The sequence below is a fragment of the Sander vitreus genome, chromosome 3 (genome assembly GCF_031162955.1).
Source record: "Sander vitreus isolate 19-12246 chromosome 3, sanVit1, whole genome shotgun sequence".
NCBI lineage: Eukaryota > Metazoa > Chordata > Actinopteri > Perciformes > Percidae > Sander > Sander vitreus.
Genome location: NC_135857.1, coordinates 23,650,483 through 23,722,330, shown reverse-complemented (window position 1 = coordinate 23,722,330; position 71,848 = coordinate 23,650,483). Strand labels below are relative to the sequence as shown.

General features: G+C 39.3%; 4 protein-coding genes across 7 annotated transcripts; 3 read left to right on the top strand and 1 right to left on the bottom strand.

Moving 5' to 3' along the window:
- Window positions 1-13,137: 13,137 nt before the first annotated feature.
- Window positions 13,138-25,368, top strand: LOC144513175 (galactosylgalactosylxylosylprotein 3-beta-glucuronosyltransferase 1). Its single transcript, XM_078244168.1, has 4 exons — window positions 13,138-13,249; window positions 17,303-17,814; window positions 22,384-22,680; window positions 25,282-25,368. Exons 1-4 carry the CDS (start codon window positions 13,138-13,140, stop codon window positions 25,366-25,368), a joined length of 1,008 nt encoding a protein of 335 aa, XP_078100294.1.
- Window positions 25,369-30,146: 4,778 nt separating this feature from the next.
- Window positions 30,147-54,932, bottom strand: LOC144515596 (beta-galactosidase-1-like protein 2). 4 transcript variants are annotated; one of them, XM_078246589.1, is made up of 19 exons: window positions 54,442-54,932; window positions 53,459-53,644; window positions 53,106-53,174; window positions 52,541-52,636; window positions 51,584-51,692; window positions 51,003-51,095; window positions 50,721-50,802; window positions 49,866-49,930; window positions 49,523-49,607; window positions 47,274-47,417; window positions 46,355-46,435; window positions 44,405-44,511; window positions 37,270-37,416; window positions 36,861-36,932; window positions 36,408-36,486; window positions 36,165-36,252; window positions 33,091-33,205; window positions 31,258-31,374; window positions 30,147-30,546 (listed from the first exon to the last, which is right to left on the bottom strand). In XM_078246589.1, exons 1-19 carry the CDS (start codon window positions 54,543-54,545, stop codon window positions 30,460-30,462), a joined length of 1,926 nt encoding a protein of 641 aa, XP_078102715.1. In that variant the 5' UTR covers window positions 54,546-54,932; the 3' UTR covers window positions 30,147-30,459. The 4 variants fall into 4 exon arrangements, with proteins under 4 accessions (XP_078102715.1, XP_078102718.1, XP_078102716.1 ...); XM_078246592.1 differs by lacking the exon at window positions 31,258-31,374; XM_078246590.1 differs by lacking the exon at window positions 46,355-46,435.
- Window positions 54,933-56,008: 1,076 nt separating this feature from the next.
- LOC144515595 (beta-galactosidase-1-like protein 2) lies at window positions 56,009-62,923 on the top strand. Its single transcript, XM_078246588.1, has 18 exons — window positions 56,009-56,239; window positions 56,463-56,531; window positions 56,643-56,738; window positions 56,819-56,927; window positions 57,014-57,106; window positions 57,197-57,278; window positions 57,521-57,585; window positions 57,808-57,892; window positions 58,179-58,316; window positions 58,406-58,486; window positions 58,632-58,738; window positions 59,237-59,383; window positions 59,500-59,571; window positions 60,798-60,876; window positions 61,605-61,692; window positions 61,943-62,057; window positions 62,316-62,432; window positions 62,539-62,923. The coding sequence occupies exons 1-18, from the start codon at window positions 56,022-56,024 to the stop codon at window positions 62,647-62,649; spliced, it is 1,872 nt and encodes a 623-aa protein (XP_078102714.1). The 5' UTR covers window positions 56,009-56,021; the 3' UTR covers window positions 62,650-62,923.
- A 447-nt stretch (window positions 62,924-63,370) lies between these two features.
- On the top strand, window positions 63,371-71,529 carry ilvbl (ilvB (bacterial acetolactate synthase)-like). The gene is made up of 14 exons (XM_078246587.1): window positions 63,371-63,804; window positions 64,306-64,507; window positions 65,511-65,638; window positions 65,717-65,967; window positions 66,405-66,504; window positions 66,669-66,766; window positions 66,930-67,066; window positions 67,340-67,474; window positions 67,776-67,890; window positions 68,088-68,257; window positions 68,684-68,754; window positions 68,857-68,928; window positions 69,975-70,080; window positions 70,238-71,529. The coding sequence occupies exons 1-14, from the start codon at window positions 63,691-63,693 to the stop codon at window positions 70,414-70,416; spliced, it is 1,878 nt and encodes a 625-aa protein (XP_078102713.1). The 5' UTR covers window positions 63,371-63,690; the 3' UTR covers window positions 70,417-71,529.
- The last annotated feature ends 319 nt before the right edge of the window (window positions 71,530-71,848 follow it).

The window sequence follows — 71,848 nt, the reverse complement described above, 5'->3', positions numbered from 1 at the left end:
CAATCTAAGCATGTTAACATGGTAGCTCAAGTACAGCCTCACTGTACTCTTGTTAGATAAGAACATGGTTTGGTCTGGCAATGAATTCAGGTTACATTTGAGATTTGGTTTTGGTGTATTAAGTCGTGCCCTTTATTATTATTATTATCACTATGACACAGTACTGTTGTTTTCACTGATGCTTGCAAAGCATCCATGAAGCTGAAAACTGCCAATGGATTTGGTGACAGCGTTGCCATCAGTCACGACCGTGCTCTTTATCTCAGCAAAGTCATTGTTCCGTTGAGTCAGTGACACCTCTGTAATGTAGCATCAGCAGACACACAGTCGCTGTGTCAACACTGTTCTGTCGGTGTCATCTTTCTGTGCCCCCGGGTGCTCTTTGAATGCGACCGTGCATAGCCGCATACAAGCAAAGGACAAATAATAATAGTAAGTGATAAGCAACAATTTGAGACCCCAGCAAAGAGAGGATTATCAAGGCTCAGGTTGAAATGTCAAAGGTGCCTTGTTTTTACATTGAGCTGGAAGCTATGCTGACTTGCTACTTCATTAGGCCTGCATTCGACATCATCACTTATTTGACATTTTACCGAGATCTTTAAATGTCAGTGCTTTTATGGTGGTATTCAAGAAATACCATTTGTGTAAAAGTCGTGCATAAGTGCTAAACTGGTTTTAATATAGAATTTGAATAATAATGTGGAAAGACTAGCTTGTTAAGACTGCTGCAAAGAATGATTTTAATATACAGTACAATGAGATACATGTGCATTAGTAAGATCAGTTTCTTTTTTATTTTGGTAATAGTAGGACACACTGACATATGATTTTCAGGTTTTTTTACGTGTCTATTTTTTTCAGTGTTTGGACTCCAGCCCTTAATATGTCAACACATGAGTGCAAAGATATCATCTGTGACACATCTTCTAGTATAGCATTGTGTTCATAAAATAAATAAAATACACTGCGTAAGGCATTAGCAAATGGAATGACTCACACATGCAGTAAGCATGGAATATAATAATAATAATAATAATGTTGCATCTACTAATTATCAAAGCTATTAAAATCAGTCTCCTCCACAAATTAGCTTTCTCCTGGGGGGGCTGTGTTTTACTGGCAGGTTCAAAGTTAATGACAGCATGTCATAGAGGTAAATCACATATACCAACACCCTGACTAATTATATAATTAAGAAAACACCAGAGATGGATATGAGCAAACTGGCAGCTGTGTCACATTGTTATGTGCCAAGTTCATCTGCCTCTGCATCAGACATATATCCTCAAAAACTCTTATCCTGGGGAAGGTTTTGCTGAGTATGCCTGCGGTCCTCAAGCACTTCCATGATTTAAATTCACAAATGCAGCTACGCTACACTGCTACACACTTATGACACAGTAGGCCTACCCAGTTTTCTCATGTTGGTCACAGAGCTCCATTCCATTTTCCCCACTGGTTTCTGGGTTCTTCACCTGAGGCTGCTGTTGTTCCCATGTCATTTTTCGAAGTATTGAACATTTCTTATTAATAAAATTCAGTTTGTTTGTTTTTGAAAAAGATTCCTTCAGATGCCCGACGATTCTGATCTATTGTCAAACAAGCAGTGAGTTTTCATAACAAAAACTCTTAACACAACTCTTGGCTATACTGTCATTGCATTGGATCAAATCCCTTAGGTTTAATTAGCGATTATCAGATTCATAATTATATTATTTTCCCCCCACAAGGGCATTTAATTGTGGGACTTTGACGCTGGGGAATCTTTTATCGGAGAAATCCATGGTCTAACCCTCATTAAAGAACTCAGAGCTCAACAGAGACAGCATGTTGAAGTCGAGAGTGCAGTAGAGAGTCGAACACCTAAACTCCCACACATGATGCAGCCTTTAATTAGCTAATGAATCTGGGAGCTCCCTCTGTCAACCTTTGACCTTATGCTGTTGAGGCATAATACGCCTGTACATTCACATGTGGTTGAAGTCAACGCCCTGTACCAGAAACCAATTCTAACGAGATAAACCCTATGCTTTTCCTTTTATTGTTGGGAACTGTTGAAGTCCACATAAGAGGTTGTAAAGTGTTGATTTTGTGTCATTTGCCTGTACTTTATGATTGATATTGTTTGTCATGTTGATGGCGCACATAGGATCCAATGACATTTTCTAATTCACAGTACTGTACAACCCAACCTCTAACGGCTGCAGTGAGAAAACATCTAAACCATGATTATGTTATTAATTCCCTTTTTGCTGCAGGGCAAATTATTCATATACAGTTTCGGTCAGTGTTGTTTATGAGCAGCATTTATTCTCATTTATTAATTATGAGTGCAGCAAGGAAATACATTTGACATTTTGGCAAGTATTTGCCAATTATGGTGGAGAGCTACAGTAGATAGAAAAAGTGATCTCCTATCTTTGCAGTAGCCTAAATAAAAAACTAATGCCTGTGGCCGGTTAGCTTAGCTTAGCGTAAAGACAGCTAGCTAGCAAAACCTTGATAACATCTAAACCTAATTAACACATTACATACAATTTGTTTAATCATACAAAAACGAAAGTGTAGAAATGACTAACAGTCATAATGAGGAGAAACGAGACAGTGCTGTTAACCCATCTGTCCCTATAGTCTCCACAAAATGACATCTCCCACAACTCCATTGTGATCAGAGCTGAACTGCACTGACCCAACATGGCAGGTTCACGTCGCAGTGGCAGCCTCTGCAATCCTGGCGGAGCTCCTTCAGTCTGCTCAGCCAGCTGTAAGAGGCTGCGTCATCTCCCAGGTCCAGCATTGGAAATGTGCCCTGGGTGAGCCGGACTATAAATTTGTCAGGATAAGTTAAGGGCAGACTGCGCTAGGCTATCCCCCATGGTTATCAGCAGAAAAGAACCTGCCTGAAGGTTGGTGCTCTTAAATCTTTAATCATTGCTGAGGCAGCCTGATCCAGGCATGGACTGGAGCCATCAATCAGGACCAATGCTCACAGCTAATGGGTTATTTAAGTTTTCCTGAAATGAAATAGCCATCCTCATCTAAATCAAGCATGCGTAACAGTACTTTCTGACTTTTTTTTTTCAAACATTGTTTACAGTGATTAGAATAACTGGTTTTGTGCTGTGTGAATAGTGGAAATCTGGCAGATTAAAGGTTGATATGTTCTGTAATGGTTTACATCTGTTAATCAGACTTCACTCTTTCATTACTAATTACTTCATAAATTATTACCAATGTCAATTTAACTAGCATTGTATAAATCCAGTTAGCATGATATAAGGTATACCTAAGAATATGACATGATTGTAAACAACATAACTGTCTTTCCTCTCACAGCCCACCAAAGTATACAGTAGCTGCCTTCCCTGCATTGCTATTATTAGCTTGACTCAAAGCAAGCAGTTGTTTCATGAGGAGAGCATCACATTTTGAAGAAACGTGCTCCATGGCAGGTATGAATTGGATTGATGGGACAAGTTACACAAAACTAGTGTGTAGGCGACCTTTCGTTGAACCCAAACATAGAATATTAATAGTAGCATAGCAACAAACGTGGCAGACATAAAAGATCTAATTTAATAGGAAATGCTTTCTCCAACACAAGTTGAGAAGTCACAATTGTCACATTAATTTCAAGAACTTTAAACTCGTTTGTTCACATTTTGAAAAGCTAAATAATTGCCAACTCTGCTCAAGATTTTCAGATTAACATTGTACAGTATGTCGTCAGTTCCCCCTCTGCCCACTAATTAGTTGAATTAGTTTGTGAGAAAAAGACTCAAAGATTCAAATTGCCTCAGTGCAACACATTGTTCTCTACTACAACAACAAGGCAGCCTCTAATTGTTTTTTCATCCATTATATTTACATTTATTTTAATAACCACATGCCACAGCTCCGACTGAATCTCCTAAGTACCACTCTGCGTCTGTGCTCTCCTCAAAGCCACCAGACTCCATTTTCATTTACCTATAACATGGGAGTTGCTGTTCTACCACTGCCTCAATCAGTTAGTTGCTTGTCTACTGCTGTCTGGATCAGTTTGTGGTATTGTTTGACTTTGGTGAATCTGAACTAAGTCTTTAGCATTAAACAAAATAAATAGCCTATGCTAGCTGCTAGTGTAGGCTAACGTTACCTCTGTTCCATAGCAATCGCCTCGGTATATGCAGACGGCCAGCCCAGGAGGGCCTATTTTATTGTAAACATTATTATGTATTAATAAAAATCTTTTTAAATTTGTATGTGACTATAGCTTTCATATTGCCATACTTGATGTTGTATATGTTGTGATTAACAAAGCTCCTTAGCTGTGGTTTAATCATAACATACCACCGTCTGCCGTGAGCTATCGCTTAATTTTGAAAAATGGCCCTTTAAGGTCGTTGAGACATCCTAATTTTTGAGAAAGTATTACACTGTAATTCGTGCATGCATTCAAACACACATACAGACATTTTCCAAAAATATGAAGTATGGAAGAAAAGGGAATTCTCAACCGTGAAGATTTTGGAGTTTTCTCAGTTCTAAAATGTTCTGTTTAGTCCTGTTTTAAATGCACACAGATGCAGAATGTGTATAAAGGCATTTATAGTGTGCCAGTTATAGTGCCTTGCATTGTTCCTGTCACTGTGTCTATTGTAAGCTGTTAGTTTAGATCAAAATGTACCAGAGTAACCAAGCCAAATGCCTGTATGTTTATTAAACATTGCAATGATGTTATGATGATTCTGGGCCTTGAATTCAGCTCCTTGATAATTATATTTTAAAAGCAATTAAGCATGTTTGAATCGATGCCCACAGATTCAAAATTCACTTTTAACAACAGCTTTTTGGGGGGCTGTGTGACAGTAACATCAATAATGATCTATTGCAGCAACTTGTCTTCCAAGGTTCCCTAGATATCCCTGAAAACTGTTCTGTGCTTTACTTTACCAAGCTAGTCCGAGATCAATGAATTCATAAACTAAAGCGAACGATTGGACATACCAAGACACACTATCTCCAGAGAGCTTGTTTTCTCTGCCGACTGGAGAGTACATCAAAATGATGCCAGAAAGCAAGTAAGGGAAATATGATGTTATTATTGGGTCCTCTGGAAATAGGAGATGATCAGGGCCAAGTGAGCACAGAAGTCAGAGGCAGACTCGATAACAACTTGGAAACATGCCCCTGCTTCGTCTTTGAAGACTCAACTTTACAAATCTGAAGGACAGAGGGAAGAGGGAGAAGAAAGAGAGAGAATGTGTGAGCCTGCCACTGCTGACCTGACGGTTCTGATATATACTTGACAATGTGACTGTCCAGTGCCCATCCAAATATTTTTAAAGCCTAAACAACAGTAATACATTTTAACATATGTTGACCTTTTATGCTAAAATGTAATTCAAATATATGTTTTCATAAAGAGAGCATGTTACTTTATTAAATATTCATTTAATTTCACATAATACTTGTTTCTCTCTGGAGACTGATATTTAACTAAATACTGCCTAGAACTAAACTTGGAGAGGCAGTAATCTAAAAATAGAAAAATGTACTTAGTATTTGGGAACATTTTGACAAAGTTAAGCAGAAAGTGTTTTCTTTACCTTGGAAATCTTAACTCCAATGTCCACTGACTAGCTAATTTGTCAACATTTTTCATGCTTTCAATTGCATTGTGTGGTCTTCGTAGGCAGATTGAATTTGCTCAGTTGTCATTGCGTGGTCTTGGTAACTTTGGTCAAAACAGGTGATCAGTAGTTATAGAAGTTCAGTATCACGTGAAGTTCCATACAACTACTTGAGCTATGTATTTCCATGACAATAGAGAAAATTCCATCCGCCTAGGAAGACCATGAGATATGGTTGAAAGCCTTGGAAAAAGGCAAGTAAGTGGATCTTGAGTTAAGATTTTATTTGTCAAAAATCGTTCATATTACAAATTAAGGTATTTTGGCTACGATATCATTTGGTAAGCATGGTAAAGAGAGAAAATACATTTCAGGTAAACAAATCCTTTCATAATTAGTATTACCAACATAGTACTTTAATAGGCTATTACCAACACAAAATACATGACAAGTGCTACAAGAATCCATCTTTACATTACATGAAATGGATTACATTTTTATCTTACTGCCCCACAACAAATCATTTGGAGCATTTTTTGTTCCAATTGCTGCTTGCTGAATCCTCAGAAGATCTATTGTTAAAGAATGAAAGATACTTTCCAAAACAAATAAAGCTAGATTCAAAGGAATGTTTAATGAGGCACTTGTGTAATAGCTTGGAGGTGCTACATATATACAGTACAATGTGTTTTTATTATTTTAAAGCTGATGCTACTTGGGTCTAAAAAAGTAGCCTACCTAATTAATTAATAAATAAAGTACTGACAACGTATTGTTTCACCCATCCCACCTCACCTTTTGGGTGTAATGGTGTTAGTTCAACAATCAGTACAACAGTTTTCACACGTGGCATTGTTGCTGTGATTCTTTATTAATCAGCGGCAGGTGTTCCCTTCACAGCTGGTTAACTCGTGCTGATGTGAAAGGCTGTCAAGCTTCATTACCTGCCATTGGCTGCTGCAGTCTAGTGTGGGATTTACTTTCTGTGTTCTTGCCCCATCACACAATTCAGGTGCCACAGACACAAACATAGTTTACATAGTTATCTTATCAGTGTTGCCTATTTCTGTTTTACCACCAGTTGGGCAGATAGAGGAAAGTGCTACATTACTGTAGTATAACAAAACAGATTAGATTGAAATTGATCAGAAGAGTCTGAGAAATATAATTTCAGCATTACTGTTTTATGTGTATTTGTGTACATCTACCATCCACTTTAACTGGCAACATTGTGCCCTACAGTCAGTTCTGACTAAGAGTCTAGTGTCATCCTAGCAAATCTGAGGCTGTAGCCTACTCAGTCACAGTGCTTGAGCTAAATAACATTAGCATGCTAACATGCTTCAATGACAATGCTAAAATGCTAATGTTAAGCAAGTATAGTGTAGACCACGTTCACCATCTTACTTTAACGTATTAACATGCTAGCATTTGCTAATTAGCACTAAACACAAAGAACAGCTGAGGCTGATGGGAATGCCATAGATTTGGCAGGTGTTTGGTTATAAACCAAAGTATTGGACCAATTACATTGTTTTATTCATTTCAAGTTAAATCTAACTTTAAAAATGGCCCAACCCTATTTAAACGTGTAAATAACTCTGTGCCAAAGGAGAAATCAAGACTTTAAATGAATGCATTCATTATATCACAAAACAAGCATTTATAGCACTGTAGGCTGTCTTGTGTACATAACCAATATGAGTTCCAGCTCCCTTCAGATGGCAGCTGGTTTCTTTTTCTTTTTCTTTCAAAAATGTTTAGCACTGAGATGCTGCAGTGGCCTGTTGGAGAGTCTGATTTTGGCAGGTTGTAGTTCTAACTATACTGTGTTTCCTTTACAATGCGCAAAAGAGAGGAGTGTTGTACAGAAATCAGAGCAACAACACTGTCGTTGCGACTTTGCATGCATGACAGTACCTGGCATCGACTGTAAAGCCTTTCTATCGCTGCTGTTTAGTTATTTGTTTTTGTCACTACAGTACTTGCTTGTTGCTGCCACAAAAAACACATAGCCTGCTGCAGAAGCTGCACTAACCCATGAAGACCGTTTCTCATATTCATCTTTTATTTATTTTTCCACAAGACTGCAACCCTCAGAAGCATGCTCATTCAGTTTGAGGAATTGGACAATGAGACAGGGTAATCTGAAAATAGATTGTGCTGAAATGTTGTACACCCCCTACTGCAATACTGGTTCACAGGCAATTTGCCCTTTTTTTTATAAAAACAGTGTGCCTCGGTAAAATGATTCTGGGACTCCTGCTGTTCATTCCCCAAAACCTACATATTTGCAGTTTATATGCTTCTCTATTACAAAGCCCCTAACAAATACAGTCTACAGCGTGCAAACATCACTGACTGAGTAGTCTCGCATTGCCAGACCTATCGGCTGAGTGAAGCATAAGCCTTCATAGAAGCAGCGTTCCCTCTGATGTGTTTGAATAAGACATGATGCCAGTTTATTTTTGTGACATCCCCCACCCCAGACTGTTGGCAAGCAAATGAGTTGTGACTAACCCTCTTCCATTTTCCACATTAGGCGAATGAAAAAAGAAAAATGTCTTTGTCTGTTCAGTTTAGATTGGATTCAATGAGGTAAAATGATCTATTATTAGAGTTCATTACTTGAGACTGACACACTTTTCCTCAACTGCATTTTCAGCCCAAGCTCTTTGATGTTAAATAATGAATAGACGTCACAAAGCCACACCGCTCACAAAGGTGTCTACAGCCAAGAATCTATGTAAGGCATTTTACTCTTAGAGCTTGTCCAAACTGCTTGTTTAAACCTGGCTGACTGTCTTTGGATATCTCATGCTGGTGTGAGTGAGAGAAGCAGGGGCACATGGAGGTACACGCTGTAAAAACACATAGAACCACTCGCAATCTGTCATCACAGTCATGTTCACTGAAACATTCTTCTTTTACAGGTCTGGTGTCAGTGTTGCCTGTCTGCGTGACCCGGCAGAGGAAGAGGAAATGGTTGGCTGAAGTGTCATGGAGGACGTCACCACTACATAGCTTGTCCAGTATGCAGTGTGGCCCTCCCAGCTGCGCACCACTAGTGGTGCCATGATCCAGTTATATCTGTGGGTGAGCATCCAGTGCCTTTTATTCATTCATATAGATGTATTAATTGTATGCTAGCAATGTTATTAAAGGGGGATTCCACTGATTTTACATGTGAAGGTCACAGGGACTGCTACTCAACCTGCGATATTATAACACTTCATTATAACTGTTTTATAATAGTTTACTGCAGTTTGGGAGGAGCCTTGTCAAGTCTGAGAAAATAAGCCTATTGATGGCATAGTGATGTCATCCTCATCAGGGCATTTATCAGGCAGGGATGGTCTAACAAAAGATGCTCATGGAAAGATTATGGGAAATGTAAGGCACTAAAGGCAGTTTCTATGTTGAAACTGGCTTTTGGATTTGAAAGAATGGCTTGGATAATGGGCTAATTCAAGGTTTTCTCCAATAATGTTTCAGCCACCATTATAATAGCGAGACAGATACTTCCCTATAACAAGGGCATATTCACAAGGTCAAGGAATCCATTTCACAGAAAATGTAAGCAATAACAATGATGTGTGATGGGTAGACGTTCAGCATTAGTGGGGGTTTGTGCTCCCCGAGTGCCATCCATTGCTTTGTGAATTACTGAAAAGAAGTGTTGGAATTGAATGCATACACTTCTGATACATATTTGTAGGCTGTAAACAGATTGTTTGCATTAGGTTATAATGAAAAGGTCTAAAAGGCTTATTTTTCCCCATCAGTAGCTTTGGTTACATCTTTTTCTTCAAAAACATGGCTCAATGCATTTACTGTTTTTATCATATCATCCATTCAAGGACTTGAAATGTGGGTAATGTCATTTTCTACTCTACTTTTATAAAACTATGCACGCACAATAATAAAAACGGAGGACTTCAGTGTAAATCACCTCTCCACTGAAATAGAAAAAATACAACTCTACAACTCACACAGAACACACTTAGATAGTGTATGGTGTGTCGGAACTATTCATACTTACACTCTTCTCACCTGACGGCTCGTGTATTAATGGTGTATTTGTTTACAGAGCTCCATATACATAATTGGCATGTACAATTATGTTAAGCCTCAATATACTGCCACCTTCCCCAGCAGTGGGAACAGGATCACTGTGGGAAATGTGATGACTTGCTTCCTCATGTGTAAAGCTGTAATGAATATGCCAAACACCTGGGCTCACATTATGTCTGTTTTTCTCCTTTGTTTAATTGAGCACATCAGTTAATAACTGCATTTTTCCAGTTAGGGCTCGGCGTAATGCCAAAAGCCTATTAAGGAGGAGGAGGAGGACAGTCTCTGGGAGAGACGGGGAGGTCTGTTGTCCTTAAATTCAATGTAAATGAGCTACTTGGCACTGAAGTTGGCTACAGCACAGGAAGTGGACACAATAATAAGAAAGTATGAAATATAATAATGTAATCTAAAACAAACCACGTATTAACTTCTACATTTGTGAAACTCAATGTAAAAATTTTCATTGAGACTGTGTGTGAGGTATGCCTATTGATTTTCATTTTCAAAGTTTGGGTGAAATTACTCATTGTGTCCTTAAACATTTTTTATATCTCAATATCCTACAATGTAGAATCAATGTCTATATGCTGAATAATGTTCATTTATCGTTTTCACAACGAGTTTTGGCAGATCATTGCATAAAAATACAGCTGGAGGAAAAAGTGTTTTTTTGTGATTGTTGCGTGCAAAAATCCTTGATTATGCGGCACGTTTTCTTAAAAAATGCGATGGAATATGCGGGATATTTATGTAATTTTATGCAATGAAATTGTGGGAACTTGCAAAAACTGCGGTTTCCTTTTTCGCTCCAGGTTTTTTATTTTTTATTCCACCATAGATTTGAGAAAAATTGATTTTTGGCAAAGCCCCTTGTCTGAACAGTGATTGTCCGATCATAGCCTAGCAACAGTAACTAGGCATGGCAGGTCTGTTAGTTGTGTTTGTCAGCTCTAACAACTTAACCCAGTGTTACTTACAAGGTCAAGTAACACGTCTTTAACTAACTACATAACACGCTAGTTTGTAAGGTTACAGGTTAAGTAAAAACAGAAAGAGATTGTCTACCATTTTTTTAATCAAATTGTGACAAATCCTAAATAAAAGATTTCAGTGTTTTCTGTAAGGTACCTCTACTTATTCAATGCTTAGACAACATTGTTTATAATGTTTATCTATGTCATTTGTATTTGTATAACACCTTACCAGTACATGTAAACCCAAAGTCCTTTAAATTAAAAACAGCATACACATTAAAATAAAGCATGAATAGAAAAGAACACAATAAACATAACAAGACAATGAACAAAAACATACAAGTGTGACCATACAAATTCACACACACACACACACACACACACACACACACACACACACACACACACACACACACACACCCCTCAAGTCATCAGGCAGCTTGTTCCAGAGAGTATACTGCAGTAACTGAAGGCCCCCTCACCTGACTTGGATCTAACCCTGGAAGGCCTCTGCCTGATGACCTGGGAGGCCTGATGGGGTTGTGATCAGTTAGCAGGTCAGCTATGTACTGAGGAGCTAAACCATGAAGTGCTTTATAGACTATTAGCAGGACCACCTCCCTATGCTAATAGTCGGGGTGTTAGGTGGACGTTAACACACAGGACTTTCAAGCCAGGGAGCGGAGTTTGCTTCCTGGGAAAAACTAAAGACTTTCGCCCAGGAAATGCGTGGTCCTTGGGAGTGTTTTAATACAAACCACAATCTTTTTCCTAAACTTAACTAGTTGTTTCGGTGCCGCTTAATGCTCACTTTTTCTTGCCTAAACTTCACCATAATCTCCGCCGAAATAACCGACAGTCACCTATTTTCGGGTAACTGAACCACCAACTACCGCTGACCTGACGGGGTACTATGCGGAGCACCATAGCCGGTGTCGCAGAGCTCTGTAGCGACTAAACACATCTACTAACTGCCGCTGATAAGACGAGCTGTGACGGAGGTATGTAGTCGCGTCACGAAGCTCTGTAGCGGCTTAAACAGCTAGCAACTGCTCCTCTGTAGCACAGAGCTCTGTAGCCGATGTCACGTGACCAGCCAACGGTCACCTAGTTTTCGTATGATATCATACGTTTTAGTGTGCATAACTTTTCATACGATATCCTACGAACCCGTTCATGAGAATGCATTGCAGCAATTTCAGAGACAGTGAATCCAGATGTGAATAAATTTTTTGTCTATGATTTTTAGGACCAACAACGAGAATCTCAGTCTTCGCTGTAGAAAGTGTTTGGACATCCAGCAATTAATATCGCTGATACAAATACTAGTTTGTCAACAGAGCTGAGATCATCGGAAGAAAGTGAAATGTACAACTGTGTGTCATCTAGAGCTGATGTTTCACTTTAGCTACATATCTATGAGATTTTTTTCAATATCTATGTAATTATGTAACATTTAAACATTGTATATACAATTGTAATCTCTATATATGGTGTGAAATATAGTGTCTCTTGTCATTTTTATTAAAGTATGACTGCAACTGCAGAAATGTCATCGAAATTAAATACAGAAATGCATATGGAGCCAGAGTGTGCAACACTTTTTTCTCACCTCCAAGTCTCCTTTCACCATCAGCACCTCACTACAACCCTTGGTGTGTGATACTTTAAATTGATTTTAAAGATCAATTTGTAGATGATATTTCTATTCATTTACAGTGAATGTCTTCCATGCTGTAATTATACTTTTCAAAGGGATACAACGTTGAACCAAATGATCTGGACTCAGAGGGAATGGCGCATTTCCCAAACAGTCAACCAGCATTCTGGGTACATTGTTTCCTGCCATTTGGCCGGTGAATAGTTTCAGCAGTGGGCATGTAGTCACTGCCCAGTCCTCAGTAATGGCACCAATGAGCTCATAGGGTTGGCAGAAAGCACAAGCTTCTGCTCCATGGCTTATTCAGTGGCTTTGACCTTCCTTTTGTTGGCTGGGACACACTTATAGTTACGGTTTTATTTTATAACCTTTATTCTTTCAACATCTTACAATGTTCTGCATAGGTTAAACAGCACCTGTTCTATCATCTCACTGTTAAAGTCTTTTGGTGAGACTGTAATGGCGCTGTGTCTGGTGCAGAAACAGCTTTGAGTACACTTTTACACTTTTTCTGTCAATTACACTTTTGGTCCACATGAATATGGGTGTCCTCTAGTGCCTCCTCATTCCAATTCGTTATTGAGATTCAGCAACTTGTGTGTTTGTTTGAATCTTGAATTTGGTGTTGGTTATTTCTCTAAATGTTTGTCATGTGTAAATATGAACACAACCACAGACATTTCATGGATTATTTTCAAGGTTCTCAAAAGGGACTTGACCTGAAATCCCATTTGACATGAAATGCAGAATGGTAATACCTCCATCTTTTCTTTCCAGGTAATGCCGAGCCAAATAACCAATCCTGGAGATGCCGAAGAGAAGAGATATTCTTGCCATCGTGTTGATCGTGTTACCCTGGACTCTGCTCATCACTGTTTGGCACCAAAGCGCTATAGCTCCACTCCTCGCCATCCGCAAGGGTATGCAGTACACCGCACTCCACTGACAATATCAAACCTGAAGTGGATCCTCGAACCTAACACTGCACTTCAGGTTTATACAACAGGCTGTTCATTTTGAGGCACTCACTAACCATGACCATCCGCTTCATCAGAGCTCAATTACACTGTCATTGTAAACCTCATCACTGTGTATTGTTTAGTGCATGATGAAAACTGAGAAGTTACCATAACATATACTCTCTCATACATCTAGGAGTTATTTTTTATATCATACATTTAGTCTGTCAGTTGAAAATAATAATTTTTTTAGCTGTGTCTAATCAGCATTCAGTGGAAATGAATTTCAGTTTGTTTAATCAGCAGTTTGAAATAATAAATGTCTGCTCAATTAGCTTCATGGGATATCTTGTATCCACGTGTAATATCACGTTTGCACACCAGTTTGAGTCATTAAAACACACACTAATGAGCCTCCCAATGATCCCCCAGAGACCACAAACCAACAGTGTAAAATGTCAAGTATGCTGCAGAGTAAACAAACCCAAATTAGAGCCATAGCAAATCAAAAGAGCTATGTCATGAATGCACAAACAGGGGTTACCAAACAAAACAAGTTTACAAAAATGACCCAAGCCAGTCTGGAGTCAACAGAAGCTACAAATTATAATAAATAAATAGTTTCTGCAGTTTATATACGCAGCTAAAAAGTGTATGATTAGTTGACAATCATAGAAAATAAATGCCAGAAAAGTTTACGAATACATTTTTCTCACCACATTCCTACATTTTATGACAAATGTGTTGACAATTAAATACGGTGAAGACACAAAGGAGTATAAAATGTGACCCAGCTTTGCCCACAGGCTTCTTTTTGTGCTCTCTTAAAAGAGATGCTAGAGCCTTTTTGGCATCACGCTCACTGGCAGCCTTTGTTGAACATCTGGCCATCGGCAGATTGTGTTAATCTATGTGCTGCAGAAATATCCTCCGTATGTTGGAGGTGTGACTAGAGCTCAGGCAGAACAATGACAAAGATTGCCATTAGCTGTGGCACAATGAAAAGAACAACCAACTTAATGATTCTATAATCATATTCTATCCATCATGGCCAAACTATTAGGGACAAAATATCACAGCCTTTACCTCTGGAGTCTCAGCGGACTGTTTCAACACAGTTTAAATGCAAGTCTTGAGTAAGTGGTCACATTTTTCTCACTTACACATTCAAAATAGATTGACATTATTTAAGAAGAAAGAAAAAAGAAAGCAGCATGTTAGTAGCACAACATTCACTACTGAGGCACTGTAGCTGTTGGGAGCTTATGTTGTTAATTCTGTATAGTAACTGTCAAATGTCCAAAAAAGGTAATTCACTAATCCCAGCTGTAATACTGAAAAATGTGATTTTTTTTCTTCTTCTTTTTAATTTCTGTTTGGTGTTAACTGTATTCAGAATTCAGATAACCAAAAAAAGTGTGCTTAAAAGTGTAATAGCTACCAATGTAAACATGCACATTTGAGTAAATAACCAAATAATCACATTCAATCAATGGAGTCATTTACAGTGTCATTTACACACTGAGTCATTAGGCAGTGTTGGGGAGTAACGGAATACATGTACCAGCGTTACATATTCAGAATACAAATTATGAGTAACTGTATTCCGTTACAGTTACAATTTAAATAGTTGGTATTTAGAATACAGTTACATTGTTGAAATCAATGGATTACATGACGATACTTCTCTGTTTCACAGGTTTATTCACTCTCGCAACTCCATGCATTTCCCAGAAGCCCCAATATGAAAACGAAAAAATTAGCTATTTGCGTGATCACTGATAGAGGTAAAGATGGAGTCGGAACCGGCACAACAGAGCCAGGGCAGGAATGCGTTTCTATCTTGGAAATTCAAACAGCATTTCACATTAAAGAAAGAGAAGGGAGAATGAAATATAACTGTGCACTGCAGTGCAACTTCTGCTTGCCAGCAACCAACTTCTTTTCAGTGTCCAAACTACCACCCTCCAACCTGAAGAAGCATCTGAAAGTAAGTTATTTTTAGCCAGTGTGTCGTCTGCTGTAGTTTTACTGGTCACCTTGCTATTTTATAGTTGACGTGCGACTTTACATTCTCCTACATGCTGATTTACTATCCCCAGAGCCGTTGAAAGACTAGCCCCGTTTGACATGTTAGCTAACGTTAGCTCATGGTAGCTTAGACTGCGGTTAGATTTTTGTAGTATGCAGTTCGGGACTACAAATACAAAAATCTATCTGCTTGTTTAGGTACACATTCAGCCAGTTGGAACAGAAGAACACACCAGAATAGGCCTGTTTAGTAAGCTGTATGTGATGGCCGCATTCCTACTTACAGTGTTGGGAAGGATACTTTCAAAACGTATTCCGTTACAGAGTACAGAATACATGCCCAAAAATGTAATTTGTAACGTATTCCGTTACGTTACTCAATCTGAGTAACGTATTCTGAATACTTGGATTACTGCCACATTGAATTGCATTTTATAAGTAGGAATGCGGCCATCACATACAGCTTACTAAACAGGCCTATTCTGGTGTGTTCTTCTGTTCCAACTGGCTGAATGTGTACCTAAACAAGCAGATAGATTTTTGTATTTGTAGTCCCGAACTGCATACTACAAAAATCTAACCGCAGTCTAAGCTACCATGAGCTAATTTTAGCTAACGTTAGCTAGCATGTCAAACGGGGCTAGTCTTTCAACGGCTCTGGGGCTAGTAAATCAGCATGTAGGAGAATGTAAAGTCGCACGTCAACTATAAAATAGCGAGGTGACCAGTAAAACTACAGCAGACGACTACCCTTGGCTAAAAATAACTTACTTTAAGATGCCTCTTCAGGTTGGAGGTGGAGTAATTTGGACGCTGAAAGGAAGTTGGTTGCTGGCAAGCAGAAGTTGCACTGCAGTGCACAGTTATATTTCATTCTCCCTTCTCTTTCTTTAATGTGAAATGCTGTTTGAATTGCCAAGATAGAAACGCATAGACGGGTTTTGCAGTGATCACGCAAATAGCTAATTTTTTCGTTTTCATATTGGGGCTTCTGGGAAATGCATGGAGTTGCGAGAGTGAATAAACCTGTGAAACAGAGAAGTATCGTCATGTAATCCATTGATTTCAACAATGTAACAGTATTCTAAATACCAACTATTTAAATTTTAACTGTAACGGAATACAGTTACTCATAATTTGTATTCTGAATATGTAACGCCGGTACATGTATTCCGTTACTCCCCAACACTGCCTACTTATAAAATGCAATTCAATGTGGAAGTAATCCAAGTATTCAGAATACGTTACTCAGATTGAGTAACGTAACGGAATACGTTACAAATTACATTTTTGGGCATGTATTCTGTACTCTAACGGAATACGTTTTGAAAGTATCCTTCCCAACACTGGTCATTTATGAGCCAAAATATCTTGGCAGTTGAGTCTTTACCTGTTTTTGATTGTCCATGCTAACAACCAAGTAATTACACCACAGTTAATCATAGCAATTGCAGTCATGTTTAGGGAACTCTGGGGCAAAATTGATTTATAATAACATTAAATGTGAACACTAGGACTGATTTCAGCTAAATAACTCCATGTTTATTACAGGAAAGTAACAGCAGTAATAAGTTAAGGACATGAAGGGGCAGGCAGAGGCTGATGGAGCCCGTGGTGGAGTCTGAACATAAAAAGAGGACATATCTAGTGGAACCACATACCGACATATTTCTTCTTTCGAAAGAAAAGTCCAAAGGCAACGCCAGGGGAATAACAAGGCTCATCTCTCCCCTCCCTTTCCTTGCACTGTCTCTCTGTCCATCAGCTGTGTTATCCTCTCACGGTGCCTGCTTTCACTTTTTGCAGCCTGTCACCACCTAGTAAAAGAGATCTTTATCATTCCAGAGAGGCTTGCAGTTCGCCACCACCGGCTCTCAGGTACACTTTACCCCCATTGGGTTGTAGTCACCTGAGGCAAATATACAAAGGGCAGCCCAAGGTTGCGCTAATGCCTTACATGTGTTCTTATCCCCAAATCTGCAGATGATGGTGTCGAGGGCAAGAGGGAGGCTGGTGGCCAGGCGCAAGACTCCAAGGAATACTGTGCCTCAGATAAGGACATTGTGGAGGTGGTGAGGACAGAGTATGTGTATACACGGCCTCCACCCTGGTCCGATGTGCTGCCTACCATCCACATCATCACCCCCACATACAGTCGACCGGTGCAGAAGGCGGAGCTCACACGGCTGGCAAACACCTTTCTCCATGTTCCCAACCTGCACTGGATCCTGGTGGAGGACTCCCAAAGGAGAACGCCTCTTGTCACGCGGCTCCTCCGAGAAACAGGGCTTAACTTCACCCATCTCAATGTTGAGACGCCCAGGAACTATAAACTGCGGGGTGAGGCTCGGGACCCCAGAATCCCCAGGGGTACCATGCAGAGGAATCTGGCCCTGCGGTGGCTGAGGGAGACCTTCAATGCCAACAGCAGCCAAGCTGGAATCGTCTACTTTGCAGACGACGACAACACATACAGCCTGGAGCTGTTTGAGGAGGTCAGAGCTAGGATACACTCATGTTCATTTCATGCATATATGTATATATATATATATATATATATATATATTCTGATAATCACTTCCATTTGTAATTGCAGTTACATCCTGTCATCATAGCACTGTATATATATACAGTGCTATGATGACAGGATGTCAACAGCAAGTTATGGCTCCCATGTACACATAGCTGAATTAGCTTTACCATAGTTGTGTTCTTATAGATCCCAGTGTAACTGCAATTACAAATGGAAGTGATTATCATAACCCAGTCACCTCTAACCTTAACCCAATTTCTAAAGTATTTCCAACTTTAAGCGTAAACTAAAACCTATTATCTGAACTTTAGATTCTAAAGCCTATATATATAGGCTAATTTATATTCTAATTTCCTGTTCGGTACTGACGGCTATTGAAAATTATCAAGTTCCATCCACCTTTCAAACGTTGCACCGCCGATGTCCACTTGAGTTTCAGAAACCAAACCAAACCCAGCAAAAACACAAATGTAAATCTTTACTTTTGAAATTGCATTTTTTTTGTAGATCTATTCCTGTTATTTTAATTTAATATAAAATAAATACACATACAATATATGATATGGCACTTCCCAGCCATATACTGTAGGCATCTGTGACATGTTATGTAAAGGGGGGTGAACCATAAATTCTCAGCAACTTGAATCATTTTTTTTCTTATCTTAACAAGCACAGTCAGGGATCTGGAGCTTGTGGAGAGAAGTTTGGGCATGTAATCAGTACATCTCAGGCCATCCATCACGACATCAGTTGAATTACCTGAGCGGACAGGGTCTAGGTCCTATGAGTATTAGCCTCAAGTCTAGTTAGCAGTGCAGACGGGGTCCGTAGTAAATGGAGTGCCGGGTATTGACGGGGCCTGTCATTACCTTTCTCTGGGAATCAGCAGAAGTGCTCCGTCTCCCTCTGAGGCCCTCCATCAACTCCAACGGGCCTATTTATGGGCCAAAGTAACGGCCCTGAGGGGGAAAGAAAGAGAGGAGCGGAGAGGGAGAAAAAGAAAACGAAAAAGAGACGTGACAGCCAGATAGACAGAAGGCAGAGAATTGACTGCAACTACAGAATAGTTTGCTGACACTACTGTATAGTCAAAATTCGGTTATAAAGATTGATGCGCACTGCGCTCCATGTGGAAGAAATAGAGTCATCATTTTCCCCAAGTTAATCAAAAGTGGGCTAATGCTTTGATTTTGAGCAATTAGAGTACATTTTCTGCTCCACTTTTAAGAAAAATTTAAAGAAGTTAAAAGTAATTACAAACCTAAATGAAAATATCAAAAAATGAAAATCGGTAAAACAGATGATACTGAGGTTGACAGTAATGAAGAGAGGTAGGGTACAAAAGCGGTTTTCTGAGAGAATGCATTACTTTCATCTAAGGTACATTAACTTTCAGTAACAACAGACTCATGTTTGATGTCACCATGTAGTGTAGACTCAGGGGCAGTTCCACAGGAGTTCTCACACAAGTTAGACTGTATTGCCTGTGTGGAGTGTGCGGCATTGGAAATGATATGTTGCAAAATATTTACCACTTCCTGTGTCCCTAAGTGTCTACAATAAATGGTTTATGGAAGGGGCATATAAGTATTAGCCTCGTGAGATCGTCCTGATCTCGCGAGCTCCAGTTTTCCACTCGCAGATCAGTCTGGCATCTTAAGACAGAGAAAATCTGGAGCTGTTCGCCAAACGACCGACCAATCAGTGTTGGTTTTGAGGCGGGTTTAGGTGTGACGCAACGAGAAGCGACTGTTCAGTCTAAACAACATGGCGGCTTCCATGGATGAGATGAGCCTAGCTATCGCGCAAGTTTTATCCGAATTAGAAAGTATTCCTTCATTGAAAGAAGAGCAAAAAATGGCACTGGAGGCTTTTCTCGGAGGAAAAGATGTTTTTGCTCTTCTCCCGACTGGTTTCGGCAAGAATTTGATATACCGTTGATCTGATTGGTTGATTTGATGATCTGTCTATCACCAAGGGGTGATAGACAGATGGTTTATCCAATCAGCTAACCAGTATTTTCGCCCCTTCCCAAAAGTTCTCCAACGGAGAGTTCCCAGATGGATATGCCGAGCAAATGCGAAGCAATCCATCTGGCGGAGTCAGGTTATATAAGTATAGGGAAGGGGCAAACTGTCACAAATGAAAAAGGAACTTTCTGCTGAGTGGAATGATGCCTCACACAAGAGTCTACGTTGAACGGTTCATTAGTTATGAAAGGGGGCAGTTATGAAAGTATAGGGTGCAGCATGATACACATTTTATGTTGCTCAATATCAAGTGTAGCCACCCACAATGTAAATGTCATGTAAATCAGATGTTTTTCACATAAGGCTGACTTCCTGTTGCCAGTAGGTGGCACTATGACAATAAGTGAATATTGGTATGTAGATGTCATCAGTCCTGGACTCCTGTCATGCATGTGAAGTTTGTGGCAGATTGGACAATGTACAGTGAAGTCAATCGGATTAAATCTGGAGAAGGAGTTTGTTAAATACCAATCCATGTAAATGGTCAAAAAGGTCCATAAAATGCACAGTAAATTCAAAATGTCAGACTTCCTGTGGCTTTTTTTGTCTGAACATTATACATATGCCTACCAATTTTCATACATACATGTAGGTGAAACATCCTGCAAGGGCTACTTCTTTTAAATTTTGTAGGGTGCGCTATCGTGCCAAAATATCATATTTTTCACCGGTTCTGATGCGTGTGCAAATGTTCACACCTTTTCACGCACCTTTAGCCCTTAAAAAATGCAATAAGTTTGCAGAATAATAATAATTCTATCTCGGGCACTACTAAATAAATGGAAATGTAATCAGAATCCTTACATCTAAATTACTATTGACATTTTCTATTGTTTGGACAAAGACTTACAAGGCAGCAATGGATGACAATTCTGTTTTGTTTCTTCCTCACGCATAGACCTTTCTTGCACCCTAAATGACTGAATAATGTACCTGGATGCCTGCCTTCTCTTCTCTGTGAGAATTTGGGATTTCTTTTCTTTGTATTTCTTCTCTGAAACACAGCTACCTTGTCTCTGAAGGCCTCCTTCTAAGTGGAGCAAGAAAAATAGCTTGAATACAGATGCAGGCATTCAATTACAAAAGAAACAATGAGCAACGTTGTTGCATTTTCACTTGATTGGTTTGCTAGCAGAAGATGGTTTTGTGTTTGTGTGTTTTGCTCTGGTTGATATTTCCACCAGAGGCAGCAGGCGGAATACACTTTTTCACGTTTTCAGCATTGATGGTAAAGTGACGACTCTCCTGACTTTGCCTGCAAAGAGCCTGATTTATTCTTTGTTTTGATATAAGTTGTACCGTTTATCTACGAGGGAAGCAGGCAGGTGTATGTTTGGGCAAAATCGGTTGGTGGCTGGATTCAGTTGTGGCCTGGCTACAAAGAAACTGGCAGGACAACCTTGAAGACGGTACGTACAGTAGTGGAGCTCCTCAGCAACCAACAAAAACAGCATAAGCATTGCGGAGAAAGCACTTGCATCTCTCTGATCTCTCTTCCACCATTAACACCCAGACCTCATTAAGATCCAACACCCTGCCAAATCTTATCTGGGTGCCTGGTATAGTTTTCCCCCTAAGGCTCAAATCCACAGATTCCCATAATCCTCCAGCCCACTTCATGCTGTTCACACTGCTCTCTGATCCCCTGAACTGACCACACAGCAGCAGCCCATCGATTGACACAGCAGCTCATATGCTAAATGTTATTTGCTTGTGATTTGCACAAACATATTTTGAATGTACAATGCACACTTTAAAAAATACACATGTGCAAACAAGCTTACATATGGACATTTTCTATATGCATTCTCTTATATGTATGCAAGCACTGTATTATATTTTATACAATACACACATACCACAAACAGTATGCACTTGCACCTTTATTTTTAAATGGACCGTCCCCCAGAGAGGCACGAGCATCATTATTTCTGCTGCATTGAGTATGATTAACTCTGCTGTTTCCTCTTCCCTCATTGTAAAAAATACCTTTTATGACTGCAGCAGCTCTTCCCAGAATGGCAAAGACTAACTGAGAGGCAGACAAAGGAAAGGGCGGCAAGATCGTTTGATGCTGGAAGATTAAAGGACAAAAAAAAGAAAGAGGATAGCGGTGCTCTACCTTAAAGAATCTCCTCAGCCAATCAGCAACTAGAGCCACTTGCTCTAATGGCTTGGCTCCTTCAAACCCTCTTGGCACTGCACTCCCTTTAAAGATGGTTGTGTCTAATTATCTCATTGTAGGGCAGCTGCTGAACAATGTGTGTGACCTGCCTTCATCTAACAGTGTGTCAGCTGCACATGGCACAATGGCTTGGTCAATATTCAATGTCTTTCAGAATGAATAATAGCAGCAGCTCTAAAAACCCTCCGTCCACGCTCTGCTGTTAGCTGGCAGCTAATGGTCAAATACTGTGTCTCATTGTCATGTACGCTTTCTCAGATGACTAACTGGCTCTCTTCTCTTTCTCCATTTCTCTTCTGGACTCTCCCCTCGCTAGATGAGATCAACTCGGAAAGTTTCAGTGTGGCCTGTGGCCTTTGTGGGCGGCTTGCGATACGAGTCCCCCAAGGTAAATGCAGCTGGAAAGGTCTATGGCTGGAAGACAGTGTTCGACCCCCATCGTCCCTTTGCCATCGACATGGCTGGCTTTGCCATCAACCTAAGGCTCATTCTCTTCAAGCCACAAGCATACTTTAAGCTTCGCGGGGTGAAAGGAGGCTACCAGGAGAGTAGTTTGCTCCGGGAACTTGTCACACTCAACGACCTGGAGCCTAAAGCAGCCAATTGCACTAAGGTAATCCCCTTCTTTCAATGTTTTCAGCTTTTAAGCAGCTTGACTTAAGCCGTTAGTAGTTAAGGTATTTGCTAAACTGTTTGTGAAGATGGTAAAAACAGTTTTTGAAGGAATCATACCTGCTGTAGACAGCGGTGCAAAACGTATTCAGATCCTCTACCTAAATAAAAGTACCAATTAATCAATGAAAAAGTACTCCATTATTAGTTAACGTCCTGCATTCAAATCCTACTCAAGTCAAACTATCAGCAGAATGTACTATCTTAAGAACCTTATAGTCATCCTGCATTATAATAATACTGATCCATCAGTGTGTAATCTGCATTTTGTCAGGTCTTAATCTAGTGGTTCCCAACCTAGGGGTAAGGTCCGTCCGAAGGGTCACAAGATAAGTCTAGTGGGTGGGGTGAGGTTTTATAGACCTCAACAGTCCCGCCCACAGCTGACTCCGGAAGTAAAAATTCCATTGATTTTCTCCATAAGGATTTAGAATATCAGTCATAATGTCTAAACCATCCGAGGTAGACTGACCCCGAGCTACGCTGTTGTGAAACGAAGGTTTCTGCTCCTGTAGAAACTAGAAGTCCATATGAAATCAATCTGCGATCAATCCGTTTTATCCGCGATCTTATGGAGAAAAACTACACTACCCACAATCCTAAGCGTAACAGCAACATCTCTGACTGGTCCAACTCGCTGTTACCATAGAAACGTTTATCTTACCCGCAAAACGGCTAGAGTGAGCTTTTACCATTGAAGTCTATGATAGTTTCTGTACATGGTCTTGTACCTTTGCGTTTTTTGCCGTTTTCAAAATGATTTTTTGCGCCGAATCAAATGTGTTATGCTCACTATTCATCTTGTAGCTGGTTGGCTTGGTTACAGACTTAAAACTCTATATAAAAGCAATTTTCAAAACGTCAATGAAACAATTGAATGGGAAAAACACTTCCGGAGTCAGAGCCGTAAAAAAGTGGGCGGTCACTGTTGAGCTCTATTGGTGTAGGAAAGTAGAAACAAAGTTAAAACAAAATCTGGATACACAACTTTTGTTTTCGGTTACTGGGCTTTTCTCTAATATTGACTGTTTTTGTGAAATATTGGAAAATTTGATTTCTTTCGGCCTCAAACTGTTATTTAGCTCAAACCATCTGAGAGGTTTTGTCTCATGTCATCTGAAACATTACAAGGAGCCCCAACTACACACTGCTTTTCGTAATAGGTCACAAGCCAAACAAGTTGGGCAGCAAGTTGGTTCAATCGTTAATAGTCCATTGTATTTTGTAAGTTTACCATGTCTAATAAAATAAGTAAACAACAAAAATCCCATGAAAACATGATGACTTTCTGATTGTCAGAAAGTAAATTAAAGTTGTTGCTGAAAAGTTGGATATCATTGATTATGTTTCTTACACTGCTCACAAGTACTCTTTCACACACACACACACACACACACACACACACACACACACACACACACACACACACACACACACACACACACAAACACACAGCTCTTGGTCTGGGTCTCATAGGCCTCTCTCTGGGCAAAGAGGAGTCAGCTAGAGGGCTTTAGCTATGGCAATCCACACTACAATCACCCTTACACACACACGCGCACACACACACACACACACACACACACACACACACACACACACACACACACACACATACAGTACCTACACACAAAGAGAGAGAGAGGAAAGGAAGGGAGAGAGAGACCCTTTCAGCCAGCTTTTTCTCCTGCTCTCTCCCAGCCATTCAGAGGGGTAAATGAAAAGAAGGGATTCAGGGAACGGCCGAGAGAGCGGAATTGAAGATGGGAGGAACGGGGAGGTAGGGACGTCACACTGATTACAGATGAGCACAGGGACGGACAGAAGGGCAGGAGGGAAAGAGGAAGAAAGAAATGGGAAGCCGTGCATGGGCATCTCTCTTACTTATGATCTACCACTTCAGATGCAAGCATGACTATTAACCTCCCCCTACACCTGAGCAAAGTGGGAGTGGGCTCCTGGCACATCTCATACACGCCCTATGCATAATTCATGGCTGCCGCCACTGTGAGATGAAAGGAAGGAGGGTTCCAACGCAGAGAAGAGCAGGGAAAATGAGCTTGACACTTCCCCCTCCCCCTCCCCTGTTCTGCCTGCCATCCTTTCCCTGGATGTTTGTCCAGTCTCTGGGGCCAAATGAACCCAGTCTGAAGGCTTGGTGGCACAATAGTATACCTGTGCAAAGAACTATAGTGCTACTGCAAAGGCTAAAACTCATACTGTGACGCAAGGTCTTCAGTTGGCTGTCATTTGAAGGTAGCTATTATCTTATGGGCAGGAGAGGACTTACCACAGGCCACGCTGAGAGGGCTATGTTATATTTGGTCCCCTTTTACTCCCTTCTAATGCAGGGTTCACGCTCAAGTAGCTCTTAACACACTGACAGGCCCTGTGGTGGTGTATGTACCGTTGGAGCTCGAACCAGAATTGACTGTTTTGAAGAACATGAGGCAGAGTGGGAGCTGAAAAGGAGAGTAGACTAAATAAGTGCATTAAGGGAACAGCATGTCACTAATGTTCCTGTTTTTATTTTTTTCACCAGATACTTGTTTGGCACACGAGAACAGAGAAACCTGTCCTTGTAAACGAGGGGAAAAAAGGATTCACAGACCCCAATGTGGAGATTTGACCATGTCCCCTCAGACCACGGTAAATAATAATGTGTTATATATTTTTGAAATACCTTCTATTACAGAGCTGAACCCTGTTTTATCCATCAACATTACCATCAGAAGGGGAATTGGAAATGGAATGATCATTTTCACCTGGTCTCACTTAGACTGGTGTTTTTAATATTTCCTATTAAAGTGTACTGTATTACTGTGTTATTTCTAATGTACTTTCTGTTAGGACACAATTACAGCAGCTGTTATCCATTAGAAAATGTCACCTATGAAATAAACAGGTTAAATTAACTTAATTAAGGCTTAGCGCTCTTTCTCAGCATATCTTAATCCTTTCTATTGCAGGTGTTTGGCCTTGGACCTGTGGAGGAAGGAAACGGCTGAGTCTCTTGATAAGTGGAACCGGCAAAATTCATTTCTTAATCATCAGGAAAAAAAGGAAATAGGGGCCTTTTGAAGGGGGATTTAATCCTCTTGACTGAATCTGACATTTTTGAAATATGGACTGAAACAGTACAAATGTACCATATTAAAGCACAGATTAGTAAGAGACAAGAGAGCAGCCGTATTTGTCAGGTTCTACGACTGAAGTGCAGAGGAGTCGAAATAAAGGACGCCTCGCAGGGTTGTCGTGGATAGATGTGACCTGCACCTTCACGGTACAACGGCCCGCTGAGGAGAACTTAACAAAAGAGACAGCACAATTATGACAAGCATACAGGCAGCGGAGTCAACTAAACAAGCAGGTTAAAGGATATCCTTCACCTCAAAAAAACTGAGGAAATATAACACACATTGTCTGGATCTGCACATGGTTCGAGAGAGAAATTCCTCATGGATTTAAGGACACGGACTACATCATCAGCCTAGATAAAAACATGACTCCAAGGACAAATATGTCTGTGTGGACTTTCCTTTAGAGCAAACGTACTGTAGCAAGGGAAGGAATGCTCTTTTGATAACGATATGTTTGTTTTAATTTAATTTAATCGGTTTTCTCACGAGCACGTGACTTGCTAGTTCAATACTACTGACTCTTACCTACATTTACTCTTGGGTTGTCATTGTTCGTTTTATGGTGTCATTATAACTCATACATTTTAGCCACCCTTGTACACTGCTGGTTGAAATGTACCCCTTGTTGTGCTTGGGAGCTGAAAGGTACAAGTAAACATGAAAAACACTTTTTAGCACTTAAGAAATACACAAATGATAATACAAAATGATGTTCCTTTGTGGCAAGATGTGTAAATAGTAATTCAACATGAGAACAATCAGAGGATTGTTGACAAATTTGGACAAAAGCATTGTAATTACTGTATTTATATGTAAAAAAAAAAAAAAAAACCCAACAACAACAAAGTCTCTTCTCTTTTCCCCCTGGTGAATTCCTCATGACACACAACAAGGCACAGGTTCACTCTAGGTTCAACACATGGAAAGAGTAATAGCACATCATCAATTTAATTTGATAATAGAAACACCGGTTTGTGACACATTCATAACGCATAGCCAATAAATTCAAATCAGCTATACGGTAGAATGAATGAATGAGTGAATGCTGACCTAACTGACATTGTGGGGGGAAAAGTGTGTCACTTTAGAGAGCAAATATTTCCCCATTGTCTATGCATGATGTGTCCACGAGCCACTGGTTAACAAGGGTCTGCTGTGTGCAAGTACAAAAAAGAGCAGGATAAAACAGCATCAAAGCCTGAGAATATGTTTTTACTGGGCTTGTCAGTCCCTCTCCAAAAAACTCTTTACTGTGACGTGAAGGAGACAGAATTCCCCAAAATAAAAGTTTAGATGCTCAGGCTACATCTGCTGACTTTTACTGCAGCTCACCTTCGAACAGCTGGTGTAAGTTATGAAGGGTAGATTCAGATAAATTATTCATGGCCCCAAAAATATTTTTTTTTTTTATACGTATGAAATGAGAGAATACATGTTACTCTAAATTGACAGCAGGCTAAAGAAAAGCACAACAAAAAAGAAATCTTATTTTTGCTAATGATTTGGTAGCAACGTTGGCACACCATCACCAGTATTGTTAATTGCTCTATCATGGTTTATTTTAGTATCAGTATCCATCTGTTGTATATTAACTAGATCACAGAAGGGAGTCATCACACCTCCAACGATAGACATCAGCAACTATGACGCTGTCCGGCTGAACACTGTAACAAAGTTATTCTACACCTCGCATAATAGAATCTTTCTTCAACTTGATAAATCATCCGTCTAGTGCAATACACAGCAGTGATTCTTATCTAACATTGCCCGGCAGAAGTAGCTGGAGACAATTCAAACACTGAGCCTCTGTACTGAAGCCAGATTATCTCTGTGCAAACCCTCCCTTTCAACACACACAACCCAAAATGCACTACTGCAGTATGAAAACTTACAAAGATGTTCCAGCCTCTCGGGCTCATCAGCCAGGGAAAACATCTTATTACATATTTCTTGGAATATGATAAGATACACATTCAGAAAATGGCTGTATTGTATCTCTCATCACACTGGCTGTTTTAATTGACTGCATGATATTACACTGCACAGGGGTCTTCCATGGAGATCACAGACTATTTAGGATTTGCTCTATTCTTCCACTTGCCTCCCATTATTTATTAAAAATCAATTTTTATATATTTATTTATGTATTTATTTCAAGTGTAAATGTGCAATTGAATCATATAGCAGTGTTTGCCCTTAAATCAGCATTTTCCAACTGCTGTCTAAAAAAGCATGCACACAGTGTAGTGTATACACATGGATTATCATACAGATCAGTAATAGGTTAGTGTTACCAACAGGCGCGCACACACACACACACTATTTTCTTTATAGCATTGTTGTTGATCGAAGTTCTACTTGAGTGGTCATTATCGGCTTTTAATCTAAGTTAATGAATCCACCTGAAATGTTTTTAGCGTTGAAACAAATTAAGAATCCAAAATGGAAAAAACACTAGTGTGTGAAAGACTTAATTTGAACACTACAGGGTTTCTGGAAATTGAGTATGTTGTATATAATTTAACTGAACTGAAACTAAATTCCCGCTCTCATCTTCTGAACGTCGTTCTTGTCAAGATGCAGGCAAACAAACGTGATGTGGCGTACAGGTCAGCATGTGGTTGGATTGGTTGAATAAGATTATGTGATGTTACTCTCTGTTGTGTGTCCTAAAGCAGCAGAACAACTCAAAAGGGCTTCACCCTTAAAGACAGATGACGTATCAAGCAATATCTAATACTAACAAAGAATTAGTCTACTAGAACAACTTTAGCAGTGCAGTTTATTCCGTATTTAATGTCAGTTAATGAGCATTACCCTCTGATGGGCTTCTCTAAGGCACAATACACTTTACATAAGTCCTCTCTTTTCCTCATCTCCACTGTCATCCCCCAGCCTCATGTGATTCACATTTTATGCATGTGACTCTTAGGTTGTTTATTTGCCACAGCAATTTTGTCTCAGAGAAAGATGTTAGTCGAATCAAGAAATAAATAACTGAGAAGAACCTCACCTGTGCTGGAGTATTGTGTCTGTACACTGGACGTCTTTACACTGTGTGTTGGAGGACTATGTATGTTTAGAACATCTGACACTGGATATTTTCCTGAATTCACCAGTGGTTTTATAAAGCTGGTGTCCAGTCCTCCATAAGTTATTAGTAACAACTAGCTGGTTTCAAGCTATAGTGATTTACTAGCTAGCTACATCTGGTTGCACCATTAACAACAAAAGGATCATCTTAGCTAGTAAAGACTTTAGTAGGCCAATATGTAGGCTTTAGTAGGCTGTCGAAAGCTAGCTAGCTAGTAAGATAGCTGAGCCAAAAGCATGTGCTAATCCTTTGTAGGTATGACTTTGTTTTATTTATATATACATTACATACATGGAGAAATATGGGTTTCAGTGTTAATAGCATTCATGCATTTACAATAAGTAGGAAACATCCAATAATGCTAAGCTAACCAACGCAAACAGTATAACATTACTGGTGTAAAGTTTTGCATGTAAAATTGTGTGTTAAATCTTCCCAGTTTACATAATAATTAACAGCATTTCAAAAGTGTCGGACATGTCGACCATATACCATTTTATGCTTTAAACAGGTCCTACATTGAGCTAATGTTACTTTTTAATGTTAAAAAATGTGTGTTAATTATGTTTGGTTGTTCAGTTAGCTACAATGCAACATTATGTGGTGACAAATGTTTTAATTGAGTAATACCTAAATCTCCACTTAAATATTTCACTTCCATAGATCATTAGGCTAACTTTGATCTCATCTGGACAGCTGGTGCAAATGGATCCAGGATTTCAGCACCACAGGAAACCTGACAACACATTTAGATTACCTATCAATATCGTACAATGCTACAGTCTATGTTACAATGCAATTTGGTTAATATACACTGCTTAGTATTCAAATGTGATAGCACAGCTACTGTTACTGTGGCATCAATCTTTAAAGAAAATAAGTAGCACTACCAGTACACACCACAGATGAGTTTTCAAAAAATGTTATTCAAACTTCTTGACTTCCATCCAGGAGCTCACAGCATATCATGAGAAAGTAAATTTGAAAAGCAGCCTGTGTTATATCAAACAGGCCCTTGGTGTGCAGGATAAATAAAGCTTTGTTGGCCTTACTGACACAGAGGTCGAACCCACCTTTATTCACAGTTCTTCTAACACAGCAATTTATAAATTAAGACTGTGGGAGGAAGATATTTTACAACACTTTATTATAATCAAACACAGTCCAATGGTCTCCAATTATGAAGTTTTAATGCAGGTTAATGATAACGTTACTAAACTGAACAAAAAGGATTCAAAAGAATGTCATAAATACAGTCACTAAATTAAAAACTTAAAAAATAAAAAAACTGGTCTGGAACACTGCTGAGTTGGTGTCTTCTGATAGCATACAAAATAACATGTTCACTGGCTGACGTGTGCCACTTTTGGGGGGCGTCAGTGCCTGAGTATACGAAGCTTGGTGCGATCGCCTCAATTGTGTTCTCCCCAACTACTCTCCCATCATCTTCCTCTCTTCATCCACGCTCCCCTTTCGCCTCGTGTCCTCACTGGACATCAACAGTCATGCCATAGTCCGGACTGCTGGCAAACTGAATCTTCCCATCTGTTTCCTGCTCTTCAAACACTATGACCTGTAATAAATAAATGAAAATACCAGCTTAGCCGAGGTCATGAAAGGACAGTAAGTGGGTGGTTGCGCACCAATGTCAATGTATGCACAGAAAAGAAAAGTTGGGAAAGGCAAGAAGGACAAACAGAGTAGATAGGCTACAGTAGATGTACAGTATAAAGCCTTTTCCAGAAAGTACTCCAGACCAACAATATGAAAGCTACAGGGTGATGAATATCAGTAGCTGTGTACTCCAACAGGTTGACCTGGGAATGTGCTTTAAGTTTGGCGTATTAGTGGAGGTGAGTGAAGGAATTAGATAGGATTCAGAAAACATGTACATCTGAGACGTGTGTGCACATAGTGGATACCTAAAACCTTTTCTTCAAAATGTATTTCAAGGACATCTGGAGGAATTTGGCTTTGGTTTTTCATGGGGATATAAACCTGTTATGTACCAACTTTAGCCAAGATTGGATGACATTGCCTAACTGTCCACTATAATGGGTTTAGTAGATTTTAAAATATCCTGTTTCATAACAAACATATGGGAATAAAGACACCCTTAGTGAAAGGTTACCAGTGGAAGACAAGTGTTCCTGTGCAGCGCTGTACATCACTAACAATTTTGAGATCAGGTCATTAATGCTAAAATGTGCTTAAGTTATTTAAAAGTCTCCCGAATAACTGAATGATAAGCACATATAAATAAGACAGAAGTACAGTGCTGTACCTCGTTGTCCCCCTTGTGAAGCCAGGGACCTGGGACGTAGAGGGTTTGCTGAGGACCAATGGACCAGTAGCGACCCAGATTCTTGCCATTGATAAAGACTACACCTTTACTCCAGCCCTGTGAACACAACCAGTGACTGTTCACCATGACAACAGGCAGTTTCAGTCAATTCAATGCTGAATGCTGAATAAAGAAAAGAAACATGTTGAGGACTACCAACAACACATGGCAAGCCTTTGTTTCTAATACAATTAGCATCGTTTGCTTAATAGATCTTGAGCTGTTGTTATTTGCAGCTCTTTGCTTCGCTTCTCAACATCCAGTGACTTCACATTGAGCTTCAGCAATGGAAAACTGAGGGAAAGTTACAAGCTTATAAATACATCCAGACAATTATAGGTGAGCTAGCACGTAATAAAGCTTCTGAAAGAGACTAATTTAGAGAAAATAATGACCAAGCCAAAGTATACTGTAATATTTTAGTCTTTCTAAAGGAGGTATAATAACTAATAATATTGTAGGCTAACATAAGTTTATGAACCCATACTAAAGTTGACTAAAAAGAGGAATAAAAATATCATCTTTTGGAAATTGATCTTAATGCCTCAATTAAGAAAATTAGGAAAAATTCAACCTTTAAGTACACCAATTGTCTTTGTGAATGAATAATGTATCATAAATAAATAAATGTTCTTCCTTAAAATACAGGGGGCATAAGTAAGTACACCCCTATGTTAAATTCCCATAGAGGCAGACAGATTTTTATTTTTAAAGGCCAGTTATTTCATGGATCCAGGATACTATGCATCCTGATAAAGAGATTGGCATGGGGTACTTTACATAAAATCATCTCTCAATGCAAATCAAACCAGCTATTAGGCTAACTGAAATAAAACCATGCCAATCTCTAGGTATGGTGAAGGCTATGTGATGATGTGGGGCTATTTTAATTTCAAAGGCCAAGGGAACTTTAACAGGATGCATAGTATCCTGGATCCATGAAATAACTGGCCTTTAAAAATAAAAATCTGCCTGCCTCTATGGGGTGTGTATACTTATGCCCCCTGTATTTTAAGGAAGAACATTTATTTATGATACATTATTCATTCACAAAGAAAATTGGTGTCCTTAAAGGTTGGATTCCAATTTTTTTTTAATTAAGGCATTAAGATCAATTTCCAAAAGATGATTTTTTTATTCCTCTTTTTAGTCAACTTTAGCATCGGTTCATAAACTTATGAGCACCACTGTATAATAAAAATCAAATAAAAAATATGAAGAAATTCACACTGAATCTTAATTTCTGGTGTCAAAAGTCCTATCAGATCTACAAAAGAGAGATTCCTATATGTATTGTCTATGTGGTGAAGACAGCTTACAGGACCAGAATGTATGAATAAATATCAGTCCTGTGCTGCCAAAATTGTCTGGCCAAAGCTCAGGTATCCATCCATCCATCCATCCATCTTCGTCCGCTTATTCTGGGTCAGGTAACATATACTTAATACTATAAGGCACTTATATATGTGAATTATCTATGAAAGTACGGCTTGATTTCTGATCAATCTAGAGGAAGTCAAATATCAAATTTAATAAATGTCCTAACTTGATTTTCAATGTGAATCTATGAGAGGTTGTGGAAAATAACCCAAACACCAGTCAATATACAGTAATCCTATCCAATAATAAAGCCCGGGAACCAAATACGGTAGTACCCTTTTTTCCACTGTTCCGTTTTTGGTTCAGATTTTGTATTGAAGTATTGATCAACTTAATGTCAGTCTGTAGTTTGTAGTGCTGCTGGATTGCAAGCCCACTGGCTGTCCTACTCACAGGGAGCTTGATGAAAGTGTCTTTAGGAAAACTGTTCACATAGAGTCTGGCCTGGAAAAACCCTGGGAAGGAGGGCCGCTGACGCATAGACATCCAGTGGCCTGAACTCTCAAGTCTGTAAAAGGAGAATACATTGCATACTTTTCATTTTGCTCAGATTACAGATTACACTCTTCTTCTCTAATGTATTGCTTGGATGCAGTCTTATGCAGTTTTTCCTCAAAAACTCAGTCTTGACTTTTAAGATGCAATAGCATTTGGCATGTACAAATAGTAGATTTGGATATTCCACTTTGTTATTACTTACTTACTTTCTTCTTTTATTATTATTATTATTATATATCTGTATGGCAGGTGTGCGCTAGCCTCATGAGATCGTCCTGATCTCACGAGCTCCAGTTTTCCACTCGCAGATCAGTCTGGCATCTTGAGACAGAGAAAATTTGGAGCCGTTCGCCAAACGACCGACCAATCAGCGTTGGTTTTGAGGCGGGTTTAGGTGTGACGCAACGAGAAGCAACTGTTCAGTCTAAACAACATGGCGGCTTCCATGGATGAGATGAGCCTAGCTATCGCGCAAGTTTTATCCGAATTAGAAAGTATTCCTTCATTGAAAGAAGAGCAAAAAACGGCACTGGAGGCTTTTCTCGGAGGAAAAGATGTTTTTGCTCTTCTCCCGACTGGTTTCGGCAAGAGTTTGATATATCGTTGATCTGATTGGTTGATTTGGCCCATCTATCACCAACATAGGTGGTGATAGACAGATGGTTTATCCAATCAGCTAACCAGTATTTTCGCCCCTTCCCAAAAGTTCTCCAACGGAAAGTTCCCAGATGGATATGCCGAGCAAATGCGAAGTAATCCATCTGGCGGAGTCAGGTTAGGTGTACGCATGTGTGGTTTGTGAGCCTGCGTGCATGTGTGGAATGTTAATGAACCATTTCAGGAGCTGCACAGCAAACTTTGTTGTACAATGTGCAATGACAATAAATGCATTCTATTTCATTCTAGGTGTTCAGCCAGCAGTACACAGTGTATCATGTCATTCGTATTAATATGTCTACAGTAAACGTCAAGTGAAACTTTGGACATCGATTGCAGGGGAAATATTCAGAATCACTATCTTTGTTTTGGCAATAGGTTATATTTTGCCTCCAAGTACATTCAAAAGGTTGCCATGATGGAAGAAAAAAATACTTCCTCTGTTATGCTTTTTTAGTGTTCACTTAGACAGGGCTTCAGGCCTTGACATTTCCAAGATGGTGCTGATGTTAAAAGATTGCAATTTTTCAATACATGAAGAGAGACCCAAAAAATGTCTTGAAAATATATGTAGATAGTTCTCTAAGTACAAATACAAACATCTGAAGAAACTAGGTCAGCTAATCCTAGTGACCTTGATGTTTATGTGTGCAACAAATATGAGTTGCATACCGAATGTAATCAATATAAGAAATTTGAAATATCAACACATAATAAGGAAGGGTTATGGAAGATGTTTGACTTAAATCCAGTGTCAATGGCACTAAGGCTGCATGGGATTAGCAATGTAGAAAAGCATTTTAATATTGTAATAAGGAAACAGCATGAGGGAAATGCATTTGCACCTTGGGGTGCACTGGGTCGTGCCAAAATGACCTTATAATACTTGGCTGTTGTGGAGAAATTACCAGACCTATTAAGACTATTATGGGATGGGTCCCACATTAAAGGTCTCCCACCATGTTTGGAAATTTGTACAAGACATTGCGCATCTAAGACAGCCTTTGGCGTCTAACAAATATTAACATGTCCAAAAGTAAATCACTTGCACCATTTCACATTATTCCATTGTATAGCAGTCAATGCGTGTGTACTGGCACTGTGCAAGGTTTGAATGAACAGTTGTATTAAGCCGCTGTCTCTGTGTTGATTCAATGATCTTGTCAGATCTTTGGTAAATATATTGTAGTATTTAACAAAAAATCCTGTTTAACATTTAATTACTGTTTTTCTTTGTTGATGCAGCAGGTTTGGCATGTTGCTGACTTTCATGACTGCCTCAGTGAATACATTTTTATGTTTTGTGACCAACAAATGAACTGATTTTAATGTAGTGTTTTCATTATTTTATCCAGCTGGAGCTTAACATTAGTTTACTACTGTGTATTATGAACACCTTGTGCTGTCACTGTGGAAAAGTAAACACCAGCTTGATCTGCCTACCTTAATTTTAGCGACAAAAAGGTAGAATGTTCCTTATGTTGAGGATCTAAAACAGAGGTCTTCAACGTTTTTTTTTAAAGGACCCCTTAACTGAGAGTGAGATGGAGCAAGGACCCCCTACTATATATATGTATAAAATTAAGTTGCATATTTAACTGGGCGTCAAAAAGGTGTAGGGCGGCCTAAAGTCTTTACATATACCTTTTTTTTTTTTCTTCTTTTTTTTTAAACGTCACTTTATTCCAGAAGTCATATACAGATTATGACAAATGATATAAAGCATATACAGGTCATCATATACATACCTTTTTTTGCACAGAATACTAAGCTATCAAAATAATAATTGTTGGCATGATTTTATAAATCATCTCTTAATGTTAATCATACATGTGGCACAGTGAATCCTTATTAACTGTATCTGTGGATGGCTATCTTAGTGACTACCAACCAAGGCCAGTATGCCTATTATCAGTGGGGATTTATATTTGCTAATAATATGTTGGATTCATGTTAAGACATTTTAATTTTTGAAAAAACTTTCAAAAATGAACAATTATTTGGAGACCCCACTGCAGTGACTCTGAGGACCCCCTAGGGGTCCCGGGACCCCCTGTTGAAGATCTCTGCTCTAGAACATTGACAACAGCAAAGATATTCACTGACTCCCGCCATGTGGTCTACCTACTGTACTGCTCATAATTTGAGATGTTTCACATGAGACACTGAAATAGCTGTGGGTTGGACTGTGTTTTGAGTTCTGCATTTTATCATCAAGTATAATTGGCTGGACTGAATCAGGACCAGGCGGACTTACTGACAGAGAAACACAAACATGTAGGAAAACTGGGTAATAATTGAAAGACACAAACCTGTTTACAAAGCCTGGCTTCATATCCAGACTGCGAATAATGAAGTCACGGAGGGGGCGCTTGTTTAACTCGATATCTCCCACAAGACCTGGAAGGTGAGTCAAAGCTGCTTTAAGTTTGTTTTTTTTGGATCTTAAGACACTGTTAATTAGTTTCCTTCAAGGTATCTAATTAAAAATATCATCCAGCAAGACTTCTGCTGACTGGAACTTCTACAAAATCAGTTTACAGAACAACTCGTACCTTTGCGCTGGTCATCCAGGGTTTTCCCATAATTCACTCTTCCACAGTTCTCAACCAGTAAACTTAGAGTTCTTTTTCCCTTCAGTAGAAAAATGCATAAAACATGAGAGGCATTACTGAAAAAAAAAGTCCTTTCACCTTGTCTGGCTTTAGTAATTGATCAAGGCCGATCTGAGTCTGCACTTTTCTGTAAGGTTGAAGTTTACTATTTAGAGATTTGTTGAAATAAATGGTCGTTAGGTTTGCTGATGGCTTAATACTGGGACCTTGCTGCCAAAAACATCTATTGGCATCCCCTGCAGCTTTTACATGCTGTTAAATATTCTATATATATTTTATTAAACTTTATGCTTTTGAAAGTAGCTAACAGCAGACTAGGTCTTAACTACATACAGAAGACACACACACACACACACACACACACACACACACACACACACACACACACAGTACCTTTCCATCAAGGAGTGCAAGTTCTTGCGTCTTATAATCCAGAACACCAACAAAATGTTTGTCCACAAAAGCCTCGGAAGAAAAAGATTGTAACAAATATAAAAAAAAAATGCCACATCAGAAAATATTCTTGCTATTTCTATAATTATTATTAATTGTATTACTACAATCAGTAATTCACTGAATTATAAATAAAAACTTTTGAAAACTCCAGGCCCCCACGTTTGATATTAACACCAGAGCAACTGGTAGCAGCCTGAGCTTGATTAATAGTACTCCACACGTACAGTACACTGATCAGGGGTGTGATTTCTAACAGATTACAGCTTAAACGTTCTCACAAACAAAAGTGTAAATGTGTGATTGTGGATGCATTATGTCGGCGTCTGTCCTCCTGTCCTGTCTTTACCAGTGCTCTGTCTCTGATGTTGTTCTTTGAGTTGAGGGTTCCTTTGCTGGTGATGGTGGTCTCATACAGTGTGTAGCCGTAAGACTGACCATTGTTATTGTTGACAGGGAGATTCTCCATGTTCACCGGCCTCTCTGACTTCAAAGGCTAAAAAAAGTAATATGCATATAAAGAGCTTAAGACAGACACAAGGTTTGTTGTTGATACAATGTACCTTAAAGGTGCTCTAAGCGATGTTGGGTGACGTTTCAAACGAAACGAGGCTAACTCGCCCCTCCCTCCTCCTCATCCCGTCCCCTCTCCCTCCCTTCCGTGCTTCCGTGCACTAACCCCTCCAACCGCCACCCCCAAATCCTTCTTGTCGGTTATTGACTGGAACGCTGGAACACTGTTTGTTATGTTTCGTGGGGGCAGGATTGTTTTTGTTGCCGTTTGTGGAGCCTGGGCTGTCTACAGAGACCGCGTTTTTTTTACAGTGTGTTGAGGGGACAGGCAGCTCGCGGATAGTGAGATGTTTGCTGTATGTGACAAAAAATGTTGTAGCCTAAAAAACACGTGACATCGTTTAGAGCACCTTTAAAAATCAGAAAATCATGTTTTTAAAGAGGTTTTCTTTTTTTACATGAAGTTTGCTGTATTTAAACGGACAATATGTAATTTTCTGCTGTAAGGGGTCTCTCAATCAAAACCATGGATGTAAACACGGACTTTTGACGACGTCGTAAATTATGGGAGTTGTAGTTTACATTGTTTAACACAATTGCCGATTAAAATATATCTGTTCACAGATGGGTTTATCCATTATAGTTTTATCCACGTTACATTTAGTAACGTTTATTCATGTCATTCTGATAAAATAGCTGCAGTTTCCCCCACATAATTAGGTTTTCTTGATTTGATTTGTATTGGCAGCTAGCTAGTTGACCAGTTAGCGTGAAAGCAAACTAACATTAGCCAGCAGCTAAAACCACAAAATCGCAATATATTTCACGTATGTGTAACTTTTTGGATGTTTTCAGCATCAGGGGGGGAACGTTACTCAACACCGCTGAGAGACTTACTTCGCGGCTGGGGCTGGCTGCTGTGGATGTGTCGTGTTCCTGGGGCTGTTGTCCGCTCTCATCCCGACTGAAGTCCCTTAGCGCGGAGAGTGAGGCAGAATAACCAGGGTGGGATAGCTGGCTAAATTAGCATTTGATTTGTCTTCTAGCTATAGCTACAGCTAACGTTAACGATAGCTGGCAAACGTAATCGTGGGTTAGCCCAGTGCTGTTTAACGTTAACTTTACCTTGATTAAAACAATTATACTTAAAATAAGTTAATGAGCGTGTTGAACGATGTTGTAACCTTATAACGTTCCTCACCAAGCATTAGCATGTCAATGTAGCACATAGCGTTAAGCTGGATCGATCGATGTTGAAATCCATCAATAAATAAGATCTCTGCTGTATTACTGTGTTGTGGCATGTAATCAATGACAAAAATGATGCTGTTTGGCAGAAAGCAAGCTGTATTACCGTTACTGAGTATTGTTCTTTCTGTGACATTGTTTGATTTACAATTACTCTCGAACGTATCAACTGGGTTCCCTTTTTTTTAGGAAGTTAGAGTAATTAGAGGGGTCAAAGGTTTTACGACGCCACTGACAGGCGACTAAATGAAACGTTCCGTGTCATTAAAATAAAATAACTAGGGCTGTCAGCATTAACACGTTAATCGCGATGCGATTAAGGGCCAATCATAATGCGTTAATTTTTTTTAAATCGCATTAATCGCATGCCGGCATTTATGAATTTATTTTACACTTCACTGGGCTTGCCGTGGTGCCTAACAGGCTACTATTTTGACCCTTTGCTGCACCTTTACTTATCATCAAGCTTCCATATTTCCTCCTGCTGCAGGCTGCAAGCATGAAGGAGAAAGACAGCGTCAACACAACTCTGAATGGTGCTTTTAATTTTCTAAAACTCCCGGACGGCTCGTAGACATGTTGAAAGCCATATGCACATTGTGTAAAGCCGAATTAAAATATCACCGAACCACGTCAAGCTTGAGCTACCACCTACGAGCTAATTAACGTGACTCAGGTTGATGCTACTCACTAGCATGCTACACACTCAGGCAAAGCAGTATTTTGGAGAGTGCTACTTGCCGACCTGTGGATGAAACCAAATCCAAAAAAATTACTACAGCTCTTGCGAAACGGGTGGCAACTAACTGCAGACCTGTCAGCATTGTAGAGGACTCGGGTCTTAAAGACGTACGTGGTTGGCATGTTCTGACCCGTCTCATTGCCGTCGAGGGGGACAGCTGCAAGGTGCTGCAAACGCTGTCTCATTAACTGGTGATCACTGGACGTCAGTGAGTAATCAACATTATTTAGGAGTTACTAAACACTATATTGACTCTGGTAGTGGTTTAGTTAGGTACTTGGAGGAATTGTGCAATAATGATAGATTCACACATTTTTCTTTTGTTTACAGTAAATAAATAATAACAAATACAAATCTTAAAGTAAAGTTCATAAAGTAACTTTCTTTGCATTCATTTGATTCCCAATCAAGATCCACTGTTAAGAATGGCTTTCCATTGTTAATATGTACTTAAAAACATGCAAAATAAAAATGCATGAAATGCAAAATAATACAACTTTAATCATGTGATAAAATATGTGATTAATCGCGATTAACTATAGAAATTCAGCGATTAATCACGATTAAAAAAAATTAATCATTGGACAGCCCTAAAAATAACTTTCTCTGGGTTTGAACATCGTTGGAAACATTTGGGATAGTGTACACAACTCGGCAAAATATATAACATAGGTATAGTCGTTTTTAGACATTTTAATGCAGAAATGTTACATATTGTACCTTTAAAGGGAACACGCAATCACGAAACCACTCTCAATGCAGATTGGATCGTATGATTCCCACCACACAATCTCCCACTTGCAAGATGGCTTCACCCAAAGTGACAATTTATCAAACCTAATGAAGCTTTCCTGTCTGGTGTTCAGAGCAATTCTTGTATTCAGCAGCATTCTTTTGCATACCCTTGGGAAGTGCATTATGCACTCTTCACAAGACAATAAACACTCCCTGCTATGACACAATTAACCACGTACTTCCAAACACACAGATACAACATCAAACTCAGACATCCCACTCAGTCTTTCTGAAGCCTCTGAAGAGAAAACGCGCTTTTTAAACAAGCGTGTGTGGCTGGTCAGGGGCGAAGTAATTGTCGTCTCAGAGGGAAGCAAATTATTGCGACGGGGAGTGAATAATTAATGTTGTAAGTGACTGCCAGATGTGCTACATCTGGTTTGAATATAAATGCCCCTGAAGAGCATGGTGTAAATGGCTGAACTATACTGGTAGACATGAAACTGAATAGACTCAATGACCCCATCCAAACAGGTTTTTAACCAATCACTTGGCGAGGGAAATTTTCTGTTGCATTTTATTTCTACAACAACCTGCTTTAAGTCATTAAGCTGCATCATTTGGTTGCTGCTTGTCGCTGAGCAGGCCACTAGTGCAGTCAGGAGAGAATGTCTTGCTCAGGGGCACCTCATCAGCAGTTGTTCATTAACGGAGGAGTGTTACTCATTTACTTCCCTTCTCAGACTTCCTCAATAGATCCAAGAGATCAAGCCGGTGGTGGACAATGGCTGCAAGCTCACTTCCCTCACTTTCAGATTACCACAGTCACATCTGTACTTTACCTGGACTTCAGAGCTTCAAATGTACTGTATGTATTTTTTTAAATCAAGAAATGAAATGATTTTGTACTGGGGTTTGGTTTATGTATTAGAGGAGCACATGCTACTGTGTATCTAATTATATGATATTAGGGGTATTACAATTCATTAGGGTTAGGGGTATTTTTTTGCAATGCCACAACAAGAGCCACTAGATAACAGAAGGGTAATTTGCAACAACAGTTTGAGTTTCTCCAGGGTTTTTTTAGTGACGCAATTTAATGCGCCATTAATTTAAAGACGTGTACCTGAAGGCACCATGGAGTCCCTTTGGAGCAGACATGCTTTACCTTTGTTGTTTGTTTACATAACTCTCACAGGAAGGCAAAATGTTGCCACACCGGTGACTTCAGGGAAGCAGGTGTCTAAAAAAGTCAAGCTGCAGGCTAAAGATAAATTAACATTTACCTGTGTCTTTAGCTGCATGCTACCAGCTGGTTAGCTACGCTGTGTCTGTTGTCTTTTTCTTCGGACGTGTGCAAGTAAGCGGGTGTGGAAAGAGAAAAAAATACTGGGGGGGGGGTCGCTGATCCTGCTTCTGATTTTGATCAATTTTCGAATTAAAGCGCCCATATTATGCTCATTTTCAGGTTCATAATTGTATTTTAAGGTTGTACCAGAATAGGTTTACATGGTTTAATTTTCAAAAAACACCATATTTTTGTTGTACTGCACAGCTCTCTCTCACTGCTGCAGATCTTCTTTTCACCTGGTCTCTGTTTTAGCTACAGAGTGAGACCTCTTTTCTTCTTCTGTACTATCTTTGATTGCACTCGCACATGCAGTAGCTCAGATGTAGATCATGTCAGCTAGCTAGCTCCATAGACAGTAAAAGAAAGGCTGTTTCTCCAACTTCGGTCAGTTACAAGGCAGGATTAGCTGGGAGACTTCTAAATGAGGGCGCACATGTAAGTAGTTCTTTTGGAGATTATGGTGAACTTGTGTGTGTTGTAGCAGTGCTTTGCTGTGAGAGCAGGTAGCATGCTAGTTGCGGTTAGCCAGCACGTTTCGGCTGTGACGTCACAAGCCGTGCCCGATTTTGAACAGCTCACCCGGAGACTGAAGGCAGAACACATTCAGAAACCGTATCTCACTCAAAACAGCATGGATGGATTTTTTTTCAAAGTTGGTATGCGTGTGGAAGCACCAGAGACACAAAAGAACACCCCAAATCCCAGAAAATGTGTTTTTTTTCATAATATGGACACTTTAAAATCATTATTGTGACACCCCTATTGGTCATCATTTGGATAGACCAAATGCCATCCTGGAAGATGTGCAGAAGATATTGACGAGTTACTTCATATATGATGTCAATAGAGATATTGTAGTGATTTGCTTGAGGTAATTACATGGACAGAATCAAAAGAAAAAACAATGCCAACAGGTACAAGAGCACAGGTGACTACTGTGATTATTTGTGTTATTGTGACCGAACAGTGGGGTTGTTTCTATCACTGCTAATGTTGATTGACTGTAAAATATGGCTAGCAAAGCTGGTTACAGATTATAATAACTACTGGCAACGGGTAGTTAACAGATGTAATATGTCATATCAATAGGGATAGGAAGCTTGTGCTACTATTACTGGTTCTGTAAATACACCTGTCCTCGGGCTGGGATAGTCTTAGGGAATCAGACCACAACGGACTCTGCACATCCACATAATTAACATCAAATGCTCTTTGAGTTTATTTGATTGGCTTGTGTGTACTGCTTATGGAGTAAATACACAATTAATGTATTATTGTCATCTGTCAACAACCTTCTGACTCTGTTTTGAGCATTGCTACACAGGTGATGTTTATTATTTATAACTCTCACAGGAAGGCAAAATGTTGCCACACCGGTGACTTCAGGGAAGCAGGTGTCTAAAAAAGTCAAGCTGCAGGCTAAAGATAAATTAACATTTACCTGTGTCTTTAGCTGCATGCTACCAGCTGGTTAGCTACGCTGTGTCTGTTGTTGTCTTTTTCTTCGGACGTGTGCAAGTAAGCGGGTGTGGAAAGAGAAAAAAAATACTGGGGGGGTCGCTGATCCTGCTTCTGATTTTGATCAATTTTCGAAATAAAGCACCCATATTATGCTCATTTTCAGGTTCATAATTGTATTTTTAAGGTTGTACCAGAATAGGTTTACATGGTTTAATTTTTCAAAAAAACACCATATTTTTGTTGTACTGCACAGCTCTCTCTCACTGCTGCAGATCTTCTTTTCACCTGGTCTCTGTTTTAGCTACAGAGTGAGACCTCTTTTCTTCTTCTGTACTATCTTTGATTGCACTCGCACATGCAGTAGCTCAGATGTAGATCATGTCAGCTAGCTAGCTCCATAGACAGTAAAAGAAAGGCTGTTTCTCCAACTTCGGTCAGTTACAAGGCAGGATTAGCTGGGAGACTTCTAAATGAGGGCGCACATGTAAGTAGTTCTTTTGGAGATTATGGTGAACTTGTGTGTGTTGTAGCAGTGCTTTGCTATTGAGAACGAGGTAGCATGCTAGCGTTAGCATTAGCATGCTAACGCTAAGAGCTAACGGTTGCGGTTAGCCAGCACGTTTCGGCTTGTGACGTCACAAGCCGTGACGATTTTGAACAGCTCACCCGGAGACTGAAGGCAGAACACATTCAGAAACCGTATCTCACTCAAAACAGCATGGATGGATTTTTTTCAAAGTTGGTATGCGTGTGGAAGCACCAGAGACATTTTTCATAATATGGACACTTTAAAATCATTATTGTGACACCCCTATTGGTCATCATTTGGATAGACCAAATGCCATCCTGGAAGATGTGCAGAAGATATTGACGGTTACTTCATATATGATGTCAATAGAGATATTGTAGTGATTTGCTTGAGGTAATTACATGGACAGAATCAAAAGAAAAAACAATGCCAACAGGTACAAGAGCACAGGTGACTACTGTGATTATTTGTGTTATTGTGACCGAACAGTGGGGTTGTTTCTATCACTGCTAATGTTGATTGACTGTAAAATATGGCTAGCAAAGCTGGTTACAGATTATAATAACTACTGGCAACGGGTAGTTAACAGATGTAATATGTCATATCAATAGGGATAGGAAGCTTGTGCTACTATTACTGGTTCTGTAAATACACCTGTCCTCGGGCTGGGATAGTCTTAGGGAATCAGACCACAACGGACTCTGCACATCCACATAATTAACATCAAATGCTCTTTGAGTTTATTTGATTGGCTTGTGTGTACTGCTTATGGAGTAAATACACAATTAATGTATTATTGTCATCTGTCAACAACCTTCTGACTCTGTTTTGAGCATTGCTACACAGGTGATGTTTATTATTTATGTGCCTTCAATTTTGGCACTCTCTGTGCATCTGTGGCTTACCTTGTCAGTGAAATGCAGACTGTCCCACAGAGACAGGTGCTGGTGGATGACAACAGGCTGGTACGCTCTCCTTTCCTGATGAGAGGGCAGTTCAGGTAGAGGCTGGGCTGGAAAACAAGGAGGCAGTTATTCTGTCTGTATATGAATTCATTTTCATTTTTATTCTTTATTTGCCCAGGGGATGCAAAGAAGTCCAAACAAAGGGCATTTTGAAATGATTACCACATGATGTATACATTGCCCACATGTGCATACATTTGTTCTTAGGCAGAAATCTCGTAAAACTTGCCACGGTAAGAACTGTTGCACCTACATACAGTATTACACCTGAGAGAGAGAAAGAAAGAGGGAGCCAGTAGAGGGCTGTTTTGCAAATTTAAATAATTGTAAACCATTTAAAGCTTAAAAGCAAACCATAGCAATGTCTTTTGTGTAGAGCTGGTACTAAGAAAAAGTGGTGATGTGTTAACTTTTTGGCCTGCTTTAGCTTAACCAGCAAAACATCAGAGGAGGAGTCTTCCTCCACTAAAGCCTTTGAATCACTCAATACCAATAATAAAAGTGACCTGTCCCTAGGAAACTGCTTTTAAGGCTCCTTGGGTGAGCCCTTTGCCCTCCACAGCAGCATCCAGTTTGTAGTCCATGTTGCAAATCAGTCTCTTTACAACAATTAACAGTGGTTATCCTACCCCTCACTGTTTTTAAAGGTGTTAAAGCATGCAGCGACACCAGCGGTCCCTCTGGAAAAGGCTTGACAGCATTTCCTATCACCAAGTGGTAACATCTGGATCACTTAAGGTAAGCTTTCTCCTAAATAGCTCGCTCGCAAGCCAGTGCCACTGTAAGTATATATAATGTGTCAAAGCTAAGAGGGGAAGAGTGTCTGTTGAAAATACATTTCTATAAAACTATGTCACAGATTTGGAACAAAGCCCATATTATCCCAAAATGTCCCGTATAATCCTGTATGGAAGAGATTGTGTTATTTATTTGTCATTTGACTTTCCTTGCAGAAGATCGTCAACTGATGATTACAAGAATAAATACGTCAAATCATAAACTGCTTTAAGATAAATGGGTACTATCAATAGTGAGCTGGCATACTGCAAGTACACAGACATACTGTGGAGTGCAGATGTATGTGTAGCTTGTTTAGGTTATATACTGTATATTTGTAATTTTTGACAGCTTTGTAATAATAAGACAAACCCCAAAGCGTAAATGTCACAGGTCTACTTTAGAGCCATGTTGTTGTCAAAGATTTTTGACAGATCATGCTGAATCCATGCCAGGTTATGCAAAAACAAAACCACAGGGAAAAGAATAACTGACACACTGTACATGATTTGACAACCAAACAACAATAAAATGATCTAATTATAAAATTGTGTCATGTGTTCATAGTTGCTGAGCAGAACAAAAAGCCTTCTCAGACTCTCATATCCAGGCCACTGCTCATTGTTCAGCAGACTACAAAACATAAGGAGTATTCACGCACATGCAGCTTGTCAAACTATCTTCAATCACAACAACTCTGACTCAATTATTACTTTGTTTTGCTGGATTCAATCCCAGATTGCCAAAAGCTACATTTTCATTTGTGGCCACAAAACACCTGAGACTTCTTCCCAGAACCAAAAACCCTTGTTTTACAAATAGAGAAAACTGCAAAAGACATAAACATGATAAAAGGCCTAGTATGTAATTTTCACAATGGGTGGTAATTGAGGGTCTTTGACTTGGGCAGACATCTCACACACATGCACAAACAAACACAAACCCATATCTAACCCGTGTTTGTAATCATATGCAAAGTTATCCTACTTTAGCCTACAGAGAGCAGGTTCTACAAGGAGAATTAACTTACGTAAGTGGGGATATGAAAGGAAAGGGAGAGAAAGAGAGACAGAAGATGTGGGGCCTGACTCAGCAACAACACACGACACTCACCGTGGTAGTAGCTGAATAAATTCCTCAGAAGATGGTACTTGGTGGTGTAATCCCCAGCCTCAGATAATGGAGCATCGTAATCTAAAAGATAATGCGCTATCAGAACAGCAGGCTCAGGAGCCGGAGAGAGGCAGGGATGCCTGTTACAGTGGCAGATGCTTTCACTGTGCTCCATTATCAAACATCTTGAGACAGCAGTGGGCCGAGACACATTTTAGGGTTATCTTGACAAAAAAATTGAGCCTTTTTGAGGCAAAAAGGTAAAAGGCATTCACAGGAGTAAACACAGGTATGATGACTGCTGAAGGTCAGAAGTGGTCTTCCCTACTGGGGAACAGTTTTCAGAATTCTCCTCTTTTCTCAAGAACGAGGTCATTACAATGTTAAGTACCCTAGAGAAGAATATAAAACCAATTGTACCATCTTTAATTTACATTTTATTAGGTAATTAATTCATTAATGCACACTGCATATTCAAATTTCAAAGCAGCCGAAGGTCAGAGGCTCAGGAATAGAGATAGCGCCATCTACAGACATTTCAAATATCCTTATTATGTTTTAACCTACCTCCACTATTCACATTTGTTTCAAGCAGATATGCTTAGAATGTACCTACTGACTGTATTTCAAGAAGGTTATTGCTTGATGATTATGTACACTCAAGCTTATGGACTGTTTCAGCCTACTCTGACGCAGAATCAGTGGGCTTTTCAAAATCAGGATACAAACTGCAGAAGTGTTAAGTATCTCTGGCTATTAAAATGCAGTTTTGTGTTGAATGCTTGTGGCATGAACCTAGTTCAATCCTGATCAATCAACCCTGTATATGATGGCGGGGGGGTTTCCTCCTAACTCACAAGGAATTTTGTTCATTCAAATGTTACCAAATGCTGGTCACAAACAGATTCATGACACATACCGTAGCTTGTGACCATAGGTTTAGGTGCTGGTATTCCAACAGCAAACGCTCCACTCATGAAGCCAAAATTTGTCCCTCCGTGGAACATGTAGAGGTTGATAGACATGTCCAGTTTAAGGATCTCTGTGACCACAGGTATCATGTCTGTCAAAAAATAAAAAGACAAATATAACTGAATACTTAAAAGTCTATAATTTATCTTAATTATTCTGATATAGTGAGTAAATCAGAGAATAACAAATACAATGCTAAACATTAAAACCCACAAGTGACAAAAAGAAAAACATATCCACTTAACTTCAGCTTTAACAAGCCACTGTTTCAATATTCCTATTGCCCTCAATTCCAAATCAATTGAAACATGTGACAGACCTCAGCCCCACATACAATTACAGGTTACTATAATTTATTACGGGGCAAAGCTTGCACCCATAAAGAATTGCCTACCTCCTTGCACAAATTGGCTTCCTAGATTTTGCAGCAAACACAGCAGAGCAAGTAATTAGGTATTTAAATTGGACTTTAGCAGTCAAATTGGACTGACTTTAATGGTTTGAATCAAGGACATGAGCCTTAATGAATGACAATTGAGCAGGGTGAGTGACAGAGCCAGACTTGGTTGGTTTCATGGTGGTGGCACTAGCTGTGACCAACTGCTGGGTGTGTTGCAGTCTACAGAGCACTGAACTGTCAACGACATGAATCCCCTCTGAATATTCCAGCGTTCATTTCATAGCTGTGACACTTTCTGCATGGCTAGGGTCTTTTTTTCCCCCGTTCCATTTCTCACTGAGGAAAAAATACATGATAAAGCCTTTCATTTTCAGAACATTTTTAAGTTGTGGATGGCTGCTGGGAATGACAGAGAGTAAAAAGGAAGCTTGAGGTAGCACTGTGTTTGAAATGGGATGTTTCTGAGAGCACTCAAGATGGTGATAGCAGGGTGTGTGTGACTTCCATTAATCTTTACAATTGTCAAACAGGTGTTTTTATGAATGCATATGATGCATGCATATTATGCATTATGCATGTGGAAAGTTACAAAGTACATTTACTGTTAATATTTATTTAACAGCTGTATTACTTTACTAATTAAGATGTTTTATACAAAATGATAAATCAAATCAGGTCCTTTCAGTCGATGATTTTATTCCATAATTGAGTCCTAGCTCGTAATTTTCTGAAAAGATGTGATATGAATATTCCAGCCGTTTTTCAAAGCAGATCAATTTGTTTAAAGTATATTCTGAAATCAAGTTTTTTTGTGTTCCTAAGTAAGATTTCTAGATTAGATGCAGACTAGATTTTCTGTTTAGATGCAGACAGTTGAATATTGCAGCACATACAGCCTGATACATATAAGACATAGCTGCAAATAATTAAAGTACACAATGTTATGTTCCCATCAACTGAAACCTCATTTAATGCAGCTAAGGGCAAGTCAGTCCTAGTGTGTATCCGTGTGAGTGTATGTGTAGCTACAGTATATGTGGATACAGTGGAAGTGCGAGGGCGTGAGATGAATGTGACTGCTGCGAAGCGCAACACCTTCACCTGGGTTCAGTACAGTCAGTGAGAATCAGAGGAGCACATTTTGGAACAATCCTGTACAAAGAAATCTGGCCTCTGAACATGACGTATGTGGCCCAGAGACAAAGTCGAGAGGATGGGACACAGACTCTGGTTTGTGATACTTGGCTCACAATCCACCATGCATGAAAAGTATAAATCTCTGACAAAGCCACAAAACAAGGAAGAAATGACCATATGCTAAGCTGTACATCCCAGCTGCACTGAGTGGGATCTGTGCCTTTTTGTAAAGGAACAACAGCGTTAGAGAGACTGCCTTGCACTCAGTCTGGATAATTTATCTTACACAAACTCCAAAGCAGTGAGCTTGTCCATACGCTGGCTTTCCCCTGGCACCAAGACTGTTTTATTCTCAGCAGAAAAAGGTTTGTCTTAAGCCTTTCTTACCCTAAGACACTGAGACTCTATGTTACCCTCAAGACAGTCTGTTTTACCTTCACAGGGTGTGTATTGGCTCGCAACACAAAACCTGTCTTACCCCTGTCTCAAATTAGCCAGTAGTATCGACCCCTCTGTACAGAAAGAAATCGTTTCACCCACAACAAAGAATCCACCAGTAAAAGTCCTGTCTTACTCTCGCAGGAACACCTGAGTCTTGTCAGGAATTCTATAGCTCTCTCTAAAGAAAACCTGTATACCCAATTCTAAGTTAGTCTTACCCTCAGCTGTGTACACATGATGAAGGTCCCCCCAAAGATCGAACCAGCCAGACCAGTACTCCATCACCAGCTTAGGCTTGTTAGGCTAGTGAGAAAGGTTAAACAAAAGATACTGTTCTTGATGTTCTTTCAGTAACTACTTTATTGCGCGTGCACAAACCTTGGATAAATTGTCTAAAAGATTAAAGATGGTCTTTCATATTATATATATTCTTTTGCTTTTAAGGTAGGTAAGTAACCCCAAAGTTATTTATTGGAAAGAGCAAAGAACTGCTAATGATGCGTCTGCTAGATGATAAGTTTGATCTTTGATTAGATCAGAAAACACACAAATAAGACTCACTTGTATTCCATCGAGATACTTGATGTCATTCGGGTTGAGTTTCTGGAAATTGATGGTTTCTAGTGCTTTAGACACAAAAAGGTAGAACAATAGTGTTACCACATATACTTGTACAAACTAACAAAGATGTAGAGCATCAGTTCAAACTAATACCAAACAGAGCTGTATGAGTTGTTATTGTTTAGAGTTGTGCTTAAACCCCAAGCTTCTTTTGTTGTCTTCAAAGAAGTATTAGCAGGTTAACATAGCACCTTAGACTTTCATGTAAAGCAAACTTCTCTTCAAATCACAAAGTTATCAGGCATTAAAGCTGTCTAACGTGCGCTTCTGCATTAGGAATCAGCCAATGAGGCATTACACTTTAACTGTTCACCTAACATGCAAATCAGGATTAAGAAATCTGCATTTATAAAAAAAAAAAAAATACCCAGAGGATGGTTTATAACAACACTCTGGAGGATCCTGGCCTGCAATTATGATGATGACAATGCATGATTTGCAATGATAATAAAAACAGAAATACTCTTCATCTCAGTGAAGAACAACCTCATTGTTGCATTAAGACAATGTTTGCTAATGCATGTGCATTAAAATAGCATATGTGTCAAAAAAATTATTTTCATATTGCGGCATCACGTTTATGCCATTGTACTTGCAAAAGGAAGAACTTTCTGGTACAACACAGAATCCTTTGTGTGTATTTGTGAACAGCAGCTGCCTGACACCAGGGGCCACCCTTTGGTTCAGACCTCTTGTCGTTGTGTGAAAATACACCAGCCAACATACTGTATGTGTTATTTTGTTTGGGTGTTTGCATGCACAGTCTTGTTTGTCTGTCAGCCCATCTGACAATACCTCCTTTCACTCCGCCACGCTTTAGTCCTTCCCTGTTGTCTGAGGTCAGCAGCAGCTCTGTGATGCCCCTTGACAATAATGCCTGGAAAGAATGAGGATTATGGAGGCAACTACACAAAACAGTGGAAGTATTTTCTGAAATATAATTGACACTTATTTTCAAATTGAGTGAACAGGGGAGTGAGTAAAGGACAGTAGGGAGGACAAAGTAAATAAGTGCACTCTCATCTAGGAGCTGACAAGCATTGTCCAAATAATATACTGTACAATTGTGTTTCTTACCTCCTTCATGAAAGGCATGTAATCTTCATCTTTAGCAAAGGAGCCATATTCATTCTCCACTTGAACTGCTATAATTGGGCCACCCTTGGAGTACTGCACATTAATTATGTGAATAGAGGACATATATTAGGGCCTGGCAGCAGTTCTTGACCATTCCCCAATACAGCTGAATTTTAAAAAGACTGTGAAATGGAAATCAGAGCTTGTTCAATGATGCATGGCGCTGATAAAAAAAAAAGAAGAAAATATGGCTGGGAGGACACAAGTTGAACTATTTAAGTGTTTATGGTGCATTGTATTGTTAACAATGGTTAACATAATGATCAACAGCTGCTAGTTATGGCAGTTTAGGAGGTGGTAACAGAAATATTGCATACAGAGATGAAATATGATTGTGAATACAAGGATCTAAAAATAATAGAAAATATTCTTGGGATTGGATATTTTTTTAATTAACTGGCAGATGCATGCATGCATGTAACCATGAAAACTCTAATTTAAAAATTCTATTTTGAGCATATATGAGTTTTAGTCATAATTTAATTAAATATTTGGTCTTGTATACTTTTTCTAGAAAGTACCTGATGTGGAACAATTTTCTTCATGAGTTGATTAAAGAAGGCGTTGACTGCAGCAGTGAATCCTGGGTAGGTTGTTCTTAGTTTCATGTTTTGATCCCGTAGCAGCCAACTGAAAATAAATCACAACAAAACCTTTAAAATGTCCAAAAAGCAAAATATCACACAAATTCCTCAAAGTGCTGTGCTGTGAACTCTCTTTAGGGTTTTTTTTAGAACATAATCGTACCAACCTAAGCATGACTATCATAAAGTGCAGTGCAGAGGAAGTCATGCTTCACTGCGTGCCCCTAGAAACACTCTGTTTTGATGATTATCAAATAAATATTACCTCAACCCTACACTCCCTGAAGGCAAAACTACTCCAAAAATACCTACTTCCAGTCTTTTTCCCTCCAACATTCACCCCATTATCTGTCAAATCTATTTTGATTACAGAACTAAATGAATTCATCCTTTCAGGGAGATATGCCTGTCAGATTTAATTATCGTTCTCTCTAACACCTCACTAAAAGTCTGGTAAATCATCAGTGATTTTCATCTGAGTAACATTAGAGGTTACTTACATGATGCAAAATGTCCTGTCTTATACTGTATGTAAAGGCCTGTTGTCTTTGTATCATAATAATAACATAATAAAACACTGTAAGGTGGGGCAAATCTCATCAAGACAAATTCTTTGTTGTATAGTATGTAGCAAGACGTCTGGTGAAACTGGCCAAATAGATGACAGAGACAGCACACTTGAAATAATTCACATAACTAAATTATTTTCACAAGTTTAATGGATTTAGCCTGCAGCAAAGATACCACTAAGAAACTGATTATCTGACTGAAAAATGAATTTCCAAGCCAGTGTAAGGGGTTACTTTGGCACCCCATTGGCTATTCTAAAATAATGCTTTACAATGTATGGCTGTAAGGCATATACAAAAGATAACACTTAATTGTAATGGTTACCTGGGTAGTCCCCCCAAATCCCACTCAGCACAGATGTACGGCCCTGGACGTAGAATCACCCAGAGGCCCAAGCTGGCTGCAAGGCGGAGGTAGGCTCTAAGAGAAGGATATAAAATGTGAAAAAAGGGGCTGCCAATTAGGTTGATTTATACAATACATGAGATCAATACAACTTAAAATGTTTACTACAGCAGATATAAAGTGTGGCCAGATAGTTATAATCAAAGCAGATGTTTAATTGTTAATTATATGCCATTCATTCTCAAATATATAATTTCTTTTCATATTCAAATCATATTTTTTTGTTTTGAGGTAGCATGTGCTTCCAGCACTAGACTTGACAGCAAGCAGCACATTTGGTGGAATGCCAATTTATCAATGAATCAAGAAGCACTGATACTGATTGAGTGCACAGCTAATTAATCAAAAAAACATTTCTTAAGGGTAAACCTAAACCATTCGCTGCAGTATCAAAGTATCAAAGCCTGTGGAAAGCTGAGCCCTTCTGCAATACAACAGTGCCATCTACAGGACTCTTAGGAGCGTTCCCTTCATCGTTCCTTACTCTAAATCCAACTGATCCTCAAAGTTGAACACCCCTCGCTCAGGCTCATGCAGGTTCCATGGCACATACCTGAAAACAGAAATAAAACTGATGTTTTTTTATGTGCTTTTAGTATTTTAATGGTAATATTTTTTAGTGGTTTATAAAAGTATAAGACTGCATTTGATTCTTGAAAAAAAAAATCAACTGCTATGTCCCTTTTTCTTATTACTCGTGAATTCTGCTCTACTTTACTCAGATTTTATTTGATCTGTGTATTATCTTCTCCAGTGAAACAAGAATGTGACATGGTTTATTCTGGTGCTTTAAAGTACAGTGTCTACAACCAGCAATGAGTTGCAGTAGGAGCCTACGTTGTGAGAGTATTGAGGCCACAGGCCTTCATCTTTAGCAGCCGGTCCTCCCAGTAGCCTCTGGGGACACGGAAGTAATGGATGGACCCCCCCAGGATGTGGAAGGGTTTTCTCTCTAGAGTGAACTGAGACGAGTTGGCCCTCAGACCCTCCACACGGCTCATTCTTTCTACTTCAAGGCGATTCCTAGGGGGCAAAATACAGAAACTTAAAAACTTCATTTTCAGAAACTGAAAAAGAACTAGTGCAACTGGATCAAAGGCCATGAAGACATTTCAGACATATATCTACAGTATGAAGCAAGCTTGTGAACGAATATGCCCATGAGCAAAATATTTAAACCCAGTTGCACCTGTTCAGAACTCTGTTATCTCTGCATTTGAATGTAATCATGCCAGGAGAGACACAAACTGAGGCTAAGAACGTGTTCTCGGTCATCTTGCAGTAGGCTAATCTAAGGATAATCATTGATGGCTGATTATCCTAAAGCCATTTGATTTTGACTAATCAATTTATGATATTACAAAGCTCTCTACTAAGTATCTATTTACATAATTCAACATAATGATACAACATTAACATGATCTCATTCTGATCAGCAGAAAAGATTTACAGTGAGACTTCCATGGTGATTTAACCTCAAAACAGGATAAAGTGAAGTGTAACAAAGTGACAGGTAACTTGTTATGTGTAACGTTAGTCACGTTCAGTGTCCACTGTCCAGCAGGTGAGAGTTCACAGGTAACTTGCTTGGTTTCTTAAGAATAGAGCTAAGTAGGAATGTATGAATATAGGCAGTAAAATACTAAGCACACACAGTCAAGCTTATATTATAGGGCACCATGGAGAAACTCGAACATAACATTCGAAGTTTCAGTGGGCGCGGTTTCATCCAGAAACATATCTTCATGCATGACACTTGTTAGTTTAATGTTTAGATACTTTCTTCAGGCTCATATTAACTGTTGAAATGTCTGGCTTACCTTGTAAACTGATAGGCAATTATCGCTCCGACAGCAAAACACAGCAGGAGAAAATATCGTTGCTTTAGGGTCAGACGAAGCCCAACCATTGATACGCTTTCCATTGGCAATAACAACACAATTTAAGTAACACTTGCACGTTGAACGTCTCTTGTGTAAAATCTACTTAACGTGCATAACGTTATCTTTTGTGGACTAGAATCCCGTTATCTTAATGTATACGATTATGTCACATCTAACGTTATAGGCTAACGTTATTCCAGTTTCGCAAAAACGATATGATAACGCCAATGAAGTTGAGCTACCCCATAATCACACAAAACTAAATTATTCGTATCGTTACTTCCGGGATTACTAATTCAAAAAAACTAAACATGTCTATGAAAAATGAATGTTATACTAGCTAGTGTGACCAGTATCTGATGTCAGGGGAAGCTAGCGTTAGTATAGCCTAACGTTAGTTGTCCAAAAGTACACACAAACACCCGAGTGTAGGCTGTACTTCTGTAGGGACCGTCCTAAAATTACGCTGCTGAAGAAACGCAGAACATTAAGACCAAGGGTCTAATCAGCATTAGGCCTGTACTTTATTTGCAAATAGCATTTTGTGTATGCAGTGACATTGTTGAATATTTCTCTCTAGTTTTTTTGTAGAAACATGTAGATACAATTTACAAAAATACAATGTAGCCTATTATGTGAAGTTGTTTGACAGCTCTCAGTTGACAACATTGTATGCAATATTCTGTCTATTTTGTTAAATAGATAGCCTATGTCAGACAATGTAGACTGTGAAACCCTTGCTCTTTTTCATCTGTAATTTGCTCTTTTTCATCTGTAATTTGTTGTAATGCTCCTTGTTCTATGGTTTTGAATTTTCATCTTATTAATAGATCATAAAATGTTGATGTGCTCTAGAAGCAAAAGGAAATTAACACCCCAACTATATCCTAAGTGGGGCAGACAAGACGAAACATGACACAAACACAAACACTCACACACACACACACACACACACACACACACACACACACACACTCATTCATTCATGACTATATCATGAGGCCAATATTACTGTGTACAATGTAATGCCTCCCTTATCTGACTGAGAGAGAGAAAGAGAGAGAGAGAGAGAGAGAGAGAGAGAGAGAGAGAGAGAGAGCGAACGAAAGAGAGAGAATAAGAGAGAGAGAGAGAGAGCGAAAGAGAGAGAGAGAGACAGAGCACTATTATATTATTTGTTCTGAAACGACAATAGTTTCCCTTATCCACAGTGTTTGAGGCCTCCCAGCACCATCATCCCTTTACATCCTCCCTGGCAAGCTCAGCTTTAAGGTACAGCAATGTTTTTGATGTCATTGGGATTTTCTGTTCTATTCTGCCTTTGAGACTTTGGGACTTTCATATTCAGTCTTGGTAAGTTTTTATAGTGCTTTTTTATTTAATTTTTTATTTTGTGCCATTCATGTTCTTACTATGTACAATATATTACTCAGATGCTTCATTTGAAGTAGCCGACTGTTTATAAGGTTTTATGACAGTAACACATGTACACTTTTGAATTGTATTATCCAACACGTATGACACGCTTCAGAAGTTTTGTACCCACCAGACATCACCCTAAGGTGAGAAGAATGAGCCGTGTGGAGGGTCTGAGGGCCAACTCGTGTCAGTTCACTCTGGAGGGAGAACCCTTCCGCATCCTGGGGGGGTCCATCCATTACTTCCGTGTCCCCAGAGGCTACTGGGAGGACCGGCTGCTAAAGATGAAGGCCTGTGGCCTCAATACTCTCACAACGTAGGCTCCTACTGCAACTCACGCCTCATATCACAGGAGTGTCACTATTATGTTACTGGAGAAGGTCAAACTAAAAATATAAAATCAAATGTTTGTATGGAATGGCTAACTTAACTGTTCACCTTAAAATTAAATAGAAACAAAGCAAATATCAAGATTTTTACAAGCCACTGGATTATTGCTGATAAGCTATAAATAATTGTTTTCTTACTTGCTTTTTTAGATACGTGCCATGGAATCTGCATGAGCCTGAGAGAGGAACATTCAACTTCCAGGATCAGTTGGACCTCATGTAAGGCTTTGATGTTCTGTTTCTTTCTCTTTGTAGATGTAAATATCACTAAACTTCATGCAGAATGATTATTTTTGAAAATAAATTAGAAGGTGTATCTGCCTTTCTCAGGGCCTATGTCAGTTTAGCCGCAGAGATGGGTCTGTGGGTGATCCTACGTCCTGGACCTTACATCTGCGCTGAATGGGACTTGGGTGGGTTGCCTAGGTAACACCATCTGCCCATTGCTTTAAAACATTGCCATGTATTAGCAGTATGCAAATAAGTTGTTCTTGTGTTTCTTTCAGCTGGTTGTTACAAGATAAAGGCATGCAGTTGAGGACAACTTATCCTGGATTTGTAAATGCTGTCAACAACTACTTTGACAAGCTTGTCTCTGTTATCAAACCTTTGATGGTAAGTCAAACTCAAAGTCTTGTAATAGTATTTCCTGAAAGAATAATTGGAGATTTCAGCTTATGTTTCCTCGTTTGTTTGCTCAGTTTGAAGAGGGAGGCCCAATCATCGCAGTTCAAGTTGAGAACGAGTATGGATCATATGCCAAAGATGAGAAATACATGCCATTTATACAGAACGTAAGTTAATTGATGTATTGCAATGCTCCTTTTTTACTGACATTTTTACAATACATTATAAAGTAATGAATTCAGCATATTTTCCTGCAGTGTCTCCAGTCCAGAGGGATCAAGGAGCTCCTGCTGACTTCAGACAACTGGGAGGGCCTGAGATATGGAGGCATAGAGGGAGGTAATGAAGATAACCAAGATAGCTAACCTTTCAGTCAAAAAGGGGGGATGGGGAACAAAAACATAATTTTTGGTGTTTTTAATTGATTCCTTAAAGTGTATTATTTTAAAGATATTTAATTGTATTATGATTAAATTCTTCTTCTTGAAACCTGAAACATGTTTATGAATATTACTATTCCTAATGTCTTTTGTCATTGTTTGACTTTGTCCTTCATTTGATCTAAATCTTGCTCATTTCAGTACTAAAAACAATAAACCTTCAGAGACTGTCGTTTGGAGCTATCCAGCATTTAGCTGACATGCAGGTAGGATTGTAGTGGGTGGTTTAGGCACTCACTACTGATTACTTGTAACAGTGAAAATCTAAGACTTTGTTATTACTTTTGCATACCGTAGTATTGTGTAAGAGCATTGGCTAAAATCGCAAAAGGAAAATGTCAGATTTTGTTTCTCATTAAAGCCATGCTGTGGCTCTATAGTTACAGTAGACAGATGTGTATTTAATACAGGCATTCTGTTTTGCGTAGCCCCAGAAACCTCTTATGGTGATGGAGTATTGGTCTGGCTGGTTTGATGTCTGGGGAGAACATCACCATGTGTTCCATCATGAGGGTATGGAAACACTTTTAAACCATCATTTTTCCAGTGAACAATTGTGCTGAGCACATGCTCATTTTCAGCATAACTCTACATTCTATTCTACACACTTACAAGCTTCACAATGGACAATGTCTGTTTTCAGACATTCAGAATGTGACTGATTGGGTTCAGGTATTGTTCAAGGACCCTTAACTGACGGAGAAGTGCATTGCAGCCTTAACACGTCAATCATTGCTACATATTGCTCTTTGGCTCACTTTGTGAATTATGTCATCATTAACTATTATATGGTTTACAGATATGCTAGATGTTGTGTCAGAGATCGTGGAGAGAGGTGTCTCCATTAATCTGTACATGTTCCATGGGGGAACTAACTTTGGCTTCATGAATGGAGCGATGGACTTTGGCACCTACAAACCTCAGGTCACCAGTTATGGTTGGTAGGAATGACCACAGAACAAAGGATGTGTCTTTTATGAATATGATTCCCCTTAACAAATGCATTGCTTCTTACTGTTTTTGCAGATTACGACGCTCCGCTATCTGAGGCTGGAGATTGCACCCCAAAATATCAACTCTTGAGGAATTTATTCAGCCAGTACTACTGTAATGTCTTCCACATCCACATGCATTACACATTTTATGAGAAACGATGTACACTTAGAAATTAATTTGATGACTTTTATACCCAATGTAATTGAGTCTGCCATAATTAGCATTGTTGAAATGTTTTTGCCAACTCATGTTCCAGCTGGGCCTCTTCCTGAAGTGCCCTCTCCTCAGGAGAGGAGAGCATATGGCCCTGTTGCCATCCAGCAGCACCTGTCACTGTGGGACAGCCTGCACTTCACTGACAAGGTTAGCAGGTGGCAAACACCTGTCTGGTGTGACAGTTGATATATATATAATGGGAAATGTTTTATCCAAACTGTTGGATATATAAAGATGTGGTGAGCTTCAGACAGACAGGACGTCTCTGTTATAAGCCTGTGTGTCTGCTTTGCTATCTCCACTTGCGTAGTGGTGTAGCAATATGCTGCTCATGCTCAATGTCATGTCTCACACCTGACAGCTCGGGTTTGGTCATGCATCAATGTGTCAATGTGTCATGTTTTTTTTAAGAAGTATCTGTCATATGCTGTTTGGCATAAGTGTGTTGCAGTGTCATGCATGCATACATATCTTGTATGATTTCAGTGAGAATGGAACTTCCTATCCCCAGCTGTGATGATGGTGTCTTGCCCTGCCTGTAAAACTACGCATATAGAGATTTCGTTCCATTGGCTTCAGAGATCTGATTTATGATGTTCTGCCAAATTGTTGTATCTAACACATTCTGTTTGACTATTCATCCAGCCATACAGGTCAGAGAGGCCGGTGAACATGGAGAATCTCCCTGTCAACAATAAATCTGGTCAGTCATATGGTTACACACTGTATGAAACCACCATCACCAATGGAGGAACCCTCACCTCCAGAAACAACATCAGAGATAGAGCACTGGTGAGAATCTACAGACTGATCCACAGACAGACACACATTACATACAATACATGCATAATCAAGTTTCAGAATCTTTTTTTCTGAGGTTATACAACATTACTTTTTATTTTCTTTAGGTGTTTGTGGACAGACAATGTGTTGGTAGTTTGGACTACAAGACTCATGAACTGGCACTCCCTGATGTACAGGTACTGACTGTTGTGACTGTTTGTGTCTGTCCTCCCAATATCCCTTGTCCTTAGCTACTGAAAAACCTACATTTTTAAATTATACTTTAGATTTAGGGTGAGGGCTAGTCACCTATGTACACATGCCCATATGTCTAAAGCATCCCAGAAATATTTTTCTGACACGCCTTAATGTTGTCTTTGAAGAGAAGGAATATAGAACACAATATATATTGGAGGTGGTCACTGTTTATACCTGTTAGTCAAAGGTACCCAACTGCTCCCAGGAAAAGACATTTTTCCTGAGATGGTGTCAAAGTACAAGTGAGTAATTAAGTCCACTGGCAAAGCAAAAAAACAAAAATTCTAATAAAAAGATTGTGTATGTTTCCTTCTGTTAAAGATAGCAGAATAGTACAATACTAATTTCATTAAAGGTGCAGTAGGTAAGATTTATAAAACTAACTTTCTGTCATATTTGCTGAAACTGACCCTATGTTCCAGTAGAACTACATGAAGCAGGCAATTTAAAAAAAAATCTGGCTCCTCTAGCACCACCTACAGCCTGTAGTGCGATTTGCAAAAATCCACAGCTCCCTGTTCAGATGCACCAATCAGGGCCAGTGGAGGTGTCTAACTGCGTGTCAATCACTGCTCATGCACACGCATTCATTCTCCCTTGTGGGGGGAGGGGCTTAGGAGACCGTTTTGGACTTTATCTGAAAGGAGGGAGGGACTGAGAAGTTGTTGATGTTCAAATTTTTTTGGTTAAGTCCTGGATCTTCACAATCCTACCTACAGCACCTTTAAAACATTGTTGCCACATATCTTATTCATAATTGAAAAACAATTTCCTTATTAAAGTGTTATCTGCTGGATTGTGATTAATTCAGCAAAACATGCAGCAACGTTGGCAGGACATTATTGTGAGGTATTGCCCAAATGTTGTAAGCGATGGCTAAATATATAGCCAGATAGATAGATTTAAGGTTTTTCAGAGGGCTTCTGAGTGCAGCAGATTCCAATTTTGGAGCATCTAATTGTGCTCAAACAAAATTAAATGGAACTTAAATGTGATTCTGAGATGCTGTATACATTACATGTGGACCCTATAGTTGTATTCTCTGTTATTTACTATTTTCATTTGGCAAATTCACATAAGCAGAGACATATTGGATTGTCTCATTGTGATCACTTTTCTTTACTGAATAACTTTCCAAATGACATTGGTAATTTGTGCATCTAAGGGAGAGAAGACCTTGAGCTTGCTTGTGGAGAACTGTGGAAGAGTGAATTATGGTAAAGCTCTGGATGATCAGCGCAAAGGTATTCTGCCTTCAACATGTCTTGTGCTGTGCCATATATTGGTTTATTGCGTACACCAGTTTTTGCGTACACCAGAATTTATGACTAGCCATTGTGCATTGCTAATTATATTATTATTATTATATGGTATAATATTTCAGACCTGAACTTAAGAACAGTTTTCCAGACTCAAATCAAACCATTCTTAACCATTCATTGGTTAAAGCTATAGTGCGTAGTTTCTGTCTCCCCCATGAGGAATTCTATGTAATGACAACAACACTGTCGGCGCGTGCACATGATACGATACAAGCCTTCCGTGATCGCGCACCACACCCACCCCTCCTCCACACAGTTGCTAGTAGCCAAGGAGGACACGGAGGAATAAAAAAAATATGATGGAGGTAATTATCTTCACTCGATTTTCGGTGCACAAAAGTCGCCGGATGACACCAGTTTCTGAACATAGCCATACTGAGAAATACGTAGAGAGTTTTGTGGAGCTGATATTTAGCTTCGTATCAACTCATTTGGCGATGGCTTGAATGTAACGGACGTCCATTAACATAAAACAGTTACGCACTAAAGCTTTAAGCCAAATTAAGTATTAAAACAGTTTAAAAACTGTTGCTTGGACACTGAAAATCAATTCAGTTTACTTAAACAAGTCAAATCACTGCCACTGTTGTACAATGACTGACTTGGTCTATGTTTTGTGGCCCACAACAAAACCTCATATTGTATTACAGGCATCGTGGGTGACATTCTGTTGAATCATGCCCCTCTTAGAGGATTTACCATCTTCTGTTTAGACATGAAGCCAGGCTTTATGAAAAGGTTGGTTAACTAAATTACATTTTTTTCATTCTGTGAAACTGGACCGACTACTAGACCTCTTCATTGACACTAATATACATTTGCTGGTTGTAAATTAAAGGGCAGATCAACCAGTAAATATTCAATAATCGGTTTGTAAATCACATAACTCAGTTATCATGTTTTGCCAAATCCTTTTCAGCTCATAATGTAATGTTGAATTCAGTTTCGCATTTTTACAGTTTCATATGAACGTTTGATCTTGTTTCAGATTAATGAGTTCAGGTCAATGGAAGTCTGACTTCAAGTTGGCCTCCATTCCAGGATTTTTCCAGGCCAGACTGTATGTGGATGGTCCTCCCAGAGACACCTTCATCAGACTGCCTGTAAGTAATCCTTTATGTGAAACTGCATCTATTATGGCTATGCATTTTCTTGTACTGATCTACTATTTCTTATATTTGAAAATGATCTATAATTTATAATACAATACTTTGCATGCATGTTTAATAAAAGCGTATTACACACAATCTCTAATTGAGACAAGTTAAAGTTTTAAGTTTTACTTAATTGGTATTTTAATTACAGTTGAAAACAAACAGTCCACATCAAATTGCTGATCAAACCAGTGCATCCATTCACAGGGTTGGGGTAAAGGAGCCGTGTTTGTCAATGGGCAGAACCTTGGGCGTCACTGGTTCATTGGTCCCCAGCATTTCCTTTATCTCCCAGGACCTTGGCTCAGAAGTGGAGAAAATCAGGTACAATGATGAATGATAGATATAAATAAAGTTCTTTTTTTTCGAGATGATTTGTGGCAAATTGTGTATGTAAAATATGTTATATATTTTTCATGTTCTCTTTCAGATAGTTGTTTTCGAGGAACAAAAAGCAGATGACAAAATACTGTTTGCTGAAAATCCTGATCATGGAAAGACAATTGATGTTTACAAACTCCCCTTTTGCACACTGCTGTAAAAATAATGTACAGCAACAACACACTTTCATGCACACTATAAGGAGACAGTTTATTGATATAGTTATCCATATGATTTAAAGGTATTAATTTACTAACCATATGTTTAATTACATTTTATTTTTATTTTCTATTGATATTGTACACTTTAGTTTTTTTTCTTCAAATGTTTTTTGAAATGTTACATCTTAACATTGAATCTGTTGCCTTAAATTCAACTATGCAACATCGTCTGATATGTCTTGTTTTCTCATTTCAGTATGACCTTTGCTCTGATTAGAAATAACGATGTTTGACCCTTTGACAGCGTGACACGCCCTCATAAGCTTCTCATTGGACCAGAGACTTGTACTTCATACATACACTGTTAGAGCAACGCTCTCTTATTCACAAAAAAACACAGATCCACACACAGCCATCAATTTCACCAGAAACAAAGCCCAGTAACCGGAAAAGATGTCCTCCTTTACTTCACAATAAAGGGTTAACATTAACATAATAAACGTGTTTATACTGCTCAACACGGACAAATATCGACTCCATTTCTGGCAAATAATATTGACGTAATAGTCATATTTCTTTGGGTATATGAATATGGATATGCATATGGTTGTAATTATAGAATATATAAACCACAATTATGACCTATAATATGGCCACTTTGTGCCTGTGGGTTTATTTTGAAAATAATAGCCGGAAGTTCCACAAGCAGTAGCTTGACTTGTAAATATATCCGCTGGTGTTCCTGTGTCGGCACAGCAATTACAGGAAGAGCACTCGGTCATTTTAACTAGTGTCGACTACATGCTCTTAACAGCCTTTTGTCAGTAACTTAATATTAGCTAATTCCACAGTGAACGTACAGGTGAAATTAAGACTTTCGAAATGGTATAATAATAGTATAGTGGTTGTAAGAGCAGCTCCAGAGTACCTTAGCCTAGCCGAGCTGAGCTGCTGAACTGCAACAGTTAAGAGTAGGTTTGGATGTTAAGTTTAGCTAAGTAGAATTTTTTATAAATAAAGGTTTGCTTCCACATCCTGACATGGAGTCATTTGGAGCCATTGGCACAGTTCTTGGATGCTCTGCGGGCATTGCAGTGGGTGGGCTTGTGTTTGCAGCCTACAAACTTGGCTTACTCTACCAGTTGTTTCACAAGGTAGGTTGTCACAATTCAACATTGCAGTTATAAACTATGCTTTTCTATTCCTTTCTCCACATGCATTTTTATCTTAAAGCATCGTTGCACAAATCAAACGTAGCAAATACAGATGCATTATCTGGCTTTAGAAAATCACCTGTACTATGTAGGTTGTCTACAGGTGAAAGGTAAGATGGCCTCTATTCACGTAAACGTTGACCAATCTTGTGGTTTTCTAGCACAAAGGCTATCACAACACACAGGTTGTTAGTGTGAGTGCACAAAACCCAGAGCTACATAACCTCTGCAAGCCAGAACAATATGTGGTTGTTGTGAAATATGAAAGACCAGTGGAGTGAATAGATAGTGTGACCTTTTAGAGATGTTATCAACTCACACTGACAGCTGATTGTATATGACAGTGAGTTTTTTTGTATCCTCTGTTAAATCAGTGCGCTATCAGGCATTGTCTCAATATTCACTGACTTGTCCTTTATTCTGTCCTCTGACTCACTTTAGACTGAGACGAAGAGCCCACGACATGGTGGCGAGAGCGTGGCAGAGGTGCTCCGCGCCCACGGGGTCAAGTACGTTTTCACCCTTGCCGGTGGACACATCTCGCCTATCCTTGTGGCTTGCGAGAAGTTGGGCATCCGCATTGTGGACACCAGACATGAGGCCACTGCTGTCTTCGCTGCTGATGCTGTGGCGAGACTCTCAGGTGCAGATTTATGAACAAGAATGACCCTCAGTCTAGGGGTGCAAGATATATCGACTCAATATTGTTATCGCAATATCACGTTGCACAATAATATATCAAGGGGTGCAAGATATATCGACTCAATATCGTTATCGCAATATATCTAAAGTGTTGCAATAAGTATGCACTATTTTGTTGAGCGCTGCATCCCGTCCGATGGCTGTGTGGCTTAGTTGTGTCTGATTTAGAGCCCGCTTGAAACAGTATAATGATCATGTTTAATTGGCCAGTTACCGTGCCACTTGCACATGTTAGTGCACGTCAGTGCACGGGGCCACTACGTGACAAACCCTATGTAGCGTACCACGTGTCTGCATAGTTTGACAGAGTGACAGTGTAAGTGAAGAAATAGATAGACAACAAAACGGGACGAATCAGAGAAGCGAAAGAAAAGTTGTGTCCTGTTCTCTTTATTTATTTTATACTGTCCAACCAGTAAAACATGTCCTGTTCTGTAGACATGATCGTTATTTATTTATTCATGTTGTACCAGTCCAATACGACCGTCAGTTGAAATAAACCTTGTGTTTGTTATGAATCTATTTTGATGCGTTTTCCCGTAACTTTTGTAATTTTAGATATGTTTAAAAATATCGAAATTAATATCTATCGCAATATTCATAATCGATATCGCAATATCACATTTAGTCAATATCATGCAACCCTACCTCATATTTGTGTTAGCGGAAGTTATGCAGAATAAAGGAATTGGGTGTGCTGTTGGTAAAGGGCTGTCCCGCTGCAGTAGTTGTACTTCAGGTCGAACACAGTTGTGTAACTAACAGCGTTAATAGTGGCTGGATAACATTTTGGTGTGCCAGTATTTTGGCCTTGGTATCTTGTAATCATATATACTAATACGTTTAGATAGAACTGTCTCAGTGTTTAGTTAGTTCCTTGAGTCATTCGTGAGTGTGTGTTTTTTGGGGCTTGTTGATAGCAATCTTGATTGTCTCTCCACCAGGCACTGTTGGCATAGCAGCAGTGACTGCTGGCCCAGGCCTCACTAACACAGTGACAGCAGTGAAGAATGCTCAGATGGCTGAATCTCCATTGCTGCTGATGGGAGGAGCTGCTGGTACACTACTTCAGGTATGGTGTGTGTAAACGTGTTATACTTCATGATAACGTTTCTGTCTAACCTCTCCATCAACTGTGTTTGTGGGACAGGGCAGAGGAGCGCTGCAAGATATCGACCAGATGTCTCTCTTCAAGCCGCTGTGTAAGTTCTGTGCCTCCATCCGGACTATCAGAGAGATTGTGCCTACTGTCAGGAAAGCCCTAGCCATCGCCCAGTCAGGAACTCCTGGACCTGTTTTCATAGAGTTCCCCATCGACACGCTCTATCCCTACCATCTTGTGTCCAAAGAGTTTGGAGTTAAGAACCCTCCCAAAGGCCTGATGGGCAAAATTGTCTCATGGTATGTTATCAGCATGTCTTGTATACTATGCACGTTACTATTTTGTCTGTTATGAAAAAGCACAACAAAGTATGGAGAAAAGAAGACCAGTTGACTCCAGATAATTATAAAATTACAGTTGCATGAAAATAGAGTGTGAAGAGTGTTGTACGTGACTAAAATCAGCAACTTTATAAGTGAATTGAAATGAGAATTGTTACATTGTTAGACATCACTTAATAGCCTGCAGGGTGTCCTGGGAGCCCCCAAGTCTGGAACACATACCTTGTAAACTCACCATGTTTGGTTCTGGTCTGACCTGGATCTTTTATACAACCTAGAACTTTTTCTCTTTTTTTCTCTCTCCACGATTCATGTCATTCCCAACTGTAAAATAAAGGCAAAAATGCAATAATGCATATACGATTATTTCACATGATGTTCTGATTTCTTGTAAGGTACCTCAATAACCACCTCATGAACCTCTTTGCTGGAGCCTGGGAGACCAGAGATATGTCGCCGCTTCCTGTTGACATCCCACAGGCCACAGACGATCAGGTAAGACTGCTCTCAGTATTAAAGGTTTGATTTTACTTATACGTTCTTGCTGATGTTTTAGTCAAATACATTCCAGTCAGTCCCTTTCACTGTGTACAGTATTAAGATGACTAAACCAGAGTTTTAATTTTGAATACAGTTTTTTTTCTTTCAATACAAATCAGGTACAAAAGTGCATAGAGCTGGTGAGTCGAGCCAAAAAACCTGTTATTCTGCTGGGTAGCCAAGCAACACTACCCCCGACGCCAGCCGATGACATCAGGTAAAGGACACTGTTTTTGGTTGCTCACTGTTGATACTAGAACATACTCAAATTCTGGGGCTTACATTAGTTTTCCCATTTGAATTCGAAAAGCATTGAAGTTTTCTTTGGTAATGTTACTTAGCTATGCTCATATGGGCCATTTTTTTCCCCTGCTTCATAGGAATGCATTGGAGGACCTGGGCATCCCATGCTTCCTTGGGGGCATGTCCCGTGGCATGCTGGGTAAAGACAGCCCCATCCACATCAGACAGAACAGACGAGATGCTCTGAAGGAGGCTGACGTGGTGCTATTAGCAGGTCAGGTACACAGTCTTACAGTTTAAATCATATATATTACATATCAATAACAGCTTTTAATTTATTTAACAGTTCAGAAATTATTTTAATTCTTTATTTAAGGTTTCATAGAATGACAGGCGTTCCTCGCAAAAATAAACTGAAACCCACTCTGGACGTTGCTTTTATGTTTGTTGAAATGCTGTTGGAGGTTGAACTGTATTAGTAGCCAGTATAGACACAGGCTGTCCAGAATTCCTAGAGAAATGTTCATATTGCGCGTTGCGTTTGCAGGCACTGTGTGTGACTTCCGGCTGAGCTACGGCAGAGTTCTCAACAGACGCAGTAAGATCATCGCTGTCAACAGAGATAAGTTGCAGCTGATGAAAAACTCAGATATGTTCTGGAAACCAACTATAGCAATTCAGGGTATGTTCACAATCTGCCATCATGATGCATGATCTTTTCATGATTATAGTAACAATGTGTCATTTTAGACCTCTAGTGATTAGTGTAGAATTTGCCAGTTTTAGAAACCCTTTTGTCACTTTCCTTCTACACTGAACACCCTATATCATTAGAAATTCTCAAACTTCAGTATGTATATGTATTGTTTCAGCATTGTGAATGTAAACATACACATTTGACTGTTGATTTATACTCAAGGGTTGGACCTTATGGCAAATACATCAGTTAAATAGTAAGAGTCTAAAATATTGCTCTATTTTAGGTGATGCTGGTTCATTTTTAGTTCGGCTTTCCAATGGCCTGAAGGGTCATCGCTGTCCAGAGGAATGGCCTCAGAGCCTCAAAGCAGGAGATATGACCAAAGAAAATGCAAACAGGTGAGCAGAGGGGACGATCCCTGGTCCCTAATCTGTGAGTGTGTCAGCATTCATTGTAAAAACCATCTGTTAACCTCTGTTCTCTAAAATAAAAATAAAAAAGGTTCTGGATGGATGTTAAATAATGAGAAAGCAAACACAATTTCATCAACATTGTAACTACAACTCTGTAACTACAAAACCATGTCTCATTTCAGGGCTAAAGCTGATGAGAAGACCGAACGGCACTTAAATCCCTTGAAAGTCCTCCACTGTGTGGATGAGCTGATGGCGGAGGACAGCATCATTGTTGCCGATGGGGGTGATTTTGTTGGAAGTGCTGCTTACATAATGAGACCAAGAGGACCTATGCGATGGCTAGATCCAGGTTAGATCACATAAACCGAGCAACAATTTGTTTATGAAGAACTTTTGTGATTAAACCAATAGATGTTTAGTTATTTAAATGTGTGTGTGTGTGTGTGTGAGAGAGAGAGAGAGAGAGAGTGAGAGAGAGAGAGAGTGAGAGAGTGAGAGAGAGAGAGAGTGATGGAATGATGGAAATAAAAAAACAAAAACATTTCAAGTTAATTGATTTGTTGACTTCAGTTGTTTGTTGATATGTCACTTTTTTCACACCACATGAAGAGGTTAGTGCACAGAACAAAAAGGCTGTTGTAGTCAAGGCCAAAATCACGAGAGTGAGCTAATAATCACAAGTTCTGTTTTGTCTGTATTACAGCAATATTCTGAGGTTAATCATGCTTTTTTTGCTGTCATAGTGACATAACTTTCCTGTTCCTCGTCCCTACAGGAGCCTTTGGGACCCTGGGAGTTGGAGGAGGATTTGCCCTGGGGGCAAAACTGTGCCGGCCTGAATCTGAGGTGTTATATTGATTCAGGCATTTATAAAAGTGCTTCGTCTGATCATGTATTGATCAAGATTCACCCCGTATGAATTTAATGCTACATCTTGGTGCCTTTCAGGTGTGGATAGTGTATGGTGACGGCTCCTTAGGATACAGTGTTGCAGAGTTTGACACATTCACTAGACACAAGGTAAAATCACTAATCCCAATATTTACATTGTACATATGTAAGCAACTCTCTGATCCATAATACATGTACTGGAATAAATATTGCAAATATAAAGGACGTGCTAGTATCAGTATCAACACACTAATAATAATTTGGTGTAAGTTGTCCCACCTCAACTGGTGAAATAGGAGAGCGAGGTATTTGTCATTCAAGTGCAGTCGGCAGTTACAGTTTTGGGCCTCCGTGCCGGAGATAGCCGTGGCCAGAGGCATTATGTTATCGGGTTATCTGCGTCCATATGCTTGTTTGTGAACACAATATCTCAGGACCCCCTGGAGGGAATTCCTTCAATTTTGAAACTTGAACTCAAGGATGACCTGATTAGATATTAGGGGTCAAAGTGCACGGTAACTGTGACCTTACATTCGTCCCATTCTCATGAACGTGATATCTCAGGAACGCATGGAGTGAATCTCTTTAATTTTGGCACAAACGTTCACTTGGACTCAAGGATAAAGTGATTAGATGTTGGAGGTCAAGGTGACTGTGACCTCACGCGGCGCTTTTTTGGCCATAACTCAAGAATTCCTATGCTAATTATGAGAACATCTCACACAAATGTCTAATAGGATAAAATGATGAAGTGATGACATGTTATATCCAGAAGGTAAAAGCTCAACTTCACTGTGACATCATAAAACACTTTTCTGACCATTATTCAACGCCATAACTCAGAAGGGGAGACTGTGACCATATTTCCCATTTGATCGGATTCTGAATTGGTGACACTAATCTTGGGTGTCCACCTTGAAACTGTGGTGACTGTATAGATCTTCTGTGCTGCTGGGTTGAAGATGTGTGTAAAGCATCCATGTTTGCCAAAAATACACTAAATACCTTTTTAATAAATTGTTTGAAAGTATTCAATACATATTGTATGAGTCTGAACAGACGTGGATGTAAACTGCAACTTGACTGGTTGGCGGACGCATGCGACCGCAATGCGGTAATTCTAGTTCTCTTTGCTTTCTTGTGCTAATCCAAATGTTTGCTCTTTTTTTCCCCAGACACCAGTTATAGCTGTGGTGGGAAATGACGCATGTTGGAGTCAGATATCCAGAGACCAGGTTCCCATACTCGGCAGCAACGTGGCGTGTGGCCTTGCGTTTACAGGTACATTTTCTGCATCAGATTTTGTGTGACTTGTAGAAATATGTACAGGCTATATGTGATATATTATGTGAATATACTGTATGTTATATATACTGTGTATGATGACTGGGCAGCTACTAACTGACAAATTATATTTTCTTCTCCCTTTTTTTTCCAGATTATCATATAGTGACAGATGGTTACGGTGGTAAGGGCTACCTTGTAGGGCGTGAGGATGAGGACAGGCTAAGCGACATCATCAGCCAGGCTCAGAGGGAGACCAAGGAGGGCAAGGCTATACTTCTCAATGTTCTGATAGGGAAGACCAACTTTAGAGAGGGCTCTATCTCTGTATAGAGCAGCTGTGATTTCTTAGAACTCCTTCCTTTACCCTTGGCTCTTCATAGACTTTACTATCAGGCTCTATGAGGGGTTTTAGAGAGAAGAAGGATACTGCTGGATACCATGGAGAGCCCTGGCCAGACCTATGCTAATCCTTTGTGCCCTTAAAGCCATATTTCACTTTGGTAATAGAAAATTACTTTACAGTATGCTGATCTGCTATAAGACTTTATGAACCATCACTTACTTCCCTCCTCAGACTAGTCAGAAATCATACTAGTAAGACATCTGCAAACACCAGAATAAGGACTCTGATATTTCAATATCAAAGGGTAATTGTTTATAAATCTGCAGTCTCTGTTATTTACTACTGTATTACATTCTACTTGAGTGAAGTACTACAGCTCCAGATCTGCCAGCCTAGAAACTAAATCTTTTGCTGTGCCTCGTGCAACTTTCACATCCATGTTGTGGATAATTGCTGCATTTTAAAAAGGGAAGGAGTGAAAAGTCTGAAAATCTTGCTTTGTAAATGGATTTTACCTCTTCAGGAGCTCGTGGTTAGACTTTTGACCTTTAAACAGCCTATTAAAACTTTCTTGCAAATAAACCAGTGACTGAAAATCATATGTAAGAGAGAGCATTGCTAAAAGTTATCCAATGCTACCAGTATGCCTTTTCTCCTGTTAGTGAATGAACACAGAGCCTTTTTCTTGGGAGACATTCAACTTTACAGCTGTAATGTTCTTTATTGGTTGATGATTTGGGATAAAAATGTGTTAAATGAAAAATATTTTTTGAATGTTGAAGATTGACAAATTGTATGCCTTTTAATGTTTGCGTCTTCAAATACATTGACGTGTAGATTGAATATGTGTCTGCTGATACAGTTCTGTATTTGATTATTTAATACTCACTTGTATGCATTGATGTGGGCATATAAATATGCCTCTACCCAATATGTATTGCACTATAATTATAAATGATTTACTCACCAGGTAAACACGTGTGGATAATCTCACTCCAATATATATATATATTGCTGTTTCATTTGGTACTTTGAGGAAAGTATGTCAAACGATTGATCATACAATGTTAATTTGGGTTCATTCTCAAATAAATTGAAAAAAGAAAGTGAGTATTGAGTGGTCTTTTGAAATACTTTTGGCACATAACTGAGTCTGTAGTGTAGAGATTTGAGAAAAGCAGACCTTCACACCACTCAGATTCATTGCAAAGAAAGCATTACAGCTCTATTTAATATTGACACTCGTTGCAACTTGAACTGTAAATCTGTCAAGAGCTGCAACATAGAGGTACTGTGTATATTTCATAAAGCTTGGACCCTATTCACGTCAACAGGTCCGCTTGTACAGTTATGGGGTCGGACGTCTGCTTTATGGCCCCTCTAATAAGGCATGTCCTCTGTATTTTTGGAAACGTACCC

Excerpts from the sequence above, each read along its gene's own strand:
- ilvbl (XM_078246587.1), top strand. The coding sequence starts at position 63,691 with ATGGAGTCATTTGGAGCCATTGGCACAGTTCTTGGATGCTCTGCGGGC. Across the intron at positions 66,767-66,929 it reads ACGCCAGCCGATGACATCAG|GAATGCATTGGAGGACCTGG; the intron begins GTAAAGGACACT and ends CCTGCTTCATAG. Across the intron at positions 70,081-70,237 it reads GTGTGGCCTTGCGTTTACAG|ATTATCATATAGTGACAGAT; the intron begins GTACATTTTCTG and ends TTTTTTTTCCAG.
- LOC144515596 (XM_078246589.1), bottom strand. The coding sequence starts at position 54,545 with ATGGAAAGCGTATCAATGGTTGGGCTTCGTCTGACCCTAAAGCAACGA. Across the intron at positions 51,693-52,540 it reads GATTTGGGGGGACTACCCAG|TTGGCTGCTACGGGATCAAA; the intron begins GTAACCATTACA and ends ATTTATTTTCAG. Across the intron at positions 46,436-47,273 it reads ACCTATGGTCACAAGCTACG|ATTACGATGCTCCATTATCT; the intron begins GTATGTGTCATG and ends ATTATCTTTTAG.
- LOC144515595 (XM_078246588.1), top strand. The coding sequence starts at position 56,022 with ATGACACGCTTCAGAAGTTTTGTACCCACCAGACATCACCCTAAGGTG. Across the intron at positions 56,739-56,818 it reads GACTTGGGTGGGTTGCCTAG|CTGGTTGTTACAAGATAAAG; the intron begins GTAACACCATCT and ends TGTTTCTTTCAG. Across the intron at positions 62,058-62,315 it reads ACACCTTCATCAGACTGCCT|GGTTGGGGTAAAGGAGCCGT; the intron begins GTAAGTAATCCT and ends ATCCATTCACAG.
- LOC144513175 (XM_078244168.1), top strand. The coding sequence starts at position 13,138 with ATGCCGAAGAGAAGAGATATTCTTGCCATCGTGTTGATCGTGTTACCC. Across the intron at positions 13,250-17,302 it reads ACTCCTCGCCATCCGCAAGG|ATGATGGTGTCGAGGGCAAG; the intron begins GTATGCAGTACA and ends CCAAATCTGCAG. Across the intron at positions 22,681-25,281 it reads AAGCAGCCAATTGCACTAAG|ATACTTGTTTGGCACACGAG; the intron begins GTAATCCCCTTC and ends TTTTTTCACCAG.